Here is a 65544-nt window from a genome sequence, read left to right as displayed (position 1 = left end):
TCTTTCCAATCTCCCTCTCCATTCTGTATAGCACAAATACACTTCTGACAAAGGTTTCAAAACGAAATTAACAATATGAGCACATCAATGTAATTAAAGCAAATTTATATCAATGCCAGATGACTTAACGTGTTCGAACACAATGTCCTAGTTAGCACATCACATGCTTCCTTACAAGTCACGTGACGGAATTTAGTATTCACAAAGTTACCTGAGGTAAGAAATCACGTGGTGAATTATAATATTCAACATGTCACAATCCTTGGTTACAACACAGAGAGCGAATGTAAGAAGAAGCAGTTTTTTCTCTTTTTAACCATGAGCGCATGTTTGTCTATTAATCTCCTTTTGACACATTATTATTTATGCAAATATACAACTACTGTTAAACGTAGAAAAATAGACAAACATGCGCTGACTATGTATAAAGTCAGTAAATAAGTGGGCGTCCTCATTATCGAACGGAGATTCAAGAAATTGTGATGACCCCTGCCTTTGAAAACAGCTTCGAACTTCGTAAATACACACTTTTATTAAACGTAATTACATAAAGTTGTAGATTGGATGTTGACCATTCTTGCAATGAAAAGAAAAATGCTTGTTTTGAAAGTTTATTTTGTCGCAAATTCCGCATTTCCTTAAGTGCAGTCATCCTTTTTAACCAACTTGTTGACCTTTTTGCACTTAAAATTAAGCACTTACCAAAAATTGGACTAGAGGAACACTAAAAAAAATTTTGATGTTGCCATGTGTAAACATTTCCTTTAATAAGTCTACATGCAAAAAATAATTAAAATCCATGACATGCGATGTGCCACCCATTGCCTGGTTTTTTTGGTGGACTGCCTCTTAATTAATTTCGTTCGGATTCGTGTCGAAACCACGCGGGTCGAACAAGTAATCGGGACGTAACCACCCGCATTCGGAAAGATGCTGTGGTCACAGTGGTGTAGCAGTTACTAGTTTATTATGCATCCTTAAGTGCCTTTCAGGCAATCTTTCTTCAGCTTGCTGTTAACATTGTTTTTATTTTCTTATCAAACAAAGGCTTCAGCTTAACACACGAAGTCGCAAGTTTGAAATAATGACAACAGTTCGGAGTTCCTTCCCTTGTCACATCTTTGTGAAACATGGTAAAGCTGTTGGACATACGTGTAATGATGTATGTTATGTTGAAATTATGTTAATTATGTTCCTGCTTTGGTATTTATGTAGCCATTATTATTGTGTATCAGTATTTATTATTTTGTTTAATTTTTTTATTGTCAATTAAGACAGATATAACGTTATTTATTTCTCTGAACTATAGTCAATAGTGTTGTACTGTTCATATCATGCAAAGGGGTAGACAACTGCAGCAACCTTATACGTACAGGCAAAGTGAACCCTTTCCAAGAAAGTTATGTCATTTACCTGATGAACAGATTAGTCATTTTTCACTATTTAACATTCAGAATCGTTGCAACATTTGACGTTCCAGGGTTCCCTGGAATATGTATTTAAGCTATTGACATTTGTTAGGACTTCTTTGTCCAAGCACAGACATTTATGTCTCTGGTCCAACAAATTATTATAATGTGTTTTTGCACTAAGCTTTCAGGGTCAAAACATCAACACAATATCCAGAGCCTGGTCACATCTTTTGATATCAAACCTAGCTTTATCATGTTTATTATGCAGACATGTGGTCATTCACACCATATTTGATTTCTTTTTGTGATATATTAAGTTTAAATATTTGTTTATGCCATTTTTGGCTATGTTTTTGTAATACAGCCCATATTGATTAGAAACAGTTTCTTTTTTGATGTTAATCCTTTTTTACTAGATCCTACTTATGTAAATTTGCAATATCATTGAGCCAGTGACTTTTTAAACCAAGGATTCAGACTCCCAGTCCTGCAGTGATGAAAATGTAAATGTGGACAGGTTTTATGAGATGTTCACATAATAGGATTTGCATGACTTTAGATCTTAGAGCAGGAATAAGATGGAGAAAAAAAATGTGATGATTAATGGTCAAAAGGCTGAATGATTAAATATGTCCAATGGACATGGCAGAAAATTCATGCCATGATGTGTGAGGAATAGGACTGTATAAATGTATTATTATTATTATATGTATTGTTATTATTATTTTCTTTTTTAAGAAAAAAATAATGAAAATAAACTTTTTAGATAAAAAAAAATAATAACAGGAATGATTGGTTATTTTATCATTTAGTGGATTTTGTGTTTCCATAATTTAATAGCTCTCTTTGACTTACTAGAAGTTACATTTTAAAATATATAGAATCATTAACTGTAAATACATATCTTATTTATATTGTTGGTTTTATGCCCAATCCTTTCCATTTTTATTTGTAAAGTTTTACACCTGTTATCCTCATCCAATTCTAATTTTACAGGGATTTGCTTGATTCTTCAGACGTCTTCCATACACAGAGTCTACCCATTCAGAGAAAGTGAAGCAGATCATGGACATATGTCAATTGTCATCGCATTCTGCTGCCTGGATGCCTTCTTTCATGACCAGAGTCACTATTGTTGTACAGGGGGTGGATGCAGACTCTCTCCTCAATGCAGGGATTAAGTCAGGGGGCTTAATTTGGGTGGGTACCTGGGATGCTTATTGACATTTCTGTGATTTTTCCATGTTCTGGCCATTGTAAGACTGTCCATGTCAGCAGCCTAATGGAATTAATTAAAATGACCCTTGAACAGATTTCTTTGTGAATTCTTTTCTTTTGCACTCTCAGAAGTGGTTCTAGTGTCCTCTTTTTACATTGAATTTAAATCTGCTCTGATTAAGTTTTTATTGCTATGTAGATTGGTCCTTAGAAATGAAGTTGTGATCCTACAGGGAATACCAAAGCTGGTCCTGTGGAGTTGTCTCCCTTTGTTCTGATTACAATATGGAGGATGCAGCAGAAAGCATATCCACGTGTTGGGAGACTTCAGACAGAAGATTCTGACATGTCACGAGATACTTCAGAAAAGAGTTTTCCATCTCAGTAAAGAGATTATTTGGATTCATTGATTTATGATTTTCTATATAGGGCAATGTAAAGAGCATTCAAATGAAAAAAAAAGAGTAAATTTCTTGTTAGTCATTTATGTTTCCATTTGTGCATCATTTTTGAGGGTATTTTTACATACTGTAAGTCAAACCAGGAACTTATGGACATATGTCTACCCCTGGAATGGCCTGGATACTCTGACTTAATTTGTCATCTGATGAAGCCTTATCAACTCTGTCATTCCTCAACATGATTAATTTGAAGATAATAATTTTATCTGTGTACGACTAATTTTGTTATCTATTAATCCTTTGTTAATCCTAGCTTTATCTCCTTTACAGTATAGATAAATGTTACCACATCAAAAGCTTTCTCATCTTGTTCAAGGCTCAATGTGTTACTGAATTCTGGCTTTTACATAAGTAAAACACACGAGATATTCAGTAATAAACTCCTGTAATACATGATATACCTTTGTGTGAGCTTAGAATATTCTTTTTAGTCCAGCATTTAGCTTACAGTACAATTTTTTTAAAGTTTGTAAAAAAATACAACAAAAATTATCTAAATTTTTTATAAAATTTACAATTTATGAATTAATAAATTTTTGCATTGATATCATATTTTATAGCACAGATAGAAAACATATTGTAAAGTGGATTTTGATGTTCAGAATATCATTGAGGCCATTTTAGAGGTCATTATTAAATCCGTCCTTGTGGGAGTAGAACAGTATGTATGCTGTAGATAAATGTCAGGGACCCATCTCCAGTGGAAGGCCTGATGATAAAATCTGCTAATATAAGCCTTACCCTACAGACACTCCAGTTTCTCATTGTCACCTAGAGTTACCTGTAATTCAGGAGAAATTGGGTGAATTTTATGGTAAACCTACACTCTGTTTTTCATATCTTTTCAATACCTGGAGAGATCCAGTTTCATAGAAATCAGGTGTCATATTGTGTACCTATCACATATATATACCAAGTTAAGTCTAAATGTAAATTATAAACTATAAACAAGACAATTTAGCCTCTTTATCTGGGTGTATGGATTGATAAGAAGATGTGGCCTGTGTCATATATCACCATCTAAATCACAGCCAGAAATCAGGAAAAAAATCTTCATGCATTGTATTTTTTTTGTTTACACTTTGGCAATATGTCTCAAAATCAAAATTTAGGGAAAAAAGCTTTGCAAATTATGATATAAATTAATTACTAAAACTGCATGTACTCTAAAAATGTAAAGATGCATGAAGAAATTAGTAATTTCTAATGACAATTAAATTCATAAGTTTTATTGCTTGTGTTCAAACATGCCCAAGATTCATCTACAGTGTGATACATAACATAAATGTTTAAATATGGAGAGCTTCAAAATTGTAGATCTCTTGCAGTGAAATAAAGATTTCTGAAATTGATATTACAGAGAATAAATGGAATATTATTATGCACTGACTGACCCTATTATAATGAACTATCAGCATAAAACATTGCAATTCCTTATGGCATTGGTGGTCAGATTTTTTGAAATTTTCACAAAATTTAAATGTAAATGTACCTTTAATGAAGTATTTATCATCCATAAATTTATTTACATTAGAAAGAGAATGTTGATATTATTATCTGGATCTACATAAATTTTTTGTAGGGTTTCTCTGATGAACCCAGCTTAACTGAACTATGATTCTCACCTTAGAGCAGCCATGATAAATCATTCCTCGGCAGACAGACTTTGCGGGAGGTAAGGGTAATTTTTCGGTACTACCGTGACAATTTGTACTCTCTGGGTAGGATCAGATAGGATTGAAATTTGTATTTTCTGAGTTATGACTTCTTTAATTAAATTTGAAGCTGATGGTTGATTTAAGACTTTACCACCTGGTAAACTTTTTTTTTTCAGAATGATGCTCTTTATCATAAAGAGATCTTGTTATTTTTTGATAATTTTTTTAATAGAGTAATGTACATTTTATTTTTGATAATTTTTTTAATAGAGTAATTTATATTTTACCTTTTCATGTCGAGGTACATTTAAGTTTTGTCATTGACTGGTATATGTTCACTTCATTTGAAACTTTGAACTATTTGCTTTTTTCTTTTCTTGTGGCTAAATGTTTTATATCCATTTTTAGTGTCATTTTTTACAACAGTGTCTTGTGGCATATAATAAAATGCCCTGTCATGAAAGAGTCCAGCTAGCATCTTGTTCTGCCCATAGCATTAGATTGTTCAGGTGTTGCAGTTGGTCAAAGAATAAAGAGGAAATAAGACATCATCATTCATATCTGGCTGTCCATGTTGAATTTTCGTATAAAGTGAGGTGTCATTAAATTCTAATTGGAACATATTGGACTATTGTAGGCAATTTATGCACCAGTCATACTGCCTGATTATAGTCATCAGATTTTATTGATCACCAGACCATTTTCAATGGAAATGTCTTTCTATGAATCTTTTCAGTGTAGTAAAATGCTGGGATGTCAATTCTTTATTTAGCATATAATTTGAGAAGAAGGGAACAGAGCTTGATGAGGGGGAACCTGGGCTGATTGGAAGGGAGGGACAACAGCAGGTGGAGGGAGGAAATGTTTCTATGTGGACCCCTGGGTCTAAAATTAGCATATAGTTCTTGTAATTCTACATTTGTAAAGTAGAAGTTGTGCGGCTAATGAAATAAAATGGTTCCATTCAGACACGCACACAGATGATATCTTCTTCGGAATACAAATTTAAGCAAAGAATAAAATCTAAAACCTAAACTTAGATAAGATTTTTTAAAAATTTTAAATGTAATCTCTTTCGACATTTTCTTCCTTTCTTATGCAATTATTGTTGAAAAATAAAGGCAGTAGGTGGGACATTGTTATACCTGGTATAAATCTTGATGCTATGACAGGTAGGCAGTAATGCTGAGGATATTGTGAAATAGACCAGGTATTTAACTTGTTCCCAACAATACAGTAATTATAGGCTTGTCCTAAATCAATTAGCTGCCTGGTCTCATGTTAAGTCAATATTTACAACCTTTTTTACCAGATACTTTAGGATAAGGTATATCAGATGACGGGGCTGCTGCAAAATTAACTCCCATCTTGAAAGATCAGCTTCTCGTAATTTTTTTAAAAGAAAAAAAAATACAGAGGTAAACAAATAAAGCATATCTGTCCTTGAAGCAAAAGTGAAAAAAAAAAGAAAGAAAAAAATCTGAAATGTTGATCTGAAGATGATAATGAAATCTTTGCGACAATTAATGTCCGAGTTTTCTCTCATTAAAGGACCTTCTTTTCTCTATAATTTTGGTCCTTTTCCAAACCTGTAACAAAATCATCAGGTTTGGTATAGATCACCGATACTCTAGGGAATACATCTGTGGGTAAAGCACAACCGATTTAAATGTTTCAGTTGAGCTCGACTCCTTAGTATACCTAGAAACTTTAACATCTGATCTGTCCTGTATGAATTAATACGAAATTGAACCTGTGTGTGCAGGGCTTGGTGTAACTTATACACAAACGGAGACAAAGAAAAGAGCCTATTTTTGGTCAGATTTAGGGAATCTGGTTACAAAATGTATGGCCATATTTTATGATTTAGTCACAAGCAAAATTCTTTTATCAATACTAGAGTAAATGAATGCACTTAATGTTGATATTTTGGTGTTCATAATGGAAGAAATTTCCTGGGATGGATCGGAAGTTTGTGTATACTATTTCCATAATTTTTGAGATCACAAGAATTTCATGTGTCTTTGGAACTTTGAGTGATAGCCATAACACGTTAAGGTATTTTAAATTTGACAATCTTATGTTAACTTAAATTTTGTTCTAATTTTAAAATTATTCTTTGGAAGATAATAATATACCAAGTAGACTACCAGGTATATTGTTTATACTCACATACCTAACAGCAACAGTTTGAAAAGTTAAATGTTTATAAAGCATTTACCGAGAGTGAAAATGATTGTATAATATGGAAGGCACTCGTTAGTCTATATTAGTATTGCTTTGGAGTAGGTTGTATTCTGGGTGAACTTTCCCATTAACATAATCAGAATGGTGCTGTTTTCTCTGATGAATTTTTAAAATGTTTGTCAATGATTTCCTTTTTTGAAAAGAAGGATAAATGATACAGAGGCCATTTGGTGTATTAAAGAGAAATAATCTGTACTGATGATGCTAAATGTGTGTAAGTGTAAAGTATTAGACAAGGAAGATTTTTTCACTGCTGGCTGATTCTATATATTCAGTCATAAATGCTAATGGTAGTATGTGTATGGAGCTAGTATAGGACAATCTTGGGGATATATAGGTAGAATATAAAATCTGACATTTACCATTAAAGACCAAAACAAAAGGTTAAGGTCTGTTGGAGATATGGCTGTTATTACTTCTCCGTTGTTCTTATATAGTGGTCCTATCTCATATTTATTTGTTTTCCTTATAAAAATAGAAATAAGCATTTAAAAAAAAAATTTTTTTTTGCATGATTTCTTTTTTTTTTATTGGTAATAGTGTATTGCAATAAGTAATTTCTTTTCTAAGGTGAATGCACTTTACACATGTAGTACATCCTTTCTAAAATTAAAAAAATAATAGAGTTAACAAATGTGCATTGTAAGAAATTACTCTTTTGAAAAAAATATTCATTGTAATATGCATGTACCTAGAAAAGATAGAAAACTTTATCAAGAAAAATCCAAAAATAGGCATATTTTATTGAAGAAATAAAAAAAGTGTTTTTAAAATTCACAGAATTTGATATGATAAGCAGGCATTTCCCCCTTGGCCACATTTGATCATTTGAAAAAATTATGTAATAAAGATTTCTTTGGTTTGGATTCACAACTCAAGTCCTCATGTTTAATTCATTAAAAAAGATAAGTGGGTCTTAAGATTTCAGAAAAATAGACAAATACGACAGATTATTGCCAGTCATGAAATTCAAATTTTAGGATGAAATAACAAACCTCGAGATGAAGCAGACTGACGTTTTTGAGACTATGTCAGCTGTTGTGAGTGGATTTTTTTCCAGTACTTTATTTAGTAAGCCTCACCTGTTCTGACAGTATTTTTGTGGCTGACACAGGCTGTGTCAAGGTAAATACAGGTATATGATAACATGTCTGTTAGGTAGATGGTCTAAATCTCATCTTATGGAAGTGGAAAGCTTATAATTTATCTATTGTTGATAAAGACCTTCAAAAGTAGCAACAAAACAATTGATCAGGAAAGAGTTTGATTTAATTGCTTGTAAGAATGGGCACATTTTCATTCTGACCTGTTTAAAAATACATGTATTGGCAGATAATATAAAAACAGTTTGAGATAAATTTTAAAGATTATTAAGCCGTTGAATTTTTTGAGATTTAATTGTCATTATCATGTAAATTTCATGTACACAGAATCTTGTTTAAGTTTCCTCGGGATCTTCTCCTTTTTATCCATTTGATTGAGGGCTATAGCGTGGATCTACTGTAATTCTTTCCGGTTTGAGTTCAAGGTGAGATCCTCTCATTGTAGTGATGAGCAAACCTTTCCTAATTAAATATGCTTCTCAGTTTTCTAACATTCATAATGACAGAAAATTACAGGTTCTTTGTATTTATTTGTGAGGTTAATTTGTAACATTTACAGAACTGTTAACTTCCTTGCCAAATAACCAGAAGCATACCGGCACACTTTAAAAAAATAGAAGTTCAGACTTTTAATTATTTTTGAATGGCTACTTTGTCCAATTTTCCTGCATAATTTTTACTACCACTCATCCTAAATTGCTTGTCATTATTAAATTTTAAACTACAAAAAGCAAAAGATGAAAATTTATGTCAATTATTTACTTCTAGCATAATTGGGATCTTAAGGACATACGCAACGTAGTTTGAACTTTACTGTCTTTTTCCCTTGAGTTGAAGAGTTCCAATACTTAAAGGAATTGTGTGCTACATTTGTATGTCTATATATGCTGTTGTACACTTCTTCTAAAACAAGTTTGGATAAACAAATCATCTAGAATATGTGTTTAGTAATTTTTGTGTATTTTTCTTTGAATTATACAAGAATTTTCATCAACTAATATCTTTTCAAAACCCCTGGTAATGCATGTTGATTTTTTGTCGAAGAACATCTGATGGCACTCTAATCTTAAATTAAGAATATCTTGAAAAATTATCAGTAGGTAAGGTACATTGCGTATGTCCTTAATTATACCATGGGAGATCAATAATCTAGTCCTTCAACTTTGTTTTCCTGTAATAATCCACTGTAGTGTAAAATTTAGGTCAAATCTTAAGAATACTGCATATTTTGGTTGATATAATTTGTATTTTTCTTCACTGTTTTGTGTGAATTATTGCCTGCAATATGACCTGGGCATCTGAAATCATTTTATTCATCATTCTGTCATTCCATTGGATCATTCAAATTCAGCAGTAAGGCTTTTTTGCTTGAAAATGATCAGGTTTGAAACTTGATTTTTGCCAAAAAAATAAATTTTGAGAAATATACCGGTACTTGAATAAAGATGTTTTGGACTGCATTTCTTGTCAGATTTCTTTCCATTTTGCTGGATGATGATGTAACATGATTAAAGTAAAATCTATCTATAGATAACGATTTTCTTCTTCTGACTTAATTAGTCTAAATCTTGATGAGGCAACAACACCAACCAAAAAAAAAAAAAAAAACTGACATATACTACAAACAAAAAATTTCAGCCCACCTTTCTTAACAATTAAATTCCTTTCAATTTTGTTGGGAGATTAACATGATAATAAAATTATTTCCTAATGGGATTTTTTGAGGGAATTTAGTATGTGTACATGGATTGTATATGATTTGATAGAGTGAAAAATCTTTATAGTGAAGTGCTAGGGATGAAGTATTTTGATTCGTTATAAACAATCTATTCAATAAGTTCATGACACTTCTTAAAACTGTAAGGAATGAAAATCATTTCACTGTAAGCATGAATTCATTATAGACCTGTTTACTCTAACCTTGTTTTACTGTATATCTGCGTTATGTTGTTACATGTACCAGTACTCGCTGGGAATACCAGATTTACAAGTAAGAATATAATGCATAAGAGAAGACTTTTATGGAATCACTTTTTAACATTAGTGTTTTGATTTACCAATAGTAATGGAAGCATAGTTATCCATCATTTTTTTTTTTATCACTGAGTCGTAATGGAAGCATTATGGATTGATAAGAGCTGCAGCAGTCATAGTCTGTCCCAAGTGTTAATACTGCATTAGAGTCTCTAAATTCATAAATAAAACACTTGGCCATATTTTTTGCCTGAAGACTATTCTGGAAAAGTTCTAAATTATTGTTGATAAAAAGCAAAGTTTTCCCCCCAGATATTTAGTAGTCTGAAATCAAATGATACTGGAGAGAGAGAAGCAATTTCAAGAAAAGAATAAAATTTTAAGCTTTTTAGAGTTTCTTAATTTCCTGAATCAAAAATTTTTATGTCCTTTTCACTGAAAATCAAAAGATTTCCCTTCAGATATCCACCTTTCCATCAAGTATTGCTATTTCTATAAAACATTTGGACAGTTCTAGTTCAGATTTACATAAAACCACCCCCAGGAATTGCTTTCAGAAAAGGTATAGATTTTGTCAGTACATATGTAAAAAGACAGCTTTGGCATAGCTGTCCATTTCTGCGTCATGAACCAGTGCTTTGTTATAAGCCAGTCTCTTATGTTGCTTTGACTGATGAATTTTTTTACTTAAGGTTTGGATTTTTTTTAATTTTACTTAAGGTTTGGACTTTTTATTGATTAAGCAATACAGTTTCCTTATATTCAAGAAGGTCTCAGTTTAATTTTTATTTAGTTATTAAAATTTTATGTATTTGCTACAAGTCACATGGCACATATAGTTTCCTTGTGTTTGAAAAGGACTTTTATTGTGTTTTTAAAAATATTGTATGACTTGTGTTTACGTATTTTGTAGTACATGTATTGGATATCATCAGAGGGCTTCATCCCACACCTCTCAATTCTTCATGACGACACTATGGCTCCTTGTTATTGTTCCCATTCAGGATTCTGTGGTCTTTCAAACCCCCAAGTAGCCTAGACAATGCTCGTATAATTTCCCTGCTGAATTGTCCCGTAAAGTTTGGCCTTTGTTTCAGTGATACTCTTATGATGTCTTCATTTCATGATATGCCGTCATAATTTCAGTATAGGTCATACCTTTGGTCACCCTATGCTATGTTTTCTTTGTGAACTCTCCCAATGTTGTGCTACCATAAACCATGATGTGCTACACTATCTCCTGGACTCAGTTTCCTGGCAGGCCTTTCACACGCATCTCTCCTTTGTGTGAGGTGATGCCTTTGATTAAGGTCACCTTGATGACAGTTTATACCACTGGGACAAATTGTACTTCTGGAAATTAAAGAATACTTGCTTTTTATTTGTATTTTAAAGCTTGAAATACCCCATACAAAAATTTCTCTGTGTCAACAGATCAAATGCACCTCTAGTTCTGCGTACTTGAAAGTATGAGAACAGTTTTAAGACAGAATTTTCAGGTAGCAGGTTTCTGTTTTCAATAAGTGTACATTATATGCTGTATGATTTAATTTGCCTGCACGAGAGGGTTCTAATATTGGATGTACCTGGCCGACTTTTGACCGAGTGCTCAAACGCTACACAGGTGGGATGATGAGTAATGAGTGAACACAAAACAAAGAAATACATTTCTGATCTTGCTCTGACAATCACCTTATTTCAGTAGCTCTGTCGTGTTGCACTCTGCTCTGACTATGACCTTATTTCAGTAGTCCTGTCATGTTGCACTTGGTCAACATCACCACATTTCTAGCTCCTGTCCAAGTGTGACAGAAGCGTTTATTTGTCCCTCCCTTTTACTGATTCTGATGAATACCCCTCTCTGACCAGTGGTCATTATCCCCGTATTGTGATGTTTACTTAGTCCTCCTCAGTCAAACCCTCGGACTGTTGGACACTTCATACTTGTCACTGTCCAGTCCTCTCTTGATGAGCCCTGAACAAAGATCCTGTTTTTCTGGTCATCAGTTCTGTGCCTCATTTGAACATTTCCTATCATCTAAAATGTCAGTGAATTGTTAAAAGGTGTTTACTTGTAATGACAAGGCTTTGCTACTCTTTTCTAATTGAATTAACATATGCATTCAGGGCATTTCATGCATGCGCAGAGTCGTTAATTTTTCTGTCCTCGTGCAGAGCAAGGATAAACATGAAATTCAGTCAAATAAAAGACTTATGGTGAACCCATATGTTGAGTAAGCTTGCATGATGTTGGGTTTGTGGTTATTCACAAGTTGAGAATCCTCTAACCCAGTGTAAGACCACACACTGAAATCAGTGTTTAAATTGATTCTTATAAATTGAGTACAAGATTCTCAGAGTACCATTGGATTTCTCGAAGTTCCCCCTCACCCTCTTTAAACCTGTGTATAATGGAGGTAATGTAGTCCCTTGTCTGATGAGAACTTGGATTATTTACTCAGTTTAATTGGCATCTATTTAAATTTCTATGTAAATCACACTTTTTTGAATAGATACAATTAACATTTTTAAAGGCTTTAATGAAAGGACCTCATGAATGAAGTTTAAGATATAATGGCATATATGAAGGGTAATTTTGTTGGCATTAGCTGATAAGGAAAACCAGAAACTATTATTTTTGTTGGGTCCTCTTTCACATTTATCTTGTCAGGTGTCAAATGGTAAGAAATGACCAGGGCAGGTAAAGAGAAGCTTTCCTGTACCATTCTGGAGTAGTAAAATGTTGAGGCAGTTGTTTTTGTTTTTTCTAATTACAAAAACTTCTGACATTCATGTTGTATATGTACACGTATATAGCTTTACCACAGATTTGTATTTGACCTTAGATTGTAAATTACCTTTCTGAAACTTATAATTTATAATTTAGCTTTCAGGTGTGTATATATATATATATATATATATATATATATATATATATATATATATATATATATATATATATATATATATATATATATATAGAATAAGATTGCTAACATTTTCAGAGTATGAAACCATATGGCAAAGTTTGATTTGTTTCGTGATCTAACTCTTCCCATCCCACCCCACCCCCCTTTTCCAAAAAGGTAAGGGGCATCTCTATGGAAGAGAGAGAAGGAAAAAATAGGAAAAGCTCAACCCAGTAAAAGAAAATGAAAATAAATTAATAACTCAAGTCTCCTATGACTCTGTGCAATTCAGTCGTAAGTTTAGTTGCTGGGATATGGAACCATGCTACTAGATTTTCCCCAGAGCTGCTCAACATCTTAGACATAAGAACAGCAAACAGTGAGATCCATTCTGATGTTTTAGAATCAATAACTTGTCTACAGATTGGAGACAAAACATTTCACAGTTTTAACTTTGGAAGGAAACAGAAGGTGGCATTGATTTTTTTAATGATAAAGATGGATTTTTAAACCATATATTAGACTGATTTTGCTTTAGAAGCTTCTGATAAGAATGGTTTTAATCAATAAAAACGGTATAGTCATAAACATGCCAATCACAACTGCAATTTTGGATGCTAAGATGCTTTTTTTACTGGGTTTTAATTGATGTCTTTACTGGGTATTAATTTTTTAAAAAATTCTTGGAATCTTTCATATTTCTTATACATATATAATAGAAAAAGTTCTTCTGTCCATTCCAAACATGATTTAAAGATGTTGATTGTTCATGAAACAGAGAAACAAAGGTTCTTAATGCATGAAGAGTATTTTTAAAATTAGCATACTTGATTCTGATAGAATTTGGCCAAACCTGACTAAGTCGGATAAACCCAACAATGTGCTTTAGAATCAAGCAATTCAGCTAATATACCATAATAAAGATTGTATTTCTATTGTAAAACATTGAGTTGTTATATCAAAACATTGAGTTGGAGCAACCTACACTGGGTGACTTTTACTCAAAATATTGATGTAATATACACCTTTTTCTCTATAAATAATGGACATTTTGATTAGAGTCACTTTCCTGACGTCATATTTAACATATGACGTCATGGCTGATGAAGATATTTTAATGCTTTGAAGTCTGCAGATATAACCTGATTTAGAACATAATTACCTAGTGTAGATTTTTCTGTCAAAATTTGGTTTTGGGGGCAAATATTTCTGCATTATATGCAGGTGACTCTTAACGCCCATGGGTCTGTCATTTGAAAATAAACACCACTGTCTTCTGTTGGAGTTAGCAGTAAATGTCATGACAGAATCATATCATCCTTCTTGAAAAGAACAGTTTAAACACTCGTCTTAGTTTTAATCATAGCAATTACTTGTTTTTTTTTTTATGTGTAAGAATATAATGAGATCATGATTGATGCTGTAGTTTAAATTAAAATAAAGGTGTTGTGAATATGAAGTAAAACTTCCAGAACAATTGTTATTCAGTTTTAGTAAATGCAGTAGTAGTAAAATATCTCGTGTTATTTGTCTAGTAAAATACCCACTTAGAGATCTGATTGTGAAATCAGTTTTTGTCCTGGACAATAATTTGTCAGTCTGCTTATGACGGAATGATTATAGGCATATTAGATAAGATAAATGGGAAATCTTTAATTGCTCGTTTTTTTTTTTTAAAATGGGAGTTTTATTCTTTTCATTTTGAAAGCACAACGTTTAAATTGCAGATATAATTTTTGATTGCCGTCAGAGATAAGCTAGGAGCAATCTGACTTGCAGTTTTTCTCTTGTTTGTGTCTTTTGAATCCTCTCAGCCATTTCTTATGGCTTTCTGTGAGCATTGCTATCCTTTATCATGGTATAATAAGAGAGCGATTAAGATCTATATATATTATTATCTAATTTGCATTAATTTCCTCATTTTCTTTGATTTCAAATTTTCCAATTTTCTGCTTTCAAGATAGCACTAAACTTTTCTGACAGAAATGCTTGATAACTTTATTTCAAACCACTTATTTTTTTAAAGAAATATCAAGTGTGAATAAAATATAGTCCCATAAATCATTATAAATCTTTTTTTCTATATGAGAGTACATTTCTACTAAATACAGTTTGATATTGAGTTTTGTAGGATTTTTACAAATGTTTCTTAATGAATGCAAAATTCAGTAACTGCTTAAATTGGCTTGAAAATTCAACACTTGCAAATGCATGTATTTTTCAATATGCATTTGATTTCATTTTATTTCTCACCTTTTCTGGTTTGAATCACTGTGATGGACATGGAATTTCTTTTAAAGTATGATGTTTTACAATATCTTATAAATAAAGGGTAATACCAGAGCAATATTTTAGGCTTTATCATAATCATGCATCTTATGAAGATTTAGTCATTAGGAGCACCTGTTACATATTGTATAAGTAAGAAACAAATGAAATGTTTAAGTTAATTTTCACTGTGGAAAGGAGTTCATTAATTGACGAACCTTTAAACAAAGGTGATAACAATAAAAAGGTGTTTGTTAAATAGCATTTAGATGACTGGTCTTTCTGCACGGACTAAATGAGTCGTTAATGAATGAACTGTGACATAGGGCTGGTCTCATTAATTGTCCGGTGACCTACGCACTTACAATGCATGTCCCGCTTGCCCCGGGGCCAGAAGATTGTTGCCCTCGGAATGTTTGATCCTAAACACAAGGGAGTTGTGTATTGTGCATATGTTTTCACAATGCTTGTAATCATGTGATTCGTTTTAACTGAAATTGACGTATCATTTAAACTTTCAGTAGTAGCTACCTGACCAAGGTGTAACGTGGCTTGACTTAGGTGTGAATTTCTGTTCCTGTATGCTATGGACTGTTAGGATAAAATTTACTATTGTGACAGAACAGGATTGGTAAGTATATAAATTACAAGAAAGGATTTCTCTCACAAGTGTCATGTTGCCTCTTTCCTTTAAAAAAGGTTTCTGAGATTTTTTTATATTAAAAAGAATTCCATTTTATATAGGCTTTCTTTTTCTTTCTTTTTTTTTTTTTTTTACCAGTATACATTTTGGACAGTGATTGAAATGATGCAAAATTTTTCCTTTCATAAAAGTAAGGCTTGGAAAAAAGTAGAAATTGAATTTAAAACAATGTCTATTGTTGATTTGGAGTGTTGAAGGTGTTCTGACACAATGTGTAACATATGTCATTTTCTCAAATTATTTTATTCCCGTCTTTGTTCAGTTGTTTCTGTAGAGAAGCTTTCGCTGCTTTTCCAAAGAAGTTACCTGAATAATCAGTTGATTCTCTATCGGGTCAATCTTTGTCATCCCTCCTCATTAGCAATTTCCTTTTTGGAATAGATTGGATAGCATCTTCAGTGTGTTGTTAAATCTCTTCAGGCATTGAAGGCTGCTGGTTCCCTTTTGTTTCCAAGGTCAGTTAAATTACTGATTGCTTTTTTTTTTTTGCTGCATGCAATATTTTGGTTTTGTTTCTTTTAGTCATTACAATTTTAAGTTATTGATAAATGTAGAAAAAGACAGTGATTTTATTTGTCAGTTTTTGTTTGTTTTTTTTTTTTTATAATTTGAATCGTGTAGAATGCACAACTTTTTTGAAAAGATATGCTACTGGCTCAATCAATTCTTGGACAGGCCAAGGATATTATAACTTTGGACAAACAAATTCAAAAAATAAATTTTCTGAATAAAAAAACTAAAAATTGATATTAAGTATTTGCAGTGAATTTCAATGGTTGTCTTGCTATATAAGCTTTTTAAACACCAATTTTCACAACCTTAATTAAAATAGCAAATTATATCAAATCATGATTTTTATTTGGCATGTCCATGTAGGGTATCAGCTCCAGTTATGAGGTTTTAGAATGTGTTATACCTCTCTTCTTATTATCAGTTTTCTTTTCTTTTTTTTTTAATTACTGGTATTTAAATGAAATAATTCATTGAATAATTTGTGTTTATTGACCAATCAAGTATTAAGGAAAATTCCACTTTTACATAAATGTCCAAGAATTGGTACTGTATACCCATAAAATGTGTGGAAATTACCATGGAAATTAAACATGCACATGTTCACCATAAACGGAATGTTTTAAGAACATTTTTAGAATAGATGTGCTTTTTTTTTTAAAAAAAAAAAAAAAAAAAAAGCCGTTTTTCATCCTTCTCAAAGCAAAGAGAAAAAATGTCCAGGAACTGGTTCGTCAACTAGTATAGCTTTTTGTAATGGCTTTTTTTTCTTTTATCTTTAAATGTTTTACATCATTGATAACATTTTCTCCTGCTTCTTGCTCTTGACTGCTCAGGAAAACATTGGTAGTGTACCTGTAATCAATAGATTAGATATCTGGAAGTTTGGTTTTGTTTTTTTTCACCTGTGATCAATAGATGTGATATCTTTAAAAAGTTTCTGGTTCCATTGAACAAAGTTGAAGTGCAGAAGACAATGATCTCACAGCCCGATTGCGCCCCACGGATTTAGGACCATCACTTTCTAATGCCAGCATTAATCTTTCTTTTTATTTCCTTCTTTCACTTTTACAGCCAGGGCATAAAAACCCTACTTTGATGCTAAACGTCACTGGTAAAGGTTCAGATTCCGTGATGGGGATATCCTTGTGGTTTTGTCGAGAATAAAAACACAAGATTTATAAATAAACATCAATCATAATACCTAGCTCATTAGCATAAATATTAATTAAAACATAATAAAGACCCTAATCATGTCAAATGTAATTTATTGCAATTTTATATAATATTATTTAAAGACAAATTTCAATTTCCTATTGATGCTGATCTTTGAGTTTTATTTAGAGTTTACTTCTATTGTTCTTGTAAGATTAATTCTCAGAGTACATAAGCTGTTGATTTTTGTTTTGTTTTTGAGATTATTTTTTTTTTTAACAAAGTCTGTGTAAATGTCACCTTTAATATTCTGTTAAATGAAAGTATCCGGAAAACAAATGATTAAATTCTTTAAGACAGAATAGAAAATCCAGCAAGGAAAATATATTCTCATATGCACACTGTTAAATGAAATGTGTATTATAAAATTGCCACATAGTTTCTAATGAATTTTTACATGTGCAGATCCAAATTTACCCAGAAACTGATTTATACAGATATGTTGATACAAACAAATCGAAAATAAATAGTGCAATATATTATAATGACATTGTAACCATCAATTTAATTAATTCTTGCAATTATGATAGCAAATGTTTGGTCTTGTATTTTTATTTCAAACTATACCAGAGCTTATTAGTGTAGTTTCAGGTAGTTTTAAAATTAAAAGTTAACTTTATGAAGCAATATAGATTCTTATAAGATTACAAATTCTATTTATATAGGTTAATACCAGTCAGAATTCAGGATATCTTTTTTGTTTTTTGGTTTAAATGCCAAGTACCGCAGGGTAACATTGTTTTGTTTACCTAAAAATAATTTTGATTTAAATAGTACAATTTTATTAAGGAAATTAAAAGATAATTCGGGGTTTTGTTGCACATAACAGCATTACAATGTAATCATTTGCTGTAAAACATGATTTTTCTTTTCTTTGTGTGTGTGTTGTGTGTCTAATTCTTTTTTTAATGCAAAGACCCGGGCAAAATTTTAAAAATTGTTGAGTTGCTCTAAGTTTCTCTTTTCATTTTTTTTATATAGCGTTTTAATGCATGATGCATTAACCTTTCTATTGTAAATAAAAATGACCAAGACAATGGGCAATTGCATGCTCTTTTTACTTAAATAGAGATTTTTTTTATTTTTGGATTTGATGTGACATTTATAGGAAATTTTCCTGACAGGATCGTCTTATTCAGTATCTGTGTGATTATAGAGGTAGGAAGACTGGCTACGGTTCGTCCTTGTTGTCCGCGACAACATGCTCCGTCTCTGGTCCTGGTTTTTTGATCTGTCAAATTATGTCTTCACTGTGATGTATTTATGTCGCTATAAGATGTTTTAGTGGAAAATCACGGTCAGCTTTGGTTTCTTCTGAAGTCGATCATCACAGAAGGTGTGGATATTAACGGATACTCCTTTCCATGATACTCAGTTATTATCACTTAATTGAGACTTTATCAATCACTCTTTTTATCATAGCCAAAAATAACAATCGTCTTTCTTTCATCTTGTATGCCTACCGTGATTTTTTCCCTCTCAAAACTTTTTATCCATCAAGTTGAGAAGAATTGGTGTAAAGTGATCCACAACTGGTTATATTCTACTGTAAATTAAGTGTATTGTGTAATTTATGATCTTGCACATACTCCCAAATGTAATAGAATCATGGTGCTTATCAAGACATTATAGTATTTAGATGCGTCTACTTTGATATACTTATTCTAAGGAGGCAGGGTAGGTTTTTGGAATGTTAAGTACCTGCATGATGTCTCCAGACAGTATACAAATACCAGCTGTTTGATAACGATCAGTGTGTTTACACTTGAGGGGTGCACAAATTGAGGAGCAGGCTGGCCACACCTGAAAGGGCAACCCCAGGAGCCAGACCAACTAGATAGTTCCCCTGTCTAACCGTTAAAGCAAGGTGTAAACAAATATTCCTAGCATTGTAATTGACTGTTCTAGCTCATTTAACTCTGTCAAGTAATTTAAAAAATCAAACAATTATTTCAGGTATATTAGAAGATACATGTGGTTTTTCATTGGTGGCATATGGTGGCAAAAAGAAAATTCTCCACTTTAAAGATTAAATAGTTATTTCCATTTTTAGGCTAGTAAATAACTTGATAATCTTTCTCTTTAGAAATGCAGACCTCTGAGTGAAGTTTTATGTGAAAATAAATAAATAACTTAAAATTCTATACTTATTTACTTATAAAGATCTGTGATAATGAAAAAAAAAGGTTTGATCTTTTCAATCTTCTTAAATAGTCCAAATTGTGTAGAATTTATATAGATTTATACCTATATTGGAGGCTTGATCACGTGTTGTAGCCAGCATCACAGGGAAATTAGATTTCACTGAAATATTGATGTAACTCGTTAGAATTGCTTTATTTATCCCAGAAGACAGATAACATCAGCGCGTGCTGTTACAATTTAGGGCTTTGAAAGTTGATACATTCATGGTTGTTTTCGGGTGCTTTATTACCTATATATATCCTAATGACCAGATGTTTACCTGTCTATAATTTATTGTAGTTTTGAAATACTATTGTTAAAATTGGGTTTTATGAATTAAATAAGAATATGGATTAAACACTAAGTAATTATTTTATTAATGCATTAATCTAATTCAAGAGTTTCTAACATATTTGTCCCTAAATTTGACACTTTCCACTAATTTATGCAATTTGCTTTTATTTATCTATACCATATTTGCAAGCACTTGCAAAGGCATAGTGATTACATAATTGTGAGCATTTATTTCCCACTTTAAATATTTCACTGTAAACAGAAAATGGGCTGTCATGGGAAATTTTGTGCAAGATCTGTATATATCAGAAACATTAATACCAAACCAATAGTATGAAAGGTACTGTTATGTTTGACTGGAAATGAAGCTCTTGTAAAGTGCAGTGACTGGGCATCTGCAACAAAATGATATGCAAGTGAACCTTAGTAATGCTCTAAACAAGCATTGAGGCAAATACTTCATCTATTTCAAAAATGGCTTCTTAATTGAGTTGTCAAATTATGGATTGCTGTAAAAGATTTTTTGCTGCAATTAAATAGTCATTTTTTTCTCCACTTTGATTTTTGTGCTTAGTGCCATCAAAACTGAATAATATCCTATACTTCCTGTACAATGCCCAGAAAATGGTCGGATGCATCCCATTTGACAAGGCCTATTTCTCTTTAAAGCATTCAACTTTCATAAAATTTATGACAAAATTTAAAAATTTAAATGTCTTTTTACCTTAATTGTGTAGCATTATCATGACTCATTATTGTCTTTGATGACTCTAAATATCTACAATCTGAAAAATATATTACTATAATAAAACACAAGTGGAAATAAAATTATTGCTTTATGGTAATGAACCCTGTGTCTTGTTTACTGGAAGGCCGTAGTTGGAAATATGGTGGAAGTAGGAATATTTCTCAAAAGAGGCATTCAGTGTACGATCTTCATATTTATGTGTGATTTATAGATTTATAAATGGAATGTCAAGCTGCCCAGGTTCATGTTAATACGAACCCTGATTTTGGCCATAAGAGAATTAATTGCCTGTGTGTGGATATTGGACTTACTCCCTGCAGAAAGGAATATCAAGTCCTGAATAGCTTACCTTCCACCGACAGAATTATGAGGGAAAAGAAATTAAGAACATAAATAATTTGACAAAGACAGTAAGACGATACACAGCCATATCAGGATAGTTATCTGTTTTGCTTTCAAAGCTAGGGACTGAGAAAAAATGAGGCTCGTTGTTGGTGTGTAACTTGATATGGCGGTAACAAGGGGACTGACGCTGTATTGTCATCGACAACAATCTTTAAACCATTCTCCAAAAGGTAAATGATTAATTTTTGGTTAATGGTAATGAAATGTAAATTATCAGAAGTAAAGGGGGGTGGAAATCCGAGTTTATGTTTTCCTTATAAGTTGGTGAGTTTTATTTTGTAGAAATTTATGTTCAGTAACTTGTAAAGGATTTTCTTTTCATTGCATTTTAAAATTTGGTCATTTTATTTTCTGGGTATATCATTTGCAGGAAGTGGTCAGATTTCTTCCTGTATCTTGAAAGATGTTTATTTAAAGACAAAAATTACTCTGTATAGCTTTTAATTGTGTTACTTTACAAATTTGTTTTCATCCACTTTGAGAAAGTCATTTTTCTTTCCTAATTTTCATTTTAATTTAAATTGTTAGATTAACAGTGTGCTGATTTCATATTTTTATAAACCTTCCAAAAACAGAAGCAACATTAAAGTTGCAGCAAAACATTACCAAATTCAGTGACTGCAGTCAATCCCAAGAAATATTCTGTGCTTCATATTTTATAAAGGGACCTATGCCATTTTTATTTGTCCTGGGACTGTTGAACTTGGAGTTTTACCTGTTATCTGATGCTGTTTGTAATGAGACTATCCAATTCTCATATCAGGGGGGGCTGAATGAAATGAAAAATTGGTTGTCATAACAGATTTACAATGTTAATCCCGATATTAATTAGTTAGCCAGTCTGTGATTGGTTGCTTTGGGTTTATCGTCTGTACCATCTGATTACTATTGGCAGGTTCAGGAGGAAATTCAAACATGCTGTAGAAGACTAATTTTGCATAAAGTCTCCAGAAAAGAGAGTACAATGGAACAGGAAAAAATGAGACGAGTGTAATTGCCCCAATTGTTGAAACTCAGAATATGATCTGTGTTTATACAGAAACTGGAGCTTGTATAAGATTGCAGGAGACAAAGTTTTCCTACAGTCTAAGTCTCTTACAACTGTTTACAGCTTTCTCCAGATTGGTGTGATCGATCGTTCCCAATCATGGTGAATTTTTGTTTTATTTGTTGTTGAAGTGGTAATATCTATCTTTAGGATGACATCTTGAAACAGCCCTGGGAGACCAGCCCTATTATTACATTGACAGAACGTGTTCTGAGCCCCCTATTGTGACAGGCATATTTATTTATTCTTCGTCTCCAAACTCAAAATTTAATTGATGTGATTATTTCTTTGCAGAAAGGAAGAATTAATAATGGCTTGTTGAGAAATGGAAAGGATATAAATACAATACTTTCAGCTTTTTAACTTTTACAGCTAGAATGTTTTATCAAGGACGACCTTATTGATTGTGCTTGGTAAAACACTCCCTTACGACACTTTCTCATTCCTTTTAAGGCTGTTTTCTCTTTATGATAACCATTCCTGATTGTTTGTTGGTGTGAATAATATCAGGAAATTCCAGTGTATCTTTAAATACAGCCTGCTGGGTTGTTGATGTGTTTCTCAGTCTGTTCAAACAAGAAGTCTTTCTCTGTAAATCTGAGGACCTGTTCATTATAAAGTCTGAGTTCTGAGTGTCTGTCTTTAATTGAATAGTTGATGAGATGTTTGATATTGTCATGAAGTCTTAGTCATGTCTGTCAGTAACAGTAATTCTTAAATTTGGAAAGTTTGGTCCATGGAATGGAAATGACTGTCCATCCCTTTTCATCAACAATTTTGTTTTGCTGTTGCATTTAGCTTTTTCAGATTAATCTACTCCCTACAAATTAAGATGTTGAAATTACCACCATTGATACTGAATTTGGCCTTGACCTTTGCATTTGACATAAACTGAAAAAAAAACATGTATATCTGTTGAGGATAACCTATCCTGATCTTTGTCTTGTAATATCATTTAGTGAAAACATAATGTTATTTCTTGAATGCCACCCTTGGCTTTGACTGTTGAAGTTGAAGTTTATCCCTTTAGAGGAAAACATGTTCAGATTGTCATTTTACTTCAATAATTCGAATAGGTATAATAAGACAAAATGTTTCAAATACATGTACTACTGAGTGTCAGTAAGTTCTCTCGGATTCAAAGTTTCTTTTAAAAGTATTTTATTTTCCATTTGACCAGATAAATAACATTTGACAAAAGCTGTTAACCTAGAATGTAATTTGTCCAAAGAGAATGGAGTGTCCATTGTATGTGATAAATTAGAAAGATGGTCTGTTTGTCCTAAAACAGTTATGTCTTTACACCATCAGTGTTATGACCCACTGGCCTTATGTCGGAAATTATCACTGACCATTTCAAGAACGAAGAGTCAGATTTAATTGTGTCTACCAGAATAAGATCAAAGATGACATATATTTTTTACATCTCAATAAAATGGTGGGGTGTCCTATCAGCCTTTATGTCATCAGCCAATGAAAATTTCACAAAAGACTGACTTTTATTTGGTTCTATTTGAAATGATTCCTATTCACCCGGCAATTTGTCTGGTTTCATTGGTAGAAGTCCTAAGCGACCTGATAATAAGATAGGGGGATGGCTACTTATTTCTACACCATAATTCTGTAGACAAGGGAATTGGAAGAAGGTTTAAAAGAATTGTTGTAATTATAGAGGTCAGGGCTTCTGGACCATGAAGCCTTTCAGAATTAACCATAAAATCTTTAATGATTTATCATAAACCTTAGGCTTCTAAGGCTTTCCATTGGCCCAGTAAATTCCTTAATCGTTATCCCAGTAGTGGACCAACATTTGGGGACTGGGGTGGATATTTTATGGTCTGACTATCTGACACATGTTGGGGTTTTCACCATCTGATAAAAAGTTTTTCCTCTTCAATGTTTCCTGCACTGGACTTGTTTGCATGTGCACTAAGAAACTGATCATACCAAATATTTATTTTAATGATTTTTTTTAAAATAAAATTATTGAAACCGGTAATATCTTCTTGTCTTTTAGATTCATACAGTTTAACTGTAATTAGTTCAGTTGAAATATTAAACTTGATTGTTATATACCGGTAGGTCTGTGACATTTTATGCTCACCAGGTGTTGTTCATTTTTCCCCAGAAAAACCATGAAACTTTGAGTATTGTTCAATTTGTACATAAAAACACCTGTATATATCATTAATTAATCTTGAGCTGGGGGTACTTCTCTGTCAGATTTTAAAGATTTTTCAAAGTTTGGGAGGAACAAAATCAATAGACCAAAGATAAAAGTGAATGCATAGAAAGGCATATGGGGATGTCTTAGAGTTTATCTTCAGATAATGGCTTAATGCCTCTTTATTAGGATTAGGGGAGTTATATTTTGGACCAAGTACCCTTGGCAGCTAGGATCAAGGTGTTATACTGCCAAAATAATCATCTCTTGCTTGTCAAGGATCAGCATTACAACAGTTTTAAGGATAAGTTAGTGAAGATGTACAAACAGTTGATAATGCCTGCTGGGAAATCCCATAATGCTCATTAAATCTGGGGCTGCAGGAGTGACTGACAGACAAATCTTCAATGTCAGCAGAATTCTGGACTCTTGTCTTTGATCTCTTCCAGAAAAAAGAAGAACTCTTCAAATAAAGGAGTCACATTTAGTTTGGTTTATGGTTGCTTTTGTCAATTTATGATAATTTTTGGCTGATTTTGACAGAACTGGCTAGATGTTAACAAGGGGCACTTTTATTGATCGTGATTTATGACAAAACATGCAGCCAGGTGAGAAAAAGCATTGTTATTATGTAACCAATGTATATCAGTGATTGTAGTGACACTTATAGTGCAGGTTAGGCTGTTGCCTTCAGGTGTACCCAGGTAACCATTAAAAAGTTCATAAATCTCTATATACTTATCAATCCTAATTGTCAAAGATTTTATCTAATAAAATGTCTATTAATAATCAATTCTCGGAGAAGAAGAATTCAGTCTCACATTGACCATTAGGTACACAGCTAAACAGGTGTGAAATTATTTCTGTGGCGTCACTTTGTCTTTGGATTTTTCTTTGTGCTGCCTCAATTCTTGTAGATTGATCTGGTGAGTTAATTATATCTGCATGCTCTTGCATCATTATATTTCATTATTTTTCTTTTATTTTTGACCACTCTGTGAAATAGTAAGGTTTTTCCTTTTCTGAACAGACTAGTTAGAGTAAGACTTATTGAGCGTGATCTTTTATATCGTTCACTGATCACAAGGTTTGGGTAATTTTTTTTCCCTCTCGATCATCATCAGTCACTTCATCCAGGACTAAGGCTGATTACACCTCAGTAAACTCTCTGTTGGTCCTCTAAACACACCAGCCATTTGTCATTCCAAAGAAAAAGACTTCCTCTTACAACTTTCACATCTATTATAACCATTTTCATGTTATTTTCTCATGGTTTCTTTTGACTTATTTTAAGTCAAAATATAAATTAAAAACATGATTGAATTTTTATTAATTAAAATAAATATGAATCCTACAGGAAATAAGACTTAATTACACATGTTCTCCACTAAAGTGTACTTCATTATCAATATATAATATGAATCCTATTTATTATACAGTTGTCAACATTTTGAATGCATGAGATTAGATCAGTTAATCTTAATTTATAATGACACTTCAGTTGACCAATATTTAATTAATTTTCTAGAAATCAAATTTACAAGGCTTATAAGATAGCATATTGTATTAACAAGTCATGTCTTAGCACCTCGGGTCATTGTGTGTACCTAAGCTAATGATAAGTCTGTTTATACAAAATATTACATGATTCCACAGAAAACACAGAAATCACAGTTTTGCCACCCTTTTGAATGCCGTCCAGATAAAAGCCATAGAGTTGGACACCTTAATTCTATTTGATATAGTCTAGCATAGATGAGTCGCTACGCAGGGGTGCCGAACATTTACCTGTAATTTTTAATCACCTAAAGGTTGATATATTAAGACCAGTGTGTCTAAGTGAGCACTCTGATGAGGTGATAATCTCCCTTTGTTGTGTTAGATCACCTCTATTGTGGCATCAATGACCCTTGATCTTGTGACTACAGGTAGATGTCCAAAGTAAAGGGAAGGCTGGATACATAAAATTCCGCAGACTTGTCTCAAGTGCTGATTTAAGAGGCTGCATTTATTTTATCCTGGTGAGTTTGATGTTTTAATTGTATTAAGATTGGGGAGGGAGGTAATTTATGCATATTGTGTATATATTGATATTTATGTCTTCAGTTATGTCATACTGTATTGCCTGTTTAAAGTAAATGTGCATATGTGCTGTATCCATCCAAGTATTGTATTCTAATGTTACTGTTGTACAAGGCCTCTTCAATAATGCAGCACATTTATCCATGCCGAAATGTCTATTGATGAAAAAAAAAATTAATATGTTACAGGAATTGATGCGCAAAAAAATGATATGAATGACAGTCAATAAATTATATAACTCATGGATATCGGTGCTAATGGCAATTTTACTTCATTTTCTGTTGCTATGGTTTTGATTTTAGTTGAAAAATATGCAACCAATGAAAACTACAGCAAAACTAGAAATAAAATAAATATGTGGTAAAATTTCCCCTATAAATGTTTTAGTTTAGGGTTTCATGACATATTTGTTGGAGCTATTGGGACATATTTTGTAATTATATCTTGAGTAACTTCACCAATTGTCTCTCAATTAGCGCTTGCCCAACTGTAATAGCTGCTAATGGATGCAGCATGACTCATCTGAGCCAGTACCCAGTAAAAACATAATAGCTTAAATGTAGGTCATGGTTTATTAAAAAAATACATGCATCTTCCATAATTCTGATACTTGGACAGCATAGACACTGTCAAAATTGAAAAAACTTTACATACTGGTCATATCATTTTTAAGCCACCTGGTCTTTTATAGTACATTGGCCAATTGAATAATCTTTTGTATTGGTAATTTATTTAGAATGTCTGTGATGTATATACATTTACAAGGTTTTTATCTAGTATGGGAAATGCTTTTTGTTGACCAGTTAAACAGGTTGTTTGAGCAGCTGATTCAGACATATATGTCACGTTTAATGAGGACGTTTGCCTTTAGGATCTACCCTCGTTATAAGTAAACATCCCATTATCTTAGTCTGATCCCAAAAACCAAGGGAGGTAATACCTTTCATGCATTCTCTGTAATTAGACAGATCTGATAAGGACTGGTCAGTGCAAGGATTACTTCCCCTTATATGATTGGGGAGATTTAGATTTTAAAAGGGAGGGAGGAATTACCAGACTCAGACAGTACAAAGATTCTTAATTTTGAAGCCACATTGATTTGTTTACACTATTTGTCAACATCAACCTGTGAAGTAATCATGTTTTATTGCACATTTGTGCCCAGAATACATTTTGTTGAAATGATTAATATCTTCCATTTAAAACAGATAACAGACCATTTTTTGGTGAAAATGATATATCTAAATGCAACAGTTTGTAAGAATTCTGCATATGGTGAAAGGAACAGGGCAAAGTATCGCATGTTTTAGAGATATAATGGAGTTTATTTCATGCCCTGCTAGACCCATATCTATTTCATTTTATGGTTGCAAGTTTTTGAATTAATTTTGCATTAATTTAAGATTATAATCCATTGCTCTTTATCACATTTCTCTATACTCACCTGTGTTATAACAAAATATTTGATTTCACTGTTAGCCTGAGTTTCTTTCCATGTACAGTACAAGTTTTATGTAAAAAAATAAATTAGAAGTGCCATGTGCATGATAAAAGAATGGTTTATTTTAAAAGGAAAATTTCTTGATAATCATGAAGTTGATACAACTCTGAACTATAATTAAGATAAGAGTTAGGAAATATTTAAAGCATTTATTTATTAAAGTAAATTGCATTAATCTCTCTCTCTCTCTAAAAAATGCATTTTTTATCAGATGCTAATTTTGCACTGACCATTTAATTTTTTTTTCATAAACTATACTCTGTAAATAATTAACACTTTTAGATAGGTATGGAGATAAAATTAGGGGGATATAGATATACAGTGAGATAGAGAGATTAGGAGGAGATAAGGATAGAGAGATAGACATGTTGATTACTAGTCTATTAACAGCTGATGCCATCTAGAGCTGTCATTCAGATAACTGCTGGCATCTATTGGTGTGAACAGTCTGGATACCTCCCTCATTTACATACATTATGCTGATTTCCTTGACAATTTTATATTTTTGTAATAAAATGTGTTCGTTCAAGTTATTATTTTTTAACTACATGCATTATATTCAAGATATTTTTTATGTGACATGGAATATTAAGGACAGGTGATACAAACAAACTTTTATCAAAAATGTTGAAAATAACAACTTAAGTCATTTTTATATAAGTAAAATGAATAAGTTTAACTGCATAGATTTCAATTTTTCATTCAAATTTTCACAAAAATGGGATTTAACATAACAAAAAATTGTATACATAAATAAGGATGGTTGCAGAAAGGTAGAATTTTGAACATCAAAGAAAGCCTAAGTTTACAATCTTAATATTTTAGAAAATTATTATTTGCATCATTTACAACCGAAACAGGTCCAGAAATATATCACCAATCCAGACATCCATTTTTTTGTTCATATCATCTGTCTTTAAAAAAAAAAACATTGCTGATGCAAAACAGCTTGTTTGATTTATTTATTAACATGATTTTTTTTACTTCAACCATAAATAGCTAATTATGAAATTATATAGTATGTAATATTTTTTATTTTTATGAATTTCAAAAGATATCTATTATATAATTATCTTGAAATAACCTATAAACAAAATTCTTTTACTAAGTAGTCCAATTCCTATTATCACATAAATAGTTACATCAAGTTGTGACCTTTTTTTCTATTGTTCAGTGGTGGTGACGATTTTATTAAGGTGGTCACAAACAAGCATGTGTATCACAGCTCTTCTGACATCTCGGCTAACTTGTTGTCTTGTGACAAAGTAGGCAGTCCCAGTTCACTCATCCACGACGCTGCGAGCAGTCAGCTTTATCAAAGAGTCAGGACAACAGTGTGCTGGAATGGTCAGGAAAACAGGGTTCCTTTTAGGATGTGTCAACTCTTTAGTGTAATAAGGGAAATATTTAAGTTGTCTTAACAGCTTAGCGGGTATATTTGTTAGGGAGATTATCAGCAGCTTTAACCGTGAGGATGGACAATGGCTACATCGTTAATTTCTTGCCTAATGTAACCTTAGAATTTCTAAATGGAGAAGTAATTGAAAATTTGTGTTGACATACAAGAGGAAGTCTAAATTTTTAACAGTGTCTGGTTTGTTTGTTGTAAAGGAAGCTAAGCTGTAGATAAATAAGACCAGGATATTGGTGCAATAATATAAACATCAGTTTACAGGCTGACCCTTTAATTTTTCGTGATTCTTCTTGGGACAAACATTTTTCAGTTTGGATTCAATAGTTTTACAAGAAGGTGAGGAATATTTTTCTTATTGTATAATAATAATTTTGAAGTCCATATTCAAGGCATATGTATTAGTTAAAATATGTATTGCAATTGTAAATTAAATTTACACACACAACTTTACACAAAAATAAGAACAAAAAAGCAAGGAATTGTTTAAAATTCTTATGTACTGTACGAAATAATTTTTGTAACCAATTTATATATGTACATATGTGTGGTTTCTTCCTAAAAACCTAAATTAATTAGTGTTGGTGGTTAATTTTTACAATTAATTTATAAACAATTGTTGATATATTTATGATGTATATGTGTTAAAAAAAAATATGAGCATGATTGATTGAATAGTTTGACATTTTATTAACTCTTAATGACACATATACTTAACATTGAAAAAAACAAAAATTATGAAAATTCAAACATATCAGAATCAAGATTTGAAATCAAATAAATAAATTTTTCCAAATTAATTATATGTTAAAAACTTTAAAAAAAAATTATTTGAGAAGTGTAAATCTTGCAATACAAGGAATGGCTTTCTATGAGGATGTAAGATTGCCGTTTTAAGGGGGGTAAATATTAGCTCCAGAAGAAAACCCCAATAAAATATGGGTACCCTCACAACCGTTTTACATGTAGAAGTGTTTTTACCACATCTGGTTAAGAGTGGAGGTGTGTTTCACCAAGCTCAGTGTAATCTCAGGTGGTCAGGTGCAATCAAGTCTTTGAAGTGATGAATGCATTTCTAATAAAGTAACTTCTCATAAATCAGAAACATAGTAAATTTGCTTAATTCAACAAGGTGTCCACAAAATGAAAGTGACATTAAAAGACTTTAAATGAGTGGTAGTAAACTCATTCCTATCATTTAGGCCACAGATCTTTATCTTTCTTTTCATTTTTTTTTAACCAGGGCAAATTCCGTAAACTTTAATAATCATACTCTTGTGTGCTATATGTTGAATGAAAAACTTCATTACAAGATTTAATTTATTCCGGAGACAATCATATTTTCGCTTCGTAGTGTCAATTAAAAATGGAATAACTGAATGTTTTTTCTGTGTATGGATTCTATTTCACCTTGTATCTTTAAAGAGAGAAAAACAATATTGTTTGCTTTTTGGTAAATAGAGATATTTAATTGAAAGTTTGCATCTTGTTCTTATGTTGGGACAGGTGTTGCTAAGAATCAAACAGTTCTCGGGAAAATTCATAATGCCATTTTTATATTTATCCCTGAAACATTTGACTTGTGATGGTTTGTTCTCAATGTCACAATTTTATAACTTAATCTAGATTTATGAAACATAAATGCATTAATGGTTTTAATTTGTTTCTCTTTCATTGCTCAGGTAGAGTTATAAAGGAGCCATTGGTAACCCAGCGTGGAGGAAATGACCAGAGACCCCGCCTTTTGTGAAGGATAAACACAATCAGCCATGGCAGTTCTTTTCCTACTGTGTGCTTTATCCATTTTCGTGACTTCTTCTGCAGAAACTGTTGCTGATTTTACTGTGAATGAACAGGAACCCCCAGGGGCTAAGATTGGGAATATCCCCATGAAAAGTAATCTTGTCCAGAAAGCAAATCTCTCCTCAGATGTCTTTAGCAGAATGAGATATACTTTTCTTCAGCCTGATAATGAATATAAAACAGTATTTAGTATCAACGAAATCACTGGTGATCTTTTTGCATCCAAAACCATTGACAGGGAAGACCTTCAGACATGTAGAGATTCTACTCTGTGTGTTTTGAATTTTGATGTGGCTGCAAACGAACAGGGAGGGGGAGAATTTCAAGTTATAACAGTGAATGTTAACGTAAAGGATATCAATGATAATGCACCCCGATTCCCACAACCCGTAATAACAATCAACATGTCAGAAACCTCAAATGTCGGCCAACTTGTTCAGCTTCCTGCGGCTGTGGATCTAGATACTGGTGAAAACAATGGAGTACAGAGTTATGAAATCTTCCCTGCCAATGGAACGTTTGGGCTCAGTACTACCAAAAAGCTGGATGGGAGCTTTGATGTGAAGCTAAAGTTACTGGAGAAGCTAGACAGAGAGAAAACAGCAAAGTATATTCTTCAGATTTTTGCAAAAGATGGTGGTGCTGAAATGAACACTGGGAAGCTACAAGTTGATGTAAATGTTTTGGATTTTAACGATAATTCCCCAGTGTTTGGTGAATCAATTTACAATAAAAATGTGAGTGAAGATACCCAGCCTGGAACTACCATCTTGAGTGTGACAGCCTCAGACTTAGACAGTGGGGCCAATGGAGAGGTGGAGTACTTAATCAGCCAGCAAGCCTACAGTGATGTCTTCTCCATCAATACACAAACAGGAGACATCACTCTTCTCAAAAAACTGGTGTATGAACCAAATGAGATTTACTCCTTTGTTGTTGAAGCAAGAGACAAAGGAGCCATTCCAAACTTTGCCCAGGTCAAGGTCAATATTGAGATAGAGGATGCTGGAAACAACCCTCCCATGGTCAAGGTCAATTTAGTGTCAGGAAATGGTGGAGTCGTTCCCATATCTGAACTGATTAACATTGGTGGATTTGTGGCACACATTAGTGTGGAGGATTCAGACAATGGAAACAATGGCCTAGTTCAGTGTTCAATCTCTTCCTCTTATTTTGGAATAGAGTCTTTGTCCAGTAAAGGCTACAAGGTTGTGGTGAGGAGACAATTGGACAGGGAAACAGCCAGTCAACATAATATTACTGTCACATGTCAGGATGCTGGAAGTCCACCTCTCCAGTCTTCCAAGAGTTTCATTGTAAGAGTTGTGGATGAAAATGACAATAAACCCAAGTTTTCTCAACCTGTTTACTTTGCAAGCATAGAAGAAAACAATCCAAAAGGGGTGACTGTCACCAAAGTGTCAGCCACTGATGATGATACAGGACTGAACTCGCAGATTCAGTATGTTCTCCACAGCGATGCAGGTTCCTCTTTCAGTATTAACCGTATAACAGGGGTCATCAACGCTACAGGGGTTCTGGATAGGGAGGGTACTAGTGATTATCTATTCCGTGTCCTTGCAGTGGACAGTGGTGTTCCACCCAAAACAGGCACCGCCACTGTTATTGTCAACATTACGGACATCAACGACAACAAACCAAAGTTTACCGAGTCCCTGTTCACATTCGAAGTCAGTGAAGGAAGTGATCGTCATACGCCTATTGGTACTGTCGTAGCCCATGATCCAGATGTAGGACTGAATGCCTTTTTGCAGTACTCCATGTCTCCACAAGATATAAATGTTCCCTTTGAAGTTTTACGTAATGGTACTGTGATCACCAGTACAACACTGGACAGAGAGTATTTGAGTCAGTACAACTTCATGGTGTATGTTCGAGACAGTGGTAAACCGTCTCTGAACAGTTCAGCTTATGTCACAGTGTACGTAATGGATGCCAATGACAACACACCCATTATTCTATTCCCAAACAAAATGAACAACACCGTCTCTTCCACTGTCACCTCCCTACCAATCACGAAAATCATAGCAGAAGACAAGGACGAAGGAATCAACAGACAGCTCACCTACTTCATACAGAACGGAAATGAAAAAGTCATGTTCAATCTTCATTCTCAGACAGGCGAACTTTTTCTGAATCGGGATTACCACTTCAAGACGGATCAGTCAGTCAGCCTTACTATCTGTGTCAGAGACTCGGGGGTTCCCGCTAAAACAGCATGTACCCAACTTAATGTTGAAGTGACAATAAACAATGTTACCTTAGCAAGACAGACCCAGGAGGCTGATAATAAATACATCTACATTTCCATTGGTGTTATCATCTTCACCATCATCATCTCTGTCGCTATTGTCATCGTTATATTGGTTATCAGAAAGAAGGACATCCAGCGCAAGAAATACAAGGCAACCCCAGGTCCTCTGGGGGTCCCCATGCAGAATGGGTACTCCCCTGCCGGTTCATCCACTGTGCCAAGTGCTAATACTGAGGAGGAATACATGGAGAGAAAGAAAGTGACATTTAATCCAGGGACTAACAGCGAGGGGCATCTAAATAATCCAAACAATAATTACAGCTCTAACCTCACACAAAATGTAAGTCATCTCTGTATTATAATCCACATTTGTGCTTGTTTAATTTTTTACTAACATGGCCAAATATATACAAAATGTTCCCACTTTAATGCATACTGTAGTGTTTTTCAAATGAAGTGGTCTTAAAATTAATTTAAAGTGCTAAAAGTTTGAATTTAAATATTATTTCATTTTAAAAATTCTTCTTTTTTTTTCATTACAAGCAAACTTTGGGAACCATGATATCAAACAGGTTAATATAAAATTTACACAGTTTTATCTTAATAAAATGCATTTGGACTTGTAAATGACTTTAATTTGAAAGTCAAATGTAATTAGCTAAAGCCATGATTTACGTAAATAGACTGAATCATTTTAAAAACAGTATAAAACACCTTGTTATTTTTTTTTTCCTGACATGACCAAAGCTAAACTGAAACACTACCAGAGTCAGTATCCGAACCTCAGATCTAATATTAATAACTCATCTTACTAGATAAACCAGCGCGAGGATAAATTTTTGTAATATTATAAAAAAGGCCAATGTCAGGTGTTCTAAAGTTGCAGCTCATACAATGGTAAGGGTCTGTCCTTGTATCTGGGATACCGATCTCTGAAAAATGTAACGTGCATGTCACTACACAAAAATCTGGATATAAAGACCGGGAACATGAGAAAAATATGTTGGATGTCAAAAATGGTGTCATAATGGACCCATATTTCTCCAGAAAGTGATAAACATATTGACCTCAGGCTACTTGTCACCAAAATCTTTTTTTAATAACTTTATTTACGGACTACTATAGCCAAGAAGAGATTTTGTGCACAATAAACAATGCACTCTTTTTTTATGCAGAAACTAATTTTTCCTCGCAAAGAGCAAAATCACATTTTTATGAGTCATAGAGGCTGTTAAATTATTGAAAGAGCAGACTCATTATTTTTCATTACGAATTATATAATTTTTTTTGTGGTTAACTGGGATTTTATCCATTATTCCCCTCATTATGTAGCATTACATTAACTTGTAAATGCCTGCTCTTTCTAGATGCAGAGGTTTTATCATAAATACAGTCATTCTCATTTTGGAGACCTAAAAACGATTTTAGTGGGTATTTTTCAATAGGTCCACTGATAGTTCAAATGGCTTTCGGCGTCCATTTTTGATTCATCCTAAATCTTCTTATTATGAAATTAGTTTGACCTTTGGGAGGGTGGAATTAAAGAAGAATATCGGATCTTATCTTCATTTTGGAATCACCTAGACAAAACAGGGATTTTTTTTTTATTTATCCCTTTTTGATAAAATTTATTTTTGCCTGAAGACAAACAAGCAGTGATTTTGTGGGTGTATCTGGCTAATGAATCAGTGCAGATTATTGGTTAGTGTCTCGGGAGCTCCGCAGTGTCTCATTTCCATTGGACAACCCTAGTGCATCTCTTGCATTTATGAAGATTAATCATAGGTTATTTTGATAAATTTACAATTTATTTCGTCACACCCTATGCAATTACTATAGATAGGGAAATATCCTTGCACAGGGACATGATAAATTTCTGTAAAATTGATATTTATTTTTCAGATACATATTCTGTTTATATTGATATTCAATTAGCGTGAACATTTTTTGTCAAAAAAGTTTTATTATTTTTATTGTGTGGTGAATCAATTCATACAAAAATATTTATATTGCTATAAAAATAAATGCATGGTGTTTAATTTAAAAAGATCCTTTTTGAACCAAAACATTTGATATTTTGGGAGATTGTTTATGATTTTTGTCCAAACTTAACACATCCAACCCAGAAGTCTTAAGAACCTTGCATAAAGAAAAATATATACCTAAAAAAATAATCATATTTCTGAGTAGGAAAATAAAGCATTTTGTTTGTGAAACTTGACAAATATTTTCCCTTTGGTTTTATTTAAACTGTCCTGGCGTTGTCATTATTTGTACTAGAGATTTGTGAAGTTTTCTTAAGGTTTAAAACTTATTTAAAGATGTGGTCATTCATTTAAACAGAGCGTTTTCCATGTGGGACAAGTTCAAAGCAAACACATATCATTTTCCTGTTTTTCAACAAGCGATAGACAAATTTAAAGTCATTTACCATTTATCAAAACTTTTCAGCAAGAGCTTTAATTCAAAGAGAAGAAATTTAAACATGCACTGAACATTGTGTGATGATTAAATTTGCATTTCTTTTTTTTTTTTTCTTTTTATAAAATGATGATAACATATTTAATGATTTATAATTTCTTTTCATATAATTACCCAATTATTTACTATTGTACTAGTTTATCTTTTTGAATGAAGACTGTTAAATAGATTTCCGTGAACCTCTTCAACTCTAGCAATTTCAATACTTTTTTTCTTTTCTTCTTTTCATGTGAAAAAAGCAATCATTTTTTACTGAACTTATCAAAGAGTGTTAGGAATTATATATAAATTGAATTGGATTTTCCTTATTGAATCGTTAACTTTTTTAAAGACTCATTTAATTTACAAGAAGTGTAATAATTTGAGGGTAAATTTAATTCTATTTATTCCATTTTTTCCTCTTCAGAATTTATATGACAAGCCACCATCCTATTCCTCCCTGAAATCAGATTCTAAAATTGAAGCCATGAATGCCTTAAAACTCCAGCAGATTTTACTGAAGAAGGATGACCAGGTAAGAGAATTGCATGACAGACAAAAAAAGTGATGTCTTTCTAAATTGACATTTTATTTGTTCCTTTGACTAATTTGAGAGGAGGTGAATAATGCTCTCAATTTATGGGGGAGTCTGTTTCTCTCATTTCTGGAGTGTGGAACTTTAGCTGAACGAATATACATGTTTACACTAATTTCAGAATATTCAAATCTTAATCAGAAAAAAAAAATTTTTCTGCATATGTTTGAATCAAAATGGAACATTTTAAGCATTAATTATTACTGCAATAACACCTGATGACATCACCAACACAGAGACAAATAGACAATTATATTGTCTATGCAGCTGTCACAAATCTTCCTGCAGGAAAACTGAAAAATCAACAAAAATGGACCTAATCAATAATTCAGCTGTACCAAATTCTACATGCACACTACCATTGATTGTCTCTGAAGTATCATTTTCATAAATTGCCATATCTCTGAATAGTTGTTTTCATACAACAAAGCAAAGAGCTGGTACATGTGACAGGGATAGAAAGGGCTCTTGTCAATAACTGGGAGTACTGCAGCCCTTGTTGTTCTAAATGTGGTCATAATATCAGACATAAAATTGATATTCTGATGATATATGTTGGAAGTTCAAAGAAATAGGTATGATGATTTTGCTATTTTTAGGTTGCTTCCCCTGGTAGAGTGCACCCTAGTGACAGTAACAGTGATACATCTGGGGAGACAATCCCGTCAGACAGTGGGCGGGGAGGCAGTGAGGATGATAATCCCAGTACTGCCCATACAGCAGGTAATTATAAATATGTAGCCTGACACTTTAAATATAATGTTTGCATGTAATCAAAAGAAGATTTTGAAATACAGTCAGAAACAAATTTCATCAAAGACTGAATTCATTAACTACTCATACTGATTGTCTTTATTACCACATTGATTTTTCCCCCTTATTTTTCAGATGATTCCAGATCATTTGATTTTTACAACAACCAATCCATGTCCCCCATTTCCTTCATGTCATCACTGCCAAAAAAAGACAGTAAACCCCCTAGACCACCTCCTTGCAGCATACCCAGCAGCAGTGATAAAAGACACTCAGCTGCTCCTTTTACTAGTGCTCATCATATGCCATATACTCCCATCTCATACAAATCACATCACTCTGATCCCTGGGATTATATGAACTCCTCTTATTACCACAGTGTTCACAAAGACTATTTTAATCTTGGAGGAAGTAGCATCATCAGCACCACAAAATCCCGTGAGGATGATGATGATGCTGCCACCACCACATCGGGCAGCTACACAATCAATCCTGAAGAGCTGGATGAAGATCTCAACTTCAGATGTTCCAATGACTTTGTTGTGTAGAAATGTGATTTTATATCCAGACACTGAGATTAACAGTGCTATAAAGCTCTATTGATGTACTAAATTCTCACACTTAAACTTTCCAGAGTGTAGTCAGAATTGTATAGGGCTCCAACATAACCATTCCATGTGTGAAGTAATTTGTCTTTATATAGAAGAGAAAATGTATGGGGAAAGATTATGGAACAGTTACCTGCTGCCATAAATATTTTTCAGTATTATATGTTTTTGACACAAAAAATATTGTGTAAATGTAATAATACATTTATACTAAATCTACAACATTTATGCAGCTTTATTTACTTTGCATAATTAATGTCATTGTCAATACTTGCTGTTGGTTGCTGTTCACTCCAGCAGTAATTCATCAGATGTATAAAATATGCATGTGTTTGTTCTTAGGGAACATGTACGAAGAAATTGGGTATATAAGCTTTACAGGAGGCGACCTTGTTACCTGTTTTTATTTTTTGTTATGCCAAGATAAAATTGAAGCACATTATTTTACATGTTATATATTAAACATAATAATAAAGTAAAAAGAAATGAAGTACGTTAATCATGATGTCATATTTTCATTTGGAAGTGCATAGAGATTAGGATACTATGCAGTCAATGGGTAGGGATCGTAAGGGCCAAGTTTTGTCCCTCATTTGTTGATAAAATAAAAAAATATAAATTGTAATTAAACAACTAAATCGGCACAGAGCTGAAAAACCAGCAGAGGTCACAGAGAGTTGATGGACTTGAATAATTTTCTCCAAATTTCATAAGTTTTTCTGAATTCTTATTGAAAATACCTTTTTGCTTTCGCAAGCAAGCTATAGATGATTTTCACTTTCAGGTAGTGTCTGACACTACTGCATAAAATATGTTAATTTGGCAGATAGACTTGCATTAGGATTTTTTAATGCATAATGTACCGGTACTTTAAAAGTCAATTCAAATATGTGGAGATTTGATAATGGAACAATTCCTTCTGGAATCTTTCTGTAATCATTTTGTATGATATTTTCTTATTTTGCATAATCACAGATTTAATTAACTATTGTATTGTTCTGCGTGTCTCCTAAAATATGGCAAACGAAGGCCCTTATCACACATTGTTATTGATAATATGTAAAGGAAGGCCCTTATCACACATTGTTATTGATAATATGTAACGGAAGGCCCTTATCACACATTGTTATTGATGGTATTACAAAGAAAAGTCCTTATCACACATTTTTATTGATGATATGTAAAGGAAGGCCCTTATCATACATTGTTATTGACGATATGACAAAGAAAGGCCCTTATCACACATTGTTATTGATGACATGACAAAGGAAGGCCCTTATCACACATTGTTATTGACAATATGTAAAGGAAGGCCCTTATCATAAATTGTTATTGATGATATGACAAAGGAAGGCCCTTATCACACATGTTATTGATGACAAAGGAAGGCCCTTATCACACATTGTTATTGATGACATGACAAAGGAAGGCCCTTATCACACATTGTTATTGATGACATGACAAAGGAAGGTCCTTATCATAAATTGATATTGTTGACATGACAAAGGAGGGCTCTTATCACACATTGTTATTGATGACATGACAAAGGAGGGCTCTTATCACACATTGTTATTGATGACATGACAAAGGGGGACCCTTATCACACATTATTATTGATGATATGACAAAGGAGGGCTCTTATCACACATTGTTATTGATGATATGTAAAGGAAGGCCCTTATCATACATTGTTATTGACAATATGACAAAGAAAGGCCCTTATCACACATTGTTATTGATGACATGACAAAGGTGGGCCCTTATCACACATTGTTATTGATGACATGACAAAGGAAGGCCCTTATCACACATTGTTATTGAGAATATGTAAAGAAAGGCCCTAATCACACATTGTTATTGATGATATGACAAAGGAGGGCCCTTATCACACACTGTTATTGATGACATGACAAAGGAAGGTCCTTATCATAAATTGATATTGATGACATGACAAAGGAGGGCTATTATCACACATTGTTATTGATGACATGATAAAGGAGGACTCTTATCACACATTGTTATTGATGATATGACAAAGGTGGGCCCTTATCACACATTGTTATTGGTGATATGACAAAGGAAGGCCCTTATCACACATTGTTATTGGTGATATGACAAAGGAGGACTCTTATCACACATTGTTATTGATGACATGACAAAGGAGGGCTCTTATCACACATTGTTATTGATGATATGTAAAGGAAGGCCCTTATCACACATTGTTATTGATGACATGACAAAGGAAGGTCCTTATCATAAATTGATATTGATGACATGACAAAGGAGGGCTCTTATCACACATTGTTATTGATGACATGACAAAGGAGGACTCTTATCACACATTGTTATTGGTGATATGACAAAGGAAGGCCCTTATCACACATTGTTATTGGTGATATGACAAAGGAGGACTCTTATCACACATTGTTATTGATGACATGACAAAGGAAGGCCCTTATCACACATTGTTATTGGTGATATGACAAAGGAAGGCCCTTATCACACATTGTTATTGATAAAATGACAAAGGAAGGCCCTTATCACATATTGTTATTGATGACATGACAAAGGAAGGCCCTTATCATAAATTGTTATTGATGTCTATATATAAGATGCAGTGTAGTCGAACATCCAGAGGGAATGAACATTTCATTGTCTTGATTTAGTTGAAGCTTGTTGTTACCTCATCTTTCATTATGCTGCATTGACTTGATTACAAATTGTCGCCCGTGTGGCGCAGTGGTTAGAGCCGCGAAGTAAGGAGTTGATCATTACGTCGCGGGTTCGAATCCCACTGTTGGACGTGGAGACCGGTCCTTCAGATGAGACCGTATAAACCGAGGTCCTGTGTCGCAGTAGGTGCTGGCACGAAAAAGATCCCTCACTGCTCAATGACCCTCAGTGCCGAGTAAAGGTCAAAATTTGCAGCTCTTCTCCGGCAAGTGGTGGCGTCTCCATATGAGTGAAAAATTCTCGAGAGGTACGTTAAACAATAAACAAACAAACAAACAAAACAAATTGTCTTTTACTAAAAATAAATGCATTAATATGTGGTACAACTGAATGTACTCTAAATGCAATAAAAGGTTTTTAAATTATTATTATTATTTAATGATAGAGGCGATTGATGAATTTCTCTAAATTTTATCTGGAATTGAATTTCAAAATATAAATCATTTGAATGTTAAATTTGTGACAATTTTTCAATATAAGCTCTAGAAACTACAATGAGACTAGAACTATCAATACTCTACACTAATTCAAATTATCAAGAAGGTGCGATTCAGTGCATTTGTTGAAAAAAAAAGTTTTCAATGGAGTGATTAAAATTAAAGGAAGACAGGTCGTTTTGCAATAAAAGCTGCTATTTGGGGCCAATATATCTTTGTTATTTGAGTGAATTAATAGTTTCACTCTCGTTGGAGTATGTACTTGAGCTGTATCGAGTTTGGATGAAAGCTGAGTTTGTGCGTGAAGAGCTCGGTGTCCCCTCGCCAATCATAACCTTACAATGGCGGGATCTACTGTAGTGTGTGTCTATTCGGAGTAAGTCAACATTATTCTTGATCCTGAGAACTTTGCATTAATTTGTAACAATGATCAGGATCAATTTTGGTGTAACATGGGTACAAAGGAAGCAATATTTAAAGTTCTTCAATAACGGGGGTTTTACCAAGGAACAATAGCGGGAGATGTAAATACTGTGTCAACCCTGTAAGGGGGCGTGGCCGTGCACAGTGACGATAAACAAACAAGTGTGATTTTTTTACTATAAAGAAAGTTCCTGTAAATTGTGTAATTTAAGCATGCCTTTGTTACTTCCTTATCCAATAATTTTGATATTTGTGGTTTGTTTAAAAGAAGCTTACAAATGCCATAAAACAGGGATACAATATATTTATTGAATCATTTCATACAAGCAGGGACGTATGGTCCTTAATACAATACATATTACATGTGAGGAATATATTGTTATTTTTGAAATAGTCCTGGTTATTGCATACAACATTTTAGTAGAACACGATCCTTACAACACTGTACAACGTATTCTAAATGAAGTAAATTTGTTCATGTTTTAAACACATTGTTGATTCCAGATTATTTGAGGTTGAGAACTAATTGTAATTATCATAATAAATGTCATAATTTTCAACCCTGTCCCTTTTTTCAGTCAGTAAATGGGGTGAAATTGAAAAACGTGGGTTTAAAGTAAGTATTGAAGGAACATATTGCTAGACTCTGCAGTAGTCGCTTCTTTTAAAATTTCTGTCAACTTTCTTCATTTTTATGGCTATTAGTAATTCTAGCTTTTAAATTTCATTTGATATTTTAAAAGAAAATCAAGTTTTATATCAGATAAAAGGGAAGATTATATAGGAGCATGATGCAGCAAGAATTTGTGTCATTTCGTATAAAGTTTCACAGCATTTGTGCGCTCACAAAACCTTGCTTCTACCGTAGATGAAATAGAGTGCAAGATGACACCTAGAAAAATTAAAATTTCTCTTTCCTATGATTATCCATCATATTTTCATTATCACTGAATTTAAGAAAATTAAATATGACAAAATGAGATGATTTAATTCGATCCCATGAGAAATGTTTTGCCGTGTGCTTTGGGATGGTGTTTGAGTGAAATGCACCAATGTTGAAAGCTGACACTGGTCGTTCTGTTTTTTTAAATGTTTACTGTTATGGCTCGGAAAACAGACAATGAATTATGATGAAGAGGGGTCGATATAGAACGCCCATCCCACACAAAAAGTAAACGATAATAAAAAAAAAAGTTTATGTGTGATTAATGGTGCAAAGAGAAGAATACTATAAAAAGTAAACTGGTGTATGTCGTATGATATATAACGAAACCGTAAGAAAACCGTTGGTGGAAAAAAAACTTCATCCAGATAAAAAATACTTTTAACATGCAATGTTCCGATTATGCCACAAAGACTGATCAAGTGCGATGATATGTGGTGGTTAGGGAGGATGCGTGTGTGAAAATAAATATCACACAGATTTATTTTAACCCATATCTGTGTATTCTTCCGTGTGTATGTTGGGGGGGGGGGGGGAGGGTGATAAAGGGTATTTTGCACGATATTTAAGTGAAGGAGACGTAACTCTTATAGGATAAAAAGACTTTTGAGTAAGTAAGGGGGGGGGGGGTGAGAAAAAAAAAGACAAAATACTACTCAAAATGTATAATATTTCAAATAATTTTAAAATGAGGTTCAGCTAGGACTCTACACTACCAAAAAAAAAACAAAAACAAAAAAACAAAAAAAACAAAAAAAAAACAAACAAACAAAGAACAACAAGCAAACAAACAAAACAAATAAATCATTTAGCTTTACAGTTTATTTGTAGCTTGTTCCAGAGGTAACTCTATTGAATTTTATCTAAATCCGTAAAGTATGGGTAGAGAGGTACACTGTACAACGTATTCTAAATGAAGTAAATTTGTTCATGTTTTAAACACATTGTTGATTCCAGATTATTTGAGGTTGAGAACTAATTGTAATTATCATAATAAATGTCATAATTTTCAACCCTGTCCCTTTTTTCAGTCAGTAAATGGGGTGAAATTGAGAAACGTGGGTCTAAAGTAAGTATTGAAGGAACATATTGCTAGACTCTGCAGTAGTCGCTTCTTTGAAATTTCTGTCAACTTTCTTCATTTTTATGGCTATTAGTAATTCTAGCTTTTAAATTTCATTTGATATTTTAAAAGAAAATCAAGTTTTATATCAGATAAAAGGGAAGATTATATAGGAGCATGATGCAGCAAGAATTTGTGTCAATTCGTAAAAAGACTTTTGAGTAAGTAATGGGGGGGGGGGGGAGAAAAAAAGACAAAATACTACTCAAAATGAATAATATTTTAATAATTTTAAAATGAGGTTCAGCTAGGACTCTACACTACCAAAACAAAACAAAAAACAAAAACAAAACAAAACAAACAAACAAAGAACAACAAGCAAACAAACAAAACAAATAAATCATTTAGCTTTACAGTTTATTTGTAGCTTGTTCCAGAGGTAACTCTATTGAATTTTAACTAAATCCGTAAATTATGGGTAGAGAGACGGACATAGGATTTCTAGTGGAAAGGGGGGGTTAAAAAAAACTCAAATGGCAACAGACACTCACAATATCTGTAGTTTTAAGATCTAATGTCCCTCTGGTAGGACATATAACTTCGGAAAAGAATTTTTAAAAAAATCATCAGGTGATGCTAATATTTAGCCATTGGCAAGTATTTTCTCAGTTTCAATGTTTATCTAAGTAATATATTACACCTGTTGGCAGAAAACCATCTAGTACAAAAACATTCCCTTGGATTTCCCTTTACCAGAATTTTTTTTTATAGTGATTTATATTTTTTCTCCTAAAAAAATACACCTAGAAAATTTTAGCAGGAATAAATTAAAATATTTAAATCTTTTTATATGTATTCCAAAACCTGCATAATTTAATATTTACAATATATTGTATATTGACTATTATTATTTTTTTTCCTGTAAACAAAAAATAAATAAGAAAGATAATTCTTGCCGAATGACGCACTTTTTTTCACAAACATACATAATAATGTGATATTCTGAATAAAGACATCGCTTCAGTATGTGTTCTAATATGAATTCATTATGTTTGGCACTACATATTATTTTTATATACACCTCATATTTTTAATTTTATGCTGTGATAATAAATTATTGATCTTTCTATTTTCTGTGTCACATATTCTTCATATGATTAGACAAAAAATTATTTTCTGAAAAAGTAAGCCTTGCTTCATGCTTCAAACTTTATTCCGTTTGAATCTAATGCTTATGCTGTTGGTGAAAATCAATGTAGGGACTTTTTAATTTTTTAATATGAAATTAAGAACAGAATTTAGGACAGACGGACATTAAGATTCAGAATATGAGTTTTCAGTAGTTTACCAAGACTTTTTAGCTCACCTGAGCTGAAAGCTGAAGTGATCTTTTCTGATCACCCGTTGTCCGTCGTCCGTCCGTCTGTAAACTTTTCACATTTTCAACTTCTTCTCAAGAACTACTGGGCCAATTTTAACCAAACTTGGTACAAAGTATCCTTGGGTAAAGGGGAGTTTAAATTGTTAAAATAAAGGGCCAAGTCCCCTTACAAGGGGAGATAATCAAGAAAAGACAAAAATAGGGTGGGGTCATTAAAAAATCTTCTTCTCAAGAACCACTGGGCCAAAAAAGCTGAAACTTATGTGGAAGCATCCTGGGATAGTGTAAATTTTAAATTGTTAAAATCATGACCCCCGGGGGTAGGGCGTGGCCACAATAGGGAATCCAAGTTTTACATTGAAATATATAGGAAAAATCTTTAAAAATCTTCTCAAGAACCACTGGGCCAGAAAAGCTGAAACTTACGTGGAAGCATCCTGGGGTAATGGAGATTCGAAATTGTTAAAATCATGACCCCCCGGGGTAGGGCGGGGCCACAATAGGGAATCCAAGTTTTACATTGAAATATATAGGAAAAATCTTTAAAAATCTTCTTCTCAAGAACCACTAGGCCAGAAAAGCTGAAACTTATATGGAAGCATCCTGGGGTAGTGGAGATTCTAAATTCTTAAAATCATGACCCCCGGGGATAGGGCGGGGCCACAATAGGGAATCCAAGTTTTACATTGAAATATAAAGGAAAAATCTGTAAAAATCTTCTTCTCAAGAACCACTAGGCCAGAAAAGCTGAAACTTATATGGAAGCATTCTGGGGTAATGGAGATACTAAATTGTTCAAAGCATGACCCCCGGGGGTTGGGCGGGGCCACAATAGGGAATCCAATTTTTACATTGAAATATAAAGGAAAAATCTTTAAAATCTTCTTCTCAAGAACCACTGGGCCAGAGAAGATGAAACTTATGTGGAAGCATCCTGGGATAGTGTAGATTCTAAATTGTTCAAAGCATGACCCCCGGGGGTAGGGCGGGGCCACAAAAGTATTACAAGGGGGGAAATCTGGTTAAGAACAGCATGGCCAAAGTTACTCAGGTGAGCGATGTGGACCATGGGCCTCTTGTTTGATTTTTGATTGCTTGTTGTCCCCTCCCCCCTTTGTTTTGTTTTTTGTTTTTTTGTTTTTGTTTTTTTTTTTTGTTTTGTTGTTGTTGTTGTTTTTTTGTTTGTTTTTGCTTTGTTTTTTGTTTTGTTTTGTTTTTGATTTTGTTTTATGTCCTTTTTCCCCTTTTGCTTTTGTTTATTCAGGATGGGGTAGGGTGGGGAGGGGTCCACCACTGAGAAAAAATTTTAGTAAATCATAAAGATGACTTCAAAATATTCGTGAACTGAAATTCGGAGCTTTTTGAATTTGAAAATCTATATTAACTACATGGTATTCATTTAAAACCACATGCATGGGCGGATACAGGATTTGTGATTGGGGGGGGGGGGGGGCGTGGATAACTTTGTTCAGGCAGGGGGTCTGGGGGCCGCCTTAAGGCCCCCAGTGGGTCCAGGGCGAAGCCCTGGTGGGGGCCCAGGGGGGATTAAGAGTAAAACCAGACACAAAAATAGTGGTATTGATTAGTTATGTACACTAGGATATTTCACTTTTTAAAAGAAAAAAACACATACAAACACACATAAAAACAAACCAAAAAACAACGAACAAACAAGATCAGATTTTAAAAATAGCATTTTACCTAGATATACAAGAAGTCACACAAATTTGAATGTTTTTCAAAGTACCACGGTGTATATAATTTCGACCGATTATTTTTTTTTATATACATTTAGATTTCTTTAAGTATGTCACTGCCTATTACATGTATTACGCTCAACTTTTACTGGACCCATTTTCCTTCGGAATACCTTTTATTGTTCAGATAAAAAAGTATTATATGTTTTATTCGTCACATGTGATATAAAATAAATGTGTTCGATTTACAAGATATGCGTGTTGGGTAACTTCGACCGCACACGGGGTATTTTCGATCGATGTGCAAATATAAACGAAATTATTCGCGTCACCTCTAATTTAAAAATATATATATATTAATTTAAATTATTCTGTTGAAAAACATAAAAGATTGTGAAAAAATGCTGACAAAAAAAAAAGAAGTAATTTTCAAAATGTACCTAATTTGAAGACATGAAGTGCACCAGGTGCCTAGAGACTGATTTACCGATTTGTCAAGGCATGCTACAAATGTATATATATATATATATATATATATATATATATATATATATATATATATATATATATATATATATATATATATATATATATATATATATATATATATATATATATATATATGCATACAATCTTTAAATTCGTCTGTACATTATGTAAAAATTTTTACAGGGTGCACCCCCTTCCTGTAAATTATTAGATCAATGCACAGGCACTTGACGCTTTAAACCTTTCTCTTCATTGATAAAAATATCATCATATTATATAATGAAATTGTGGTATGGGATGGCCATTATGGGATGAATGAAGTGATTATACCGGTTTCTGAGTCACTGTATAGATGTATATATCGAATTGTGGGATAACTATAGTCACTATGCCTGTTTGTGGGTCACTGTACATATGTATATATAAATGTATTGTGGGATAAATAAAGTGATTATATGCCACTCTGTGGTTCACTATATTTAAATATGCATAAAAACTATTGGATACGTAAGCATATAGATTAGATTTTTGTTAAAAATCTCATAATATGAGGTTGATAAGCTCTGTGTTGAATAAATAAATAATACATTTTGGGATGGACATTTTGTGATTAATGTAGCAATCATACCAGTTTGTGGGTACTATAATATATGTATATTACGAATTGTTGGATAAACAAGCGATTACATAAAATATATTGTGAAAATCTCATAGTATTAATTTGATAACCTGTATATTGAATAAAGAAAAAAATACGTAATGGATTGAACATTAAGGGATCAACGCGATGATTATACTTGTTTTTGGTTATTTAATAATTACGTTTAAAAGAAATTCTGGGATAAGTATGCGTTTAGATAAAATATCTTGTTAAGAATCTAATCATTTTGGCTGAAAAGTTGTATAATGAATAAATAATAAATACACTTTCGAGTTGGACATTACGGGATCAATGTATAGTACATGCTAATACCTGTTTGTGGGTCACTATATACACGAATTTACATGTATATGAGGAATTGTTTGAAAAGTAGGCGATTGCAAAAAAAGTGTCACATGCAAGAGTGTTATAATATAAGGTTTATTCGCTGCATATTGAATAAATAAATAAAATACTAGTACGATGAGATGAACATTATGGGATCAGTCTAATGAATGCACCAGTTTGTGGGTCACTGCATGTATATGTAAGAAATTGTTGGATAAGTAGGTGGTATGCATAAAATAATCTTTTTAATAATGTCATAATATTGAATAAATAAATAAAATATTATGAGATGGACATTATCGGGCTAAGGTAGTAATTATACCTATTTTGTGTCACTATCTATGCGTATATAGAAACTGGGGGATATGTAGGCTCGGGGATGAAATATCTTGTTAAGAATTACTAATATTAGGCTGATAAGCTGTATGTTGAATAAATAGATGATGGTAATAGTAAATATATTACGATAAGGGATTGACTTATGGGATAGATGAAGTGATTATACCTGTTTGTGGGTCATTGTTTATACGAATTGTGGGATAAATATATTGCATGTAATTATACCTGATTGTGGGTCACTGTATATATGTATATAATGAATTGGGGGATAAATGTAGTGATTGTACCTGATTGTGGGTCACTGTATATATGTATATAATGAATTGTGGGATAAATATAGTGATTATACCTGTTTGTGGGTCACGGTACATGTATCTATGTATATATGAACTGTGGGATAAATATAGTGATTATACTTGTTTATGTTATAAATGTAGTGATGATAGCTGTTTGTGGGTCACTATATATGTATATAACGAATTGTGGGACAGGCGATTGCATAAAATATAGAGTGTAGAATCTCGTAATATTACTCTGCCTTTCTAATAATAATATAAAATAATAAAAATACGTTACGAATTGGACATTATGGAATCAATGCAGTGATTATATCTGTATATTTACTTTTAAAAATAAGAATTCAATACTTCAAAGTGGTTCACTATATACATGTATATAAGAAAATCTGGGATAAGTAGACATATAGATAAAATATGCCATTCAATATCTAACAATGCATAATGAATAAATAAATTATAAATAATACATTGTGGGATGAACATTATTTGATAAATCATCTTTGTCACTATATATTTGTGTGTGTAAGAAATTGTGGGATATATATAGAGAGAGAGGATATCCCTAAAATATCTTGTTAAGAATCTCATAAATCGTATATCGCTGTGAGTCATTATGTAATATGACCCCAAAATACTTGAAAAGTAGTAGTTAAAATCTTATATTGAATCCAGCAAAACTGTTGTGAATGATTCATTCCATTTTGTACATATGTAAATATACATATATGTATATATTTATATCAAACATTAATTCTTATGTCTTACATTGTGAAATGCAGCACATAATATATATAGCATATGATAATATTGTGGGTCATAATATTCATATATATAGAGCATTGTGCGATGTATATACTTTATCCCACAATGCTTTATATATATGAATATAATGACCCACAATGATATACAACATTTTTAATCTTATCTCAAAAATTATATTATATATTATATAATGACCATATATAACGCCTAAATCATGAATATGACATAGCTATCCAATGTAGAAATGCGAGATCCCACAAACCTGTTTAGAAGGTCGGTGCCCACAAACAACCTCATATACCTATATATATATATATATATATATATATATATATATATATATATATATATATATATATATATATGCACAGGAATCTAAACCGCATGTAAACAGAACAGTTGATTTTTTCATTGTTATAGAACTAGTTTCTACGGAGTACTCTTGTACATAATACTTATCCTAATATTTTTTTTATACGGACGGTGGTCATGATTTTTTTCTGGTAACAAATAGCATTGCGTCTTATTCATTGGTCGAACTGAGTTACCCGCTGACGCCGTATTCATGCATGGGTAACTTCGGCCGATTTCTGTTCAGCTGATTTGCATTTTATATGTAAAAACTAAATACTATAAATTAAAAAGGTATGAATTTAAGTTGCAAAATTAAACATAGTTGATAAATTTCACGCCAGGAATATCCACTGTGTCTTTCTATATATACAAGATATTTTCAGAGGTGATAAACTGATAATTCCCCGCAATGGTTTAAAAATACTCGTCCGTAATTTTTCGGGCGATAAATTTTCTTCTTGAATGTAATTTTCCAGTGAAGAAATAAATTTCGCCTATTATTATCGACATTGATTTGTATATGAAAAATGCGTTTTCTTTCTGCATAAAATACATGTAGATGTATGTACACTATAATGGGTTATAAACAAATTATTTTAAGGTATTTATGAACGGTCGAAATTAACCAGGTGGTCGAAGTTACACCATCCTAACCTATATCCTGACGTTAAATTCCATTTATATGGAAAGATTATGAGATGTGTGTAATGAAAAAAGTCTTGTATCTATTATGTAAGTAAATTACTGCATAGTTACACCATTTGATAAATAAATACATCAATCAGTGGAGGGTTTGTAACGTAGACCGTCTGATTTTAAATTCATTTATTTACCTTCCGCAAGGTTTTCAGACTTGATTTTTAAGAAAACGATACTTGGTCATTACCTAAAATTACCATTTTTTAATTGACCATTAATTATAAAACCAAAGTATGGCATTATTAATATTAGTCATGTCATACTTTGAAAATTTTAGGGGGGGGGGGGCGTGCGCCCCCCACGCCCCCCCCCCTTAAATCCGCCAGTGATATGTATACTTAAACATGTATATGGTGCCCTCCTATCTCATAAAAAATGAGGGGAAAATGTTGTAGCCATGATACAAAGTTTGGAGTTGTTAACTTTATTAGCATTTGTTAGCTTTTTACTCAGTCATAACTTTCACCTTTGTTTAAAAATATTAAAATAAAGTTTACTGTCGTCAAGTGGATAACATTGAGCTATTTCAAGTCACTCTACCTATGATAGAGTTATCTCGCTTTGCTCACACGCACTATACCATGATGAACATACTTACCTAATGAAGAATATGCTATTACTATGAAGTACCTCATGTGCGGATCTAGACTAAGAGGGGGGTGGGGGGGGTGTTCCGGACCCCTTCCCCCTGGAATTTGCAGAGTCAGTATAAGTATATAATGAAGCAAAGAAAAAATGACTTTGGACCCCCCACCCCTAGAAAACGTGGACCCAACCACCACCACCACGAAATAGCTTCTTTTCACGTTTTGAAAATGGATTCTACCCGTTTTTTTTTTTTTTGTTTTTTTTTTTTTGCTTGTCAATAAATTCCTAGGTTTAGATTTATTTGACTGGGGTGCCCCCCCCCCCCTTCCGAGGAAAAATTTCTGGATCCGCGCCTGTACCTACGCACGTTTTCACACCTTTTTTTCAATATTTTACATATTTTTCCTTGTGAACTTTACTGAAATTGCCAAAGATTATGATAACAAGATATTCAAGGCAGTTTATTAGAACTTCTCGACTTCTGAATTACAACTTCGGTATTAAAAATCTTTGGGTTGCAAATGATGCAAATATCCAAAATATTAAGAAATTGCAAACTTTCTATGATGTTCAAAATTCTACCTTTCTGCAATGAACCTTATAAATCTATACAATTTTTTTTATCACTATGTAGGACATTACTGTGAAAATTTTGAATGAAAAATTAAAATCTATGCGGCTAAACTTATTCATTTACTTATATAAACATGACTAAAGATGCTATTTTCATGGTTTTTGATAAAAATTAGTTTGTATCATCTTTCCTTAAAAAATACTTTTATGTGCAAAGTAAAAACAATACACCAAAAGCGTGGGGGAAAACTTCTTATTTGTTTATTTTTTTTTTTTTTTTTTTTATTTATTTATTTATTTATTTATTTTATTTTTTTTTTTTTGGTGAAGTTAGTGACGCTTTTTCTCGAGGAATATCAACCGAATATTCATCGAATTTCTTGCTAAAATAATTGACTATCCTTTCTTGCTCCAATAATTAACTTAATTTACTGTTGAAAAGAACAGAACTTAAACACGGAATTCATTTGATAAATACATTTACTGAAGAATACATGACCCAGGATCCTAGCTTTCTGATCAAGTTTTAGAGTTAATTTAGCAAAAATAAATGCAGCAATTTGTGGAATATAGCACAGGGACATGCTGAATAAAAGCATGCAATCCCTAGTAATAAAATTTCCTCGTAAAGAAACTGGGGGGATAAGCCGAGCCATATGCCTACATAACGATTGATAAAAAATCAATAAATTCATTTTACAAAAATTACACTTTTTGATGAATTAATGTAATGCTTATTACCATTTGCATACAAATTTGACAAAACCTGAATACTCTAACAGCGAAAATGATTCTGATTAACACAACAAAATAGCATCACGCTCAATTTTCGCAAAAACTGGCATAAATTGGATGATATAACTATATTTTTTAAATGGAGTGGGTCATCGTACCATTTTTTTTGAGAACGATTAATGAAAGGCAATGGAAAGATGTTGCTTTTTACACTTGCAAAAATTTGGTATGAAGACCCACTCTACATAAAAAATTAAGTTAACTTACTTATATTTTCACCGTGGTCTTAACAAATTCTAAGTCCAAATACGCTTGCTAAATATAGAGAACTGTGTGCGATTTAAATGGGTATGTATATGTGACACCGTGGTCTAGTGGTTAGCGAGGAGCTCTTTAAAGGGACGTTTATTGAGGAAAGTGTTCGAGTCATGCTCTGATTTTTTTTGGGGGGGGGGGGTAATTTTATTTTACTTTATAAAAAATGTCTATAGGAATAACATTTTTTTCACTGGAAATAAAATATATGTATGTAGTAATGAACTCATTTACAGTAAATTATTTAAAATGCCGGATAAAAAATTATGATAGATATTTGAATACTTTTATTCCCGTTTTTATTTATTTTTACTACAAGCGCTTCTAGATCACCACTATATCATTATATACAATGTTAACATTTTTATAATATCTCCACAATAAGTGTTAACGCTCAATATGCAGCTTAATTAAAAGAAGTCCCTGTCCATGTTAGACACTTGTGACAGTAAATGAAAGTCAACTGTTTAGCTTGTTTAGAATATAAATAATCATTTTTGAAAACTACCGTAAACATTTAAATGCTTAAGTAAATTCGAGCAATTGCGCTGAGAGATTTTTTCCAATAAATGTTCTTGCATAGCCGAAAAATGGGCATGGGCACGTGGCTCGTCTTATCCCCCCAGATTCTTTAGATAGAAAGAAAACACAGCAATAGGAATCCTGTGACCGATGGGAAGCTAAAATGTAAATATTCACTTCCTTTTATATCAAAAATTGAATCTGTATGATAAAGTGGAAATTCTAAGAAGTTTGACATGCTCGCACGCACTAGAGGGAGGCATAACAACCATCCTTTCATGTGCTTGATGAGGGAGATTGTACGTACAGCAGGTGCGATTTCTCAAAATTTTCAGATGTCAGTCTTCCGCATGCTATGCGGTAACTTTTATCAAATCAACACATGCTCAATTTTTAAATACTTGTTTATTTTTGTATATTCATTTTGAAACTGTATAAAGCTGGGGGGGGGGGGGAGTTAGGTTTATCTGAAACCGTCAATAATAATATATATTCATACGTTCACCATCACAATTGCTTCTTTTGAGCAGATATTCTTCTTTCAGGAGACAAGGAAAGAAAACCAAATATATTTTTTCTTTTAATTTGCTTCTTGAAAACCTCTAATATAAATATATGTATATTTCTTAAAAGTCACTTTTAACTTACATGTGTCTGAATGATGAATGTTGAATTCCCAAGACTAGAATTTCTTGGTTCAAAGAGTTTCACAAAGCTTTTACTGCCAGTACATCACGACTTTCTCATCCTCCACTGAAACCTTAGATATCTGTACCTATTGATATAAACAGAGGCATTACTGTTCTTCTCTATCAATGGATTCTTAGACAGGGATGCTAAAAGCCATGTTTGACAGGGTAAAGGATTCTGTGAATGAAGCAAAACAGTGCCTCCCCATCCATGAGAAAAATTTACAAACACACAGGAAAGTTTTATTCTTTATTGATATGTGATTTTGTAAAAATGCAAGCAAATCTTCATATAAAAAGTTCATAAAAGAGATTTCATCAAAATTCAGATCTGTATGTACAATTCACTCAGCAGTATCTATAACAAAAACATTGAGCAGAAATGTCAACAGCAGCATATCATACAACAAACTTCCATCATTTATACTTCACAATACATACTGTAGCACCCAGCAATATGGCAGAATACTCAAAACTCAAAATTTTCAAGAAAATGTTTTTCATCTCATACACTGAATGCGCCTGACTTGGCTAAATGATTTAATAGTTAAGATTTTATTTCCATATATTGCCGTATATCCTAGTATAACTGCAGTGGGTGGTCCCAGCTGAAGATTATCATTGTTATCTTGTCCATCAGGAAAGATTTACAATCTAGAAAGAAAGGAAAATATTATATAGACATGAAGTGATACATTCTAAATCTCTATTGAAAGGATTCATGTTAATGATAAACTTTGAGCCTCCAGTACCAGACATAGAGACTGAACTGTATTTAGTTCTTGACAATAAATGGCTTCTGCCAAAGGTTCCCTTTCACTGAATGATAAGTCCCAGGCACAGTTCATACCTTTTACTTGTTCCATATCAAAGGAAACAGTTCCCACTTTCTGAAGTCTGGCATTATCGGAATCCTACACTGGAGGAAGGGCATTATCGGAATCCATACACTGGAGAAAGGGCATTATCGGAATCCATACACTGGAGGAAAATTGGAGGGTGATGATTTTAACGTGGGTGTTGGGGATAAGGTAGTCACTGAGATCGAATTCTAAGGTTTGTTCAGCATATTTTACAACATTAAAAAGAATAACACATTCAGGACGGAGAATTTGAGAAAGAAAAGTTTTGTGTCTTCAAAGATCACAAATTGTTTGTGTCAAACTTTCTTTGGCCACTGCGGAATCACAAGTCAAAATGAACACTGATGTGAAAGGTCACACATAAGAGGGGAGACAACTCTCCGATCGAATGGACTCTTGAGAATGTCTGTTAATTCCATGCTTTTTCTCAAATGTCTCTCGAGGTGTTAATCCTGTGTAATCCTTTTTATTGCTAGCACTATTGTCAGGTTTATGGGGAGGCCTTGCCCCCCTTCTGTCTGGTGGGGTGTTCAGTGTGGGTGGAAATGACGATGAGCGAGAGTATGGTAAAATATTTTTCTTCTGCTCATCTGAAATATAAAAAAGAAATCTATTTAGTCCAGTGAAAAGACTTTTTATCTGAAAATATAAAATTTTTGTGTTATTATACATCAATATAGAATATATTAAAATACATAAAATAAAATTTTGTTCGAAAAGAATACTGGGGATACAGAATCATACACTTCCAGTACATATTGAAATAAAATGTGGATAAAGTTAGCATGCTGCATTTGGTATATATGGTATATATCATGTATAAGAAATGGTCACTTTTATGAGGGTGTGCGTGTTTACCTGGAGCGTTACTGGGATGATTCATTTCTACATCACTCCCTCCCCGGCCGCTGTCACTGGTCGTCAAGTCCGTGGATGTGTCACTACTGCTGTCGTGGGAACCTTTTAGCAGATTATTCTGTAAAAATATGAAAATAATACAGAATATTCATTTCTCTCATGCCTTCACTTCAAAGTCTGATCAATTAAAACCACAGATAAAAGTATCTTCTAATTTTGTTTTTACAGTTTTTTTTATCCAGATATATATGCATAAAGTTCTCCTGCCAAGCTAAATTTTCACATATTTGAAGTTTGCTGGTTTTGATAAACCTTGTTAAAAACATTTTCTTGAATCCAAATAGCTTTTTTTAATCTACCTAACAAGACAAAAAACATCAAATAAATAAAGAATTCTAATGAATTCTGTGGTTTTTTCTCATGAACAAATTAATTTGAAGCTAAAAAAGCTAAGAAGATAACAACTTGTAGATGCAGTATTTATCCAGGCAGATAGTCATGGAGGATGGTAATTTTAGAAAAACAGGGAGATATGGGGGGTTAATTATACATACCCTCCTGAGCTAATTAGAAATGGAGGATATGATAGATACCAGAGACAGGTGTTGTACCTAAGCTTTCAGATCAAGCAACTGACCATTACAGATTTAATGATATCAAAACACACCCTTCCCACATTAAAACTGATTGAAAAACAACTACTTTTGTCAAGGTCATGCACCTAGAATCAAAACTACACAGCTCCTGCAATGCTTCTTGTGAATTTATTGGTTCTACTGCACACAAGTTTTATTGTCTGCCTTTTAGTTAAACAACATCTGTACCCTTTGTTACGATGACAACAAAATCTGCAATATGACCACCAGCAAATTATGGCAGCTACTTCATAAAATTAAAATTTCAAGGACAAAAATAACAAAAGACACATATTCAGTGGCTTTTTCCTCTCGGTTTTCAGTTCATTTAAATGGAATAGTACTCCAGAGAACTAATCAAGTGAAAGGGGATCTCTACTGATTAAAGTCAATGTTCAATTCTTCTCTAAACGTGTAATGTATCATTTCAGTTTTTGATGGCCATAGATCACATTTCCCATGGATTTGTGACAATTAATTGAGAGGGCTGGGGGAGTTTGTTTGTTCATTTACCTGGCTTAATGTGATCATTACTGCTGCAAGATGACCATTTACATTGAACTAAAGGGGAGGGGTACAATGGAAATCCCTGCTGGATTCTGGGGACAGGTCAGGAATTAAGGATTTTAATGGTCACCAAATTATAGGTGAAAATCAATACATCATTGCCCTAATTATCAGTTCTTACTGGACCCTCACAAAATGACAAACAGAGAATGACAATTTCTGCTTCAAAAAGTCTCTCCCATAGAATTTATTTGTTTAAAATTTTTTAGTCACACAAAATGAAACTTTCTTGACCAATATAGTAATTCTTTAAAGTACACTACTTGTTATTTGAGCATAATGACAAAATTTGTACAAAACTAAAGAGGAAAATAATTTGTTTTGAGGAGGAGGGTATGCTTCAATATTCTTTCTCTACATTTATACTGATTTTATTAAAATATCAGAAATTTCTTTGATACCTTTCTATCTGAGTTTGGGTTGATAAGGAACTGGCCAAACTGAAGCTGTTTTAATTTGTCCTCCTCTGGTCCTGGGTGGTACACATTGTAATTCTGCTGGGAATTAGAATGGAAATTTATTTAGTTTTTCTTTCCTAAATTAAACAAAGGCTTCACTATTTGTTAATTATTCAAAATGCACAACACTTCAGAGTTAATGCATATAAATTACTGCACACTGACATTACAATGGAGATGACAATGCACTCTTTGTATTTGTACATTGCACAGTCAGTTTTCATGTATCAATAATTCAAATATTTGAGAAAAAAGATAGCCTAACTTTGATGATGTATTGATTAAATTAACAGCAACTAACTTTATTCAAGAAACAGAATTGCAAATATAGGAGAATTGGTAACTTACTGAATTTTAATTTTTGAATCGTAAATAAAATTTCATTTATGGCTCGCTTTGAAGATATACATGTAAACTTATATTGTCAGAATCCATTTTTTGGGGTCACTAGTTAGAATTAAGGTATCTTACAGTTTTTTGAGATACATAGTTTTGCATATACTAATGGCAACTCAGAATGACAACTTAATAGAATGACCTCTATGTTCAATGGAAAAGAAACCTGAGAAATATGACTTTTTAAACTTTGACCAAAAAATGTTAATCACAAATTTGACGCAGCTAAACCAATTAAAAAATATCTTGATATTGGCATGTCACATCAAATCTGCACATGTAAGGCACAATGAATGTCCATTAGTCCATGGAATGAATCACCTACATGTAAAGAATCTTGTGTTACCTCTGGACTGGTCTTGACATATAGCATCAACTTACCAAGTTTAAATGAGACAAATTTTAATGAAGAAGGCCAAGCAATCAGAGATTTAAATTTCTCATCGCATTTCTGTATCCTATTTCAGTAAAGACAAAGGACAGATAGAAAGCCTAAACCATAGACGAGGACAAAAGATGTGACATAGAGGGGGGACAACAAAAACATATCCTAGTGTACCCCAAATCTGATACAAAATTAGTCATCAATTAATAATCTCTACTTCAAATTTTTAAACCACATAAATACTTTATTGTAAAATTAAAAAAAATGTTTAAGTGTGAGAAAATCAACAACTGATGAAATCTATCTGCAATGACCATTAACTAACTCTTTTTATCAAGGCCTGTTAGATAACTGTTAAAATCTGAAGATGACATTAAAAACCCATTTGTAGCATGCATGTAATTTGTGAAGAATGGGAATTTTCTACATTGTTAGACTGTGTTGAAAATACACAAAAATCTGAGTATTTCCCCTGGGGTCAGTCTTTAACACACACAAATCTGTGTCAAATATAACAAAAGAACTAGGGATAACAGTGACTTATCCAAAAATCTTGTCATTATGACTCGAGAGTCCGCTAGATTTACATAACTGATAACATACAAAATTCAGTGTTAGGGTGTCAATACAGGGGCATAGTACCACAGTATACAGACAGTTAACAGTCCAGAACAGGAGATACTATCATCATGTGTTACAGTGGCCACTTCTCTCCATTATTGTATCCCATTTCTCTCATGAATTCTCACAAATACGACCATTAACTAGGTTGCCGTGACTAAACGATGCTGATTTAATTCAATTTTGCGAATAAATCATATCTCAATGAATAACAATTACCATATCCAAGTAAAGAATTTCGCCAAAAGAAACAAACTAAATGGGCCATTTCTTATAACATTAATCCTGTTAAAATCAGTTCAATTTTTCAAATTTTGGATAATAATTTTAAAAGAAAAAGCATTTAAAATGAAGTCACAAGTCGAAACAAATCTTTTGAACCCACTTTTTGATGCACTGGAAGTGACAAGATGACATGCGCTGGTCCCCTAAATGAAATGTATGCAAGGTACCGTAAACCAACTTTTATTCGCGTGCGAGAAATATCTGTGAGTTTTGGGACCTACTTTAACTCGTGAATATTAAGCACCATGAACCATTTATTTTGCTTTGTATTTGTAGAGAATGTTTCCTCAGTTGCGAAAATTGTCACGGATTGATTTTAAACAGACTAATCGCGAATAAAAGATGACGCGAATAATAGCTGGTTTACAGTATTCTATGGAAGGATGTAAGAATTACCTGATCATCTACAATGGAATGGCCAGACATGTCCAGCGATTTGTCCAGTTCATCCTCTAGTGAGAAGCTGACTTCTTTCTTCTTCTTTTTGCTGAGTTGTTCTGGGAAGGTGTGAGGCTGGTTCTGGTAGTATCGCTTGTCTATTCCCTGGAACTGCTGTAAGTTACGTAGCTTCTCCTGTTCACTCTTTCTCTCCCGATTACGTCTGTCATTACGTTTGATTATGATGATGACAGTAATAAGGACTGTAGAGAAGAAAATGGTGATGATAACTACAATGACACAGATGACAACATATTTGCTGTTGGTATCCTCCTCAGAAAATGGCTGCATGGACACATTGGTGTGTGTGAGGGTAACTTCCAGCACACACATAGACGAAAGAGATGGCTCCCCTTGATCAGAAATTGAAATATTTAGTCTAAAAATGGAGTCTTTCTTAATGATAAATGTATTGTCATAGAAAAGTTCTCCTGAGTTTGGATCCAGTTTAAAAGTCCGATGACCATTTCCGCTAAGGATTCGGAAGGTGAGGTGACTATTTCTGCCACTGTCGGCATCATAAGCTTGGACGGTTGTAATGAGTGAGCCTGTTTTGGTTAAGTAAGGAAGACTGACTGTGTGGTTATACTCATCAGGGAAGACACACTTTGGTGGGTTGTCATTCACATCATCAACATGTACCCTCACATCCACACTTGTAGATAGAACTTGATTTCCCTGATCCCTTGCAGTCACTGTAAATGTATGGAGTCTTTTTGCTTCATAATTTAGGGGTTTCTTTGTGAAAATGCTCCCATCACTTCTAATGTCAAATGAATTGGATTCATCATTCACTTTGTATATAATCTGACCATTCAAGCCAGTATCCAGATCCATGGCATACACTGTGCCTACTTTAGTGTTGTTTAAGTTCTCTGGGACATGGAAGTTGTACCGAGTGACATTGAAACGTGGTGTATTGTCATTCACATCTTGAACATTTACAATTAGTGTGGTTGATCCAGTGAGAGGGGGGTTTCCTAGATCCACGGCCAGGACTTTGACTGAGATCTGAGGAGTGGCTTCCCTGTCTAGAGGTCGACTTGTGACAATAACTCCAGTACTGGCATCTATCTCCAATCCATAATCTCCATCCAATGCATATCTAATCACAGCATTCACTCCAGAGTCTTTGTCTTTAGCGAGAACCTCGGTTACTCTTGTTCCTGCTGATTTGTTCTCTTGGATGAATACCTGGTAGATTCTAGCGACAAACTTTGGTGCGTTATCGTTATCATCCACTATGTTGACAGTGAAGGATAGAGAGGATGACATGGATGGAGTTCCCTGATCCTGACAGGTGACAGTAACCAGATATGACTTAACTGTCTCGTAATCAAGGGAGGACTTGACCACTACTAAATATCCACTTGGTCCTATTGCTTGAAGTCCAAAAGCCACATTTGATATGGAACAGTCTACTTGACCATTTTGGCCTGGGTCTGAGTCAGACACTTTAATATGAGCTATGGAGACATCCTCCTTGGTTTCTTCTCTGACATTCACAGAATGGCTGCCATTGCCTCCCTCAAAGAAAGCGATTTCCATGGAAGGAGCATTGTTTCCAGCATCTAGGACACTAATTATGACTTTGGCTTGGGAGACTCGAGCTTCTGCACCATGATCAAAAGCTTCAATAAAGAATTCATATAAGTTTTGCTCTCCATAATTCAATGAAGAAGCCACTTGAATTTGTCCAGTCTGTGAATTAATACTGAATTTAGACCTGATAGCATCTAAATCAGACCTCATACTAAATCTATAAGAAACTCTTCCATTGTCCTGAATATCTCTATCAGTAGCAACGCACTGTAAAATATTAGTTCCAATGGTTATATTTTCTTGGACTGATGTATTGTAAGTAGTCTGGGTAAACACTGGTGAATTATCATTAATATCCTCAATATCTACATGAACAGTCAGGACCCCTACATTGGGAGGGGAGCCTCCGTCCAGAGCTCGAATGTTAAACTGGTAGTAGTCCTGCACTTCTCTGTCAAAGATCTGTTTTATAGCAACCCTGATAAAAAAGCTTCCGTCTAAAGATTTTGTAACATTTAGTCCAAAAGGCCCGTTTTTTGGTATGATCTCATAGGTCTGGACGGAGTTGATCCCTACATCTTTGTCTGTGGCACTGGGTATCTTGTATGAGGTTCCAATACTGCTATGTTCAGGAACAGCCAAACGTATAGAAGATGGTTCAAAAATTGGAGAATTATCATTTGTGTCCTGAATTATTACTTGAATGGAGAAAATTTTTGTGTAAGAGAAAACTTTGGATCTCACGGTAACAGTTAAATCCCTCTGACAATCTGCCTGGAAGTCACAGATACTCTCGCGATCTATCGATGTGTTTGTTTTAAGGTCACCAGAAATGTCTCCTATTTCAAACAAGTTGTCAGGATTGGCCAAAAATTGGTACCTTAAAGATTCAAATTGGTCTCTTGAAAGATTTGCAGCTAAGTTGAATGCATCCGGTATGCTTCCAACAGTGTGAAGTCGGGGAATACCTTCCTTAATCGTGAAAGTCACAAGATTCTGAGCAATAGCTTCAGTGAAAAGGCACAGCAGAATGAATAAAGTAGCCATGGTTGTCAGTCTTCTATCTTGTCATTTCTGAAATGATAAAAAAAAAAATCAGTTTTTCTATGAATTAAATGATCTGATGTTACAACGATTTTAATGTTAACAATCCCTCTCCAGAGTTTTTTTTTCTGTTTGAAAAAAAAAAATGATAGCTTAATAAAGCAAATACCAAGTGGAGTTAAGTCAGAGTGGCAGTGAAGTCAAACTGCTTTAGAACATCAGTGACACTTGGTTCAGACAAGAGTTAATTAGCTGATGAGCTCTCATGCTGATCAGGCAGAGACAAACCAGTGAACAGAGCATGGCCACATGTTACACTGGACACAATAGGGCCGGGTGTCTCAATATACCTGGCCCAGGTGTAGAGTCGGCCAGGTAGAGGCACACTGATACCATCTAAACCTACAACACTGATGAGTTTGATTGAATAATTCCTCTCCATTGATCAGCCCTGATCACAATCCAATTCCTCTTAATTGATTTAAAAGATTAAAAACATAGTTGGTGGTATTAACAATTCCTAAACATTTCTGTAAAACACCTGTGCACCTGTATCAGTCTGCAGGTTCTCTTGATGGGAAAATCTAAGCCCTTCCTTTGTTTTCACATGCTCTGGGAATTAAATTTTATTCTTCAATAATTAATGAATAATCAATCAGTTTTCATTGACCACCTAGACAATGCATGGTCATTGACACTGCTGTAAAGCAGGCAATTTCAATTTTATGGCAAATTTACCAAAGTGTGCTAGCTCTAATTATGATATCATATTCAGGAATAGAGCAATGTTTCCAGCTGCTGCAGCTTAATTATACTAACCTGTTGTTAATTAATCCAAATGGATAAAAAGTTACCGAATTATCTGTCTTCATATCAGTGTTATTTCCATAAGACTAACATCAAAAGTACTGGACATCTTTTTGACCATCATCCAAATCTGACCACTCAATGTTTTCTTACTATTTTACCAGACAATGGAAGACAAACAAAATATTTATCTTCCTTGGAGAGGCAACTTATCCCATTGTTGTTAGAAGAAAATTTGAAACTTATTAGGATTGTCCTCCAGGATTAAAATGGTCTGCTGAACGAGGAGTCCTTGCTACTAGTGCGGAGTCAATATTAACTTTTCCCTGAAGTACCCTCATTCTGCTCCTAAGTGGCTGGGGTCCCCCACCATCCCTCTCCTAAGGGTGTCCAGGCATTTAATAATCTTTTCATTCTACACTTCATGCTTATTGCTTATTTACAAATTTTCCCTGAAGATGTGTTGTTCAACATCTTCCTTTGTCCACCTAATGACCACAAACTGGACATTTTCACACCAGAGTACTGCAAGGCATTAGTGACTAAACACTGTTTATATTAAAGCAAGTAATATAATATTCTATTAATGGATTCCAATCTCTCCTCTGCTAATATTTTATTATTAAATCTTAAATCTAAATGAAGTTGACAAATGCATTTTAATTGTGTGAAATTAGAAATTGATTCATCCTCGAAGTGTTTTAAATGTATATCAAAATTTTATTTAAAAAGAAAAGTGTATGTAAACACAACAGCTAAATGTGGAAACATTGACTCTCGAGTTTTTTTCAGGATTATGTCAGTTCCTTTGGGTTTTTTTTTTTTTTGGTTTCCTGACCTTACCTAAATGACCCTTGATTTGACCCCTGGCCTATTGCTGTCCATACCAGAGAACATTAATTCACCATAAGTCACAAAAATGACAATTCTGTCAGAACCCTTGGGGACCAAGGACCATTTATCAGCCCTGTCAAGCCACTAGAACATTAATTGATACTTATGGTCACACAATTTAATTAGTGCACTGCCCATTACACAACAGATATCAAAAGCTGCATACGCCACTTCCCATTGCAAAGGGGAAGTAACCCTCTCTGTAGCTTTTGGGTAACTTCCCTTTTCAAACTCGGAGAACCATTTGTGCTCAATAATTTTGCATCTTATTAAAAGAATTTTTTTTCAACGATTTGACAAACTCAATTTAAAAAAAAGTAGTAGGAAAAAATATGGGAATTTTTTTTGGATCATTTACAGAACTGGTGTTAAAAAAAAGCATTTTAAATACTTGTGTACCATACTTGTTATCTCTCTGTAAATTACAATACTAATTCATAAAATGATCTTGTTACATTTGAATTAAATGATAATTTTTATTATTTTAAATAACATCAAAACAACACAAAAAACTTTGAATGCTAGTCTACTTTTTATGTTAAAATCTAGCTGCTTTATTCCTTCAAGTATGTTCCATAATGAAAAAGATAATTAACTTAGAAAAAAAACTGTTATAAAAATAATTTTACCTTTATTATTTTTCCAAGAATTTTTTTTTCCACTTTGGAAAAAAAATTCCAAGTTAAAATATTCCTGATCACTGCTTGTTTTAAACCAAGGTAACATTAAAGAAATTCATTATGAAGATATATCCCTTCTCCAGAATGATAAATAATGTCCATACTTGAACCAACACAGGTAAAAACAAAAGATCTTTTGGTCTATTTAACTGCCATTATAAACCTTCCCTCTCTCTGAGCTGGGCGACTCACTGATCCATTCCCATCATCCATCACTTCTAACGTAAAGAATCGCTCCATCCCTGATTAGTAATTTCCTCAAATATCCACCAAATTTTAATTTCATTGTAGTTTTTCACAATTTGGAAAAATAGACCCAAAATGCTTAATTCTTCCTTTTTGATATTTCAAATAAATTAGTTCTATCTACCAAATATTGACCATTACTCAAACTAATAAAGAATGAAAAATTTTAAAAATTCCTGTTCTATGACACATGGTGTCAGCATAAATAATGACTGCACTGATTATAAAGTAGCAACCCCGGATACCTTTCTCTCCATATTACCCAGAGACCAAACACCCCGTGTTAATTCAAACTCATACAGATAAGATAGAGATTGAGGCTTATTGTCAATACAGTCTTAATGACATCAAAGCTGGACCCTGGCAATGGCGAAATATGGGGATTTGTAATAAATTGTCCCTCCATTAATAGCGTGATTCAAATCCTGCCAAACTTTGAATGAGGGTCCAATATGGCACCAATAAATGCCCCTAATATCAGCCCATTTATAATTCTATCCAAATATATAGACTACAACTTTTTATGATATTGACAAAGCCTAAGTTTCAATGTAACGATAAAAGATAACTCACCCCCATAAAAAGAGGAGACCACTCTATCCGATAAAATCTTCACAAAATATCTTAAAAGGGGAAATAACTTCAGAGAATTCCCACCTTTCGTTATTGTTACTGCAGCAATTAAAGCCCTGTGTTAATTGCCAGAGCTGTCACAGGTTGACGTAGTTCCATCCCCTTGAAGTAAAACCAAAGCTTTACGACATGCAGGTGAGGATGGGACAAACAG

At 33.2% G+C, this 65544-nt stretch overlaps 2 protein-coding genes across 7 annotated transcripts in view; one reads left to right on the top strand and one right to left on the bottom strand.

The window, feature by feature from the left end:
- Nucleotides 1-15739: 15739 nt before the first annotated feature.
- On the top strand, nucleotides 15740-38506 carry LOC133173457 (protocadherin gamma-B5-like). 5 transcript variants are annotated; one of them, XR_009719049.1, is made up of 5 exons: nucleotides 15740-15881; nucleotides 31198-33933; nucleotides 34137-34165; nucleotides 36481-36588; nucleotides 37248-37353. XR_009719049.1 is itself a non-coding variant. In XM_061308444.1 (5 exons), exons 2-5 carry the CDS (start codon nucleotides 31285-31287, stop codon nucleotides 37947-37949), a joined length of 3294 nt encoding a protein of 1097 aa, XP_061164428.1. In that variant the 5' UTR covers nucleotides 15753-15881; nucleotides 31198-31284; the 3' UTR covers nucleotides 37950-38506. The 5 variants fall into 5 exon arrangements, 4 of the variants coding, with proteins under 4 accessions (XP_061164428.1, XP_061164430.1, XP_061164431.1 ...); XM_061308444.1 differs by lacking the exon at nucleotides 34137-34165 and adding an exon at nucleotides 37537-38506 and having other exon boundaries at nucleotides 15753-15881; nucleotides 37248-37371; XM_061308446.1 differs by lacking the exons at nucleotides 15740-15881; nucleotides 34137-34165 and adding exons at nucleotides 21098-21479; nucleotides 37537-38506 and having other exon boundaries at nucleotides 37248-37371.
- Nucleotides 38507-54275: 15769 nt separating this feature from the next.
- The window catches only part of LOC133172897 (protocadherin gamma-A5-like), a 17097-nt gene continuing 5828 nt past the window's right edge, over nucleotides 54276-65544 (bottom strand). The window contains exons 2-7 of one of the 2 annotated variants that reach the window (XM_061307730.1): nucleotides 59503-62160; nucleotides 57363-57458; nucleotides 55760-55877; nucleotides 55019-55491; nucleotides 54889-54957; nucleotides 54276-54692 (exon numbers count right to left, since the gene is read on the bottom strand). In XM_061307730.1, the coding sequence (XP_061163714.1) occupies nucleotides 55256-55491; nucleotides 55760-55877; nucleotides 57363-57458; nucleotides 59503-62133 (3081 nt within the window). In that variant the 5' untranslated portion in view covers nucleotides 62134-62160 and the 3' untranslated portion in view covers nucleotides 54276-54692; nucleotides 54889-54957; nucleotides 55019-55255. Of the gene's footprint in view, nucleotides 54693-54888; nucleotides 55492-55759; nucleotides 55878-57362; nucleotides 57459-59502; nucleotides 62161-65544 lie in introns of both variants that reach the window. The other variant, XM_061307729.1, reaches the window with a different exon arrangement.

This window comes from Saccostrea echinata, unplaced genomic scaffold (assembly GCF_033153115.1).
Source record: "Saccostrea echinata isolate AGI-Se365-2 ecotype Australia unplaced genomic scaffold, CSIRO_AGI_Sech_v1 ptg000056l, whole genome shotgun sequence".
Lineage (NCBI taxonomy): Eukaryota > Metazoa > Mollusca > Bivalvia > Ostreida > Ostreidae > Saccostrea > Saccostrea echinata.
This window is presented reverse-complemented; position numbering and strand designations above follow the sequence as displayed.

Coding starts and splice junctions, on each gene's coding strand:
- LOC133173457 (XM_061308444.1), top strand. CDS start 31,285: ATGGCAGTTCTTTTCCTACTGTGTGCTTTATCCATTTTCGTGACTTCT. Junction 33,934..36,480: donor GCTCTAACCTCACACAAAAT/GTAAGTCATCTC, acceptor TTTCCTCTTCAG/AATTTATATGACAAGCCACC. Junction 36,589..37,247: donor TACTGAAGAAGGATGACCAG/GTAAGAGAATTG, acceptor TGCTATTTTTAG/GTTGCTTCCCCTGGTAGAGT.